The sequence below is a fragment of the Phyllobates terribilis genome, unplaced genomic scaffold, assembly GCF_046119375.1.
Source record: "Phyllobates terribilis strain yellow unplaced genomic scaffold, ASM4611937v1 Scaffold_11__3_contigs__length_659146591, whole genome shotgun sequence".
NCBI classification, from domain to species: domain Eukaryota; kingdom Metazoa; phylum Chordata; class Amphibia; order Anura; family Dendrobatidae; genus Phyllobates; species Phyllobates terribilis.
In genome coordinates, this window is record NW_027362771.1 from 636,330,042 (window position 1) to 636,402,130 (window position 72,089).

Below are 72,089 nucleotides of genomic sequence, written 5' to 3' on the forward strand. Positions count from 1 at the left end.
GGAATTGGTCAGTGACCAAGTGTGAATAGTTTTCAACACACAACTGGCGTACTTTAAATGAACTATAATATTTGTCATGTTCCCAAAAATGACAGGATTATTACCCCAGTAAAATAGGATCACGTCTGATGAGCACAGTTTTAGGAAGTGGCCTAATAGAAATGGTATTGGTCTGCGATCAAGTGTGAAAAGGTTTCAACACACAACTGGCAGACTTTAAATAGAGTAGAATATTTGTCACGTTCCCAAAAATGTCAAGATTATTACCACAGTAACCACTGATGATGCACAAGTTTCTCTGCTTCCACAAAACAGCAATGCAAATAAAATCAACCAAATCTGGCTGTATGCTGCTAACAAGCAAATGGAGCTGTGAAAATGGTGTATTATATGGCTTTTCAACAAAATGATCAGGATTAAGAGCAAAAGTTTATTAGCCATGATTAGAGATGAGCGTTGTTCTACTCGAACTGTTCGCCAATCTCAAATTCGAGCTGTTTTGGGCGGTGTTCGAGCCGTTCGGCGAACACGAACAATTTGAGAAAAATTCGGCTGTTCGAGGTTATGTTCGATAACTGTTCGTGCACCAAAATCATAACTGGATTTTTTCGCAGTAATGATGAAAATTAATGTTAATACGCAGTTTGAGTGTACAGCGGGGTGGGGGGAGGGGCAGGGGATGGATCTCTGCAGGAACAATGAAGATCTCCATTTTTTTTTTCTCTTTCCCGCATTTGCAGTGGGGAGGTGCAATCTGTCAGCCTATCAGCAGCGCACACACGGAGCGAAGTGCTTTTTTTCACACAAGCAAGGGCATGTGTCATTGGCAGTGTATGTCACATGTCCTTGCCCTATAAGACCCAGCCATTTTCCCCGTCGCCACCATTTTCTCACTGCTGCAGCTGCGTGTTAGACGGCACCACTGTTGCTGTGTGCGCTATACCTTGTTAATTTCAAGCCAATTTTCGCACAAATCTACAGATAGCTTGGGAGTAGGGAATAGTTGTGATTGCAGTCCTTTTAAGGACTAGGTTACAGCATTTCCTATGACTTTTATCAGGCAGGTCTGTGCTCTTAAATAGATAGATTGTGGGAGTAAAGACTATTGTAATTGGAGTCCTTTTCAGGACTAGGTTACATCAGTTCCTATCAGTTTTTGCCAGGCAGGTCTGTGCCAGTGCTGTGCAAGTTTTTTTCACAGCATTTGGCTGAATCTAGCAAAGCTAATCCTTTTTGGCCTATTGCAGAGTGTGTTAGTCAGTGGAGTAGCCTATCTGTGTTGCAAGATATACCACCTGTGTATAGAATACCAATTTTTTTACTGCACCTAGTGAAATAAAATCTTTTGGGCATAGCATCATTCTATTAGTCCATCTATACTGACCTCCATCAGGTTGCAAATTGAATATAATTTTTTTCTGCATCTACCTCTGAAAAAATATTGGGCTTCTAGCTGTGTGTGGGACTTGTTCTATTAATCCATCTATACAGACCTCCATCAGGTTGCAAACTGAATATATTTTTTTCTGCATCTACCTCTGAAAAAATATTGGGCTTCTAGCTGTGTGTGGGACTTGTTCTATTAGTCCATCTATACTGATCTCCATCAGGTTGCAAATTGAATATAATTTTTATCTGCATCTAGCTCTGAAAAAATATTTGGCCTTCTAGCAGTGTGTGGGACTTTCTCTATTAGTCCATCTATACTGACCTCCATCAGGTTGCAAATTGAATATAATTTTTATCTGCATCTACCTCTGAAAAAATATTTGGACTTCTAGCTGTGTGTGGGACTTGTTCTATTAATCCATCTATATAGACCCCCATCAGGTTGCAAACTGAATATATTTTTTTCTGCATCTACCTCTGAAAAAATATGTGGCCTTCTAGCAGTGTGTGGGACTTTCTCTATTAGTCCATCTAAACTGACCTCCATCAGGTTGCAAACTGAATATAATTTTTTTCTGCATCTAGCTCTGAAAAAATATTTGGCCTTCTAGCAGTGTGTGGGACTTTCTCTATTAGTCCATCTATACTGACCTCCATCAGGTTGCAAATTCAAAATAATTTTTTGTCTGCATCTAGCTCTGAAAAAATATTGGGCTTCTAGCTGTGTGTGGGACTTGTTGTATTAGTCCATCTATACTGACCTCCATCAGGTTGCAAACTGAATATATTTTTTTCTGCATCTACCTCTGAAAAAATATTGGGCTTCTAGCTGTGTGTGGGACTTGTTCTATTAATCCATCTATACAGACCTCCATCAGGTTGCAAACTGAATATATTTTTTTCTGCATCTACCTCTGAAAAAATATTGGGCTTCTAGCTGTGTGTGGGACTTGTTCTATTAATCCATCTATACAGACCTCCATCAGGTTGCAAACTGAATATATTTTTTTCTGCATCTACCTCTGAAAAAATATTGGGCCTTCTAGCAGTGTGTGGGACTTTCTCTATTAGTCCATCTATACTGACCTCCATCAGGTTGCAAATTCAAAATAATTTTTTGTCTGCATCTAGCTCTGAAAAAATATTGGGCTTCTAGCTGTGTGTGGGACTTGTATTAGTCCATCTATACTGACCTCCATCAGGTTGCAAATTAAAAATAATTTTTATCTGCATCTACAGTACCTCTGAAAAAATATTTGGGCTTCTAGCTGTGTGTGGGACTTGTTCTATTAGTCCATCTATACTGACCTCCATCAGGTTGCAAATTGAATATAATTTTTATCTGCATCTAGCTCTGAAAAAATATTTGGCCTTCTAGCAGTGTGTGGGACTTTCTCTATTAGTCCATCTATACTGACCTCCATCAGGTTGCAAATTGAATATAATTTTTATCTGCATCTAGCTCTGAAAAAATATTTGGCCTTCTAGCAGTGTGTGGGACTTTCTCTATTAGTCCATCTATACTGACCTCCATCAGGTTGCAAATTAAAAATAATTTTTATCTGCATCTACCTCTGAAAAAATATTTGGGCTTCTAGCAGTGTGTGGGACTCATTGTATTAGGCCATCTATACCAATCTCCACCAGCTTTGAAATTAATAATAATTTTTAGCTGCATCTAGCCCTGAAAATAATTTTTCCCAATAGTGGTAGCAATAGAAATATGGGGCGCGCGCCTGGCTAACAAAAATATACGCTTCATAACACAAAACACCAGCCTAGCGCACTGCATTAATAAGATGGCATCATTGTCTCTCCCAGTGCTAGGCCTACTACGCAGGCTAGTATTCCTGTGCCTAAAACACAATGTATGGGTCCGCGCTAGCCACTATGCTGAGGGGTATAAAGCTGCTGCTAACGCTTTATAACAATTCAATTGGCAGATTTTCACAGAGCTCTTCCACAACGCCCACCCATCGGGCAACAGTTGCCCACCCTCCCTATGGGATCTAGTGGCGAATAGTTGAAGCCATTAATCAAAGCGTCAGTTGCCCCGTCAACATGGCAAGCATACGGTAACGCATGGGAAGAGTGGACACGACTAGTAGCAGGCAGACGGGTTGACCAATGTGAACAAGCCAGATCACAAGTCACCATAGAATTTCTCCACCAGCTAATGATGAGGGGCATATCAGGGGCGTCAGCGCAGCGGTGTCTGACCGGAGTAGCATTTCACTTCCAACTACTGAATTGGGGAGATGTGACAAAGATTCATCATCAGACAATCCATAAAAGGGTGGAAAAGGGGTCAGCCAAGTCAGGAATGTAGACGTCCCATCCCGTGTCACTAAAACTGATTTCTCACATCTTGTCCCTAACACCATTAACATGACACTCACAATTTGAAGCAACACTAATGTCTACTGCATTTGTGATCGCCTTCTTCGGGGCGCTATGTATAAGCGAATTAGTCCCTCAATCCAAAATTACCACCAGTGTACGCTTATTACACCAGGAAGTAGTCATAGCCAATAATGCAATACGTGTACGCATACACCAATCGAAAACGGTTCCAGCGGGCAGGGGTACTTGGGTACTTCTACAACCCACAAACGGTACACTGAGTCGGGTAACAATAGTAAAAACATATCTAACCATCAGATCACAAAGTAATTTCTTCGTATCACACATTGATGGAACGCCATTATCAAGATACCTGTTCCAAGCTATATTTAATAAATGCATAACATCGGCAGGGAACCACCCCAAAGATTACGGGACACACTCATTCCGCATAGGTGCGGCCACGGAAGCAGCAAGAGCAGGACTGTCAGAAACGGAAGTTCAGAGGATAGGGAGATGGCGATCCACGTGTTTGGCGAGATACATAAGACCGGACTTGTTATCCTAACGTGGTTTGTTTCTTTTACAGGTGATGCTAAGCCAAAAGTGTGAGTGATAGGCCACTCGTATATATATTGGGCTCAAAAAAGGGCGAAAGTCCACCCAGTCGAGAGGAAATTAGAGTTTCATAACATATATTTCAACTGGAGAGGTATTAGAGGCCTGCTATGGCCACAGGTACTAATGGAGGTAATCAAGGTAGGGAGAGAGGCAAGAGGTCCGGTCATCTTAGTTATACAGGCCGGGGGAAACAACCTAGGTCATCACAAGAGCGCATAACTAATGGCAATAATGAAACTAGACACTGAGCGCTTCAGAGAATTTTTCACAAAATTAGCTATAGTATGGTCAGAAATTGTGCCGATAGCGGTATGGCAAGGTGCGCGAGACATCACGGCCATCGAATGGACAAGGCGGGTAATAAATATTCGGATGGCAAAATTTAGAAGAGACAGAGGCGGTGTAGTGATACGACACCGACAACTGGAAGGAGATAAAGCAGGCCTCATACGGCCCGACGGTGTTCACTTAATAGATATTGGACTGGACATATTCCTGTCAGGACTCCAGGACGGAGTGGAACAAGCGTTAAGAGTGATGGGTGCGGGTCAGAGTCTTGCATTCCTCCGTGGCCTGGAAATAGAAAGGACATGTTGGAGAGTTACACTTGTTGGCCAACTTGCCGGAGTGGGGACCCAGGGCATGCTGCAACAAGCTGAATTATTTTAGAAATAAAATGCCTTTCTAATGGAATGAGTATAAAGAGTTAATAAAGCTGTGACCGATCCTCACCCATCCAGTTGTAAGAGATACATTATTGGGTTGTCCATGAAAGAGGGGCGGTAGGGGGGCTGAGCATCTGGGTTTGGTTGGGGGTCCCCACAGTCTGCCTAGGCTAGATTATTTTAAAAATTCTTATTAGATACACAGGTGGTGCAGCTTGCTTCGCAGCTGGGCTACTATGCCCAAAGTATTGCCTAGGCTAGATGCAGTTAAAAATTCTACGCTGACTAGCAGACACTGAAGATTTGGAGCAGACCTCTGAGTAAACAGCTCTTCAGACTCAACCATCTGTGTTACCCCAAGCCATAGTGTATGTAGTTTCTTACAGTTAAAAGGGGGGGGTGCGACCCAACCCACCTGGAATTGAAGATGCCAACGTCACGTAAGACACAGCAAGGGGACTCCCAAAATTGTGGCACAGACACCACTTAAACCTAGAACGCATACCTGTGGCCTTGCAGGCCCGCCCAGTTAATTGTTTTCTATTTTCTGCAAGATTGCTTTAGTTAGAATTTTGAAACTCTAGGTATTCTTCATGTATATAGTTGTTTGTCATTTGAGTTTGAGTTATTCCATGTTATTTGCACACGGGCCTAAAGGGCCCCAGGTATGTGAAAGTGTAGATTTTTATGGTCATACGTTCTAGGGTTAAGTGGCATCAATTGCCCCACTGTTGCTTAAAACGGTTGGTGAGGTGATTTTACCAAATCCCCAAGCTTTTAGTCTCCCAAGGATGACACAGGGGTAGAAATGTGCTTGAGAATCCATGATTTGATCATCTTTATGAACGTGAGTCTGTCTACATTCTCAGTGGACAGCCGCGTGCGCTTATCTGTCAGCACACCACCAGCAGCGCTGAACACACGTTCAGAGAGAACGCTGGCTGCATGGCATGACAAGATCTCCAAGGCGTGAGTGGCGAGCTCCGGCGATTTTTCAAGATTGGAATACCAAAATGAGCAAGGGTCCAGTGACACAGTCATGGCTTCGATGTTCACTTGGAGATTCTCCTGTACCATCCTCTCTAGGCATTGACTATGTGTCAGACTTCTTGTCTCCTGTGGCCTTGCAAAGGATGGTCTAAAAAAGTGGTGAAATTATTCCACAAAATTGCTGTTACCAGCAGATACTGTGTTACTGTTACTGTTTGAGTGATGAAGACTCGACAGTCCCACCGTTGGCAAGTTAGAACTGTGAGATTCACTACGTGCACCACTGGTGTTTTGTGGAAAAGCACATGTAAGATTCTGCAACAGATACTCCTGCATTCGTCAATACCTTTTTATGGCAGGAATTATTTCGGCAAATATACTTTTGTACCGGGGATCTAAGAGTGTGGCAACCCAGTAGTCGGGATTACTTCGAATTCTGACAATCCGGGGGTCATGTTGCAGGTAGTGCAGCAAGAAGGCACTCATGTGTCTTGCGCATCCAGAAGGACCAAGTCCTTGTTGTGTTGGTAGCGAGGTAAGAATCATGTTTCCTTCCTCTGCCCTCTCCCTCCAACCTCGCACAACAGAAATGTGATCAAGGTCTCCCTCATCTGATGAGTCTTCCATGCCCATTGCCAGTTCGTCCTCCACTTCTTCCTCGGCTCCTGCACCTTCCTCAACAGTTTGGCTGCTACCATGCGCCCTGGTTAATCCCTCTCCCCCACCCTCCCATGCCTGCCGCCTTGGTGCTGCCAACCGTCTGGACCTTGGAGATGTTATCCCTTTCCTCATACGACTCCTCCTCTACTTCCTCCACCTCCTCTTGTCCCACCACCTGACTCCGAATTCTGTTTAACATGTGTTCCAGCATGTAAATCACCATAATAGTCATGCTGATAATGGCATCGTCAGCACTAAACATCTTCGTCGCCATTTCAAGACTGTGCAGAAGGGTGCATAGGTCCCTGATCTGAGACCACTCCTCCAGCGTGATTTGCCCCACCTCTGGATCTCGTTGGCCCAGGCTATACGTCAGAACGTATTGCACCAGGGCTTGTCGGTGCTGCCACAGTCGCTGCAACATGTGCAGAGTTGAATTCCACCGTGTCGGCACATCGCATTTCAGCCGGTGAACTGGCAGGCCCAACGACTTCTGTAGACATGTAAGTCGTTGAACTGCGGGATGCGAACGGCGGAAGTGAGCACACAGCGACCGTGCACTCTGCAGAAGGCCATCTAGTCCGGGATAGTGGGCTAAAATTTGCTGGACAACCAGGTTCAACATGTGAGCCATACAAGGCACGTGTGTGACATTGCCCCGGCAAAGTGCCGCACCCAGGTTTGCAGCATTGTCGCACATGGCCTTCCCTGGTTGCAGGTCCAGTGGAGACAACCTTTCATGAAACTGGGTCTTCAGAGCTGACCAAAACTCCTCAGCTGTGTGACTCACATTTCCCAGACATTTCAAAGTAAACACTGATGCGTTGAGCCCTGCTGCCAGCATAGTAAGGAGGTGTGCAGGATTCCTTCTGCGCAGTTAGAAAGCAGGTGGCATTACCAGACAGACTTTGGGTGCAGGTGGAGGACCGAGAGGAGGTTGAGGAGGCAGAAGCAGTGGAGGAAGTTCGAGATAAAGAGGATTAACACACAACTCGTGGGGACGGTAAGACTTGGACAGCAGCCCCTTGTCCTGCTGTCACCATAGTTACCCAGTGCCCAGTCAGCGACATGTAACGCCCCTGTCCATGCCTTCTTGTCCAAGTGTCTGTGGTGAAGTGCACCCTGTCACACACAGAGTTTCTCAAAGAAGCGGTGATGTTGTGTGCGACATGCTAGTGGAGCGCAGGCACACCTTTCTTTGAGAAGTAGTGCCGACTGGGCATCTGGTACTGGGGCACTGTGACGGACATAAGGTCTCGAAAATCCTCTGTGTCCTCCAGGTGGAAAGGCAGCATTTCTGTAGCCAACAGCTTGCAGATGGTGAAATTCAACCTCTTAGCTTTCTCATGGCTAGGAGGAAATGGTCTTTTACTTTTCCGCATCTGAGGGACCGAGGGCTGGCTGTTGTGCTTAGACGGTGTTGAGTAGGTTGTCCCCGGCAACTGCCGGTCTGTGAGGAAGATGCAGGCCGACATGTTAGGTTGCATTGATCCAAAGGTGGTGCTCTCGATGTCGGAGAGCGCTCAACACTAGCAGGTGTTTCCACTTCCCAATGAACTGACGACCTGCCAATCACACTGGCTGTTGCGGGTAAAGAGGTGGCAGGTCTGCGTCCAAAAACATGTGTGACTGCTGTCCCCCCAGTCACAGAGGATGAAGAGGCTGCGGATGCACAAGATGGGGCAGACGGTGGTTGGCCCAGCCGGCTAGGCCTCATTGTAGCACAGTGAGCTTCCCACTGCAACTTATGCTTCATATCCATGAGACGGTACATGCATGAAGTACTCAAACTATGTATTTTTTGGCCTCTACTTAGCTTTTGCTGACAAATATTACAGATAACACGAGTTGGGTCATCCTTATCGATCTGAATAAATGCCCAGGCTATGCAAGGCTTAGAGCCCATGTGACCTGAAGAGCCACTATGACTTGTGGTCAGAGGCAGAGTTGTGGTTGAGGATGCAGTTGTTGACGTGCTTCCAGTACTCCGTCTCTGTTCAGGAAGGCGCAACCTAACCTCGTCGTCAATAGCATCTGTGATGCCCCGCTGCGCTTGGTATCACAGATCCTACAAGAGTGCATTGATGGAATCCTCCACAAGAGGCCCCCATAAACATTCACACATCTCCACCTTCCACCTCAGACCAGCAGAGGGAGCCCGTTAGGGATATAAATAGGGAAGGTGGAGCTAGGCAGTTCAGTTCCTCTGAAGAGTTCCTGCAGTAGAGAAGCCTAAGAGAGGTCAGTCTGCAGTGGAGCTCAGTCTAGTCTAGAGAACGCAGTTAATAGTTCAGCATTGGAGCACGAGGCTCCTGCTTGCTAGATTCAGGGAGCCCAGATAGAGCTTAAGGTGTGCCGGTGCCGTAAGATCAGTGAAGCGCGGCAAGCTGCCATTAGTGTGTATAGCCTAGTGAGGGCCCGAGTAGGCCAAAGGCGAGTGGCGAGTTAGTACATAAGGGGCAGAGAAGCTTAACCAGCTCACCCCGAAGCATTTACCGGACACAGGATCCGAGCTTACCGGTATCTCTATGACCCAGTAAGGCATAACCGGAATCCCTGGAGAACTACAAGTCCCAGGATCGCTAAGGTGCTGATATGTAACAGAGCCAGGAGACGCTTAGGCCCCGCATACTGGGAGCGTGAACTCCAAGAGAAGGCCCTACCACAAGGTCAGCCAGCGCAGGACAGAGACAAAGTTAGGCCTAGCTCCAGGCAGGTCAGAAACTTACAACGCAGAGGCAAGAACAGGAGGCCCTACACCCGCTCATTGGGGAGGATCCTGATATGCACCCTTCACCCTACAGTGCTCCGGGATGTGCCTGAATTTCCACCAGTAAAAGCTACTGAAGTGACCACCGTGTCCGTTCCCGTTCTTGCTCTGACCCAGCTGGGTCTCGCCTGTCCTGCATTCCCCCTGCATACGCTGCCCTGAGACCTAGCTCCACCTGTGGAGAGCTATACCATCGAGCTGCCTGATCACCGGCCTCAGTGGACTGCTGCAGCGCTGGTGCTTGTCACCAGATACCACAGGTGGCGTCATGAATTCTTATAAAATTAACAATTATCCACCCTTTTAAAGAGAGACCCCAGGGTACGGGCCCGGGAGCCGACCACCGCGACATCCCCAAGGCCAGGCAAATGCCCAGGTACCGAGTCATCCCCATCCCCAGGGCTAGTCACATCCTCCTCCACCTCCTCTGCTGACCTCATCGACTGGCTGACTGTGGGTTGACAGTAAGTGGGATCTCCAACCTCGTCATCATCACCCTGTGTGTTATCACACCCGTCGCCCTCAGAGCCAACCTCTTCCTGCCCTGACCGAAAAGTCAAGTTGTCGCTCCAATCAGGTATTTGAGTCTCATCATCGTCTTCATCATTGTCTCCACCAACAGGAGTTACAGTTTGTGAACAAGGGTCTACATTATGCTCAGAACCTTCTTCATCTGGTCCTGGATCCAACTTATAAAGATTCTGGGCATCGGATCAGATCATTTCCTCATCTGGATTAACAGAAGCTCTGGAGCAGACCTCCGTTTCCCAGGCTATAGTATGAGTAAACAGCTGGGCAGACTCAGCCATCTGTGTTACCCCATACTCAGACGGGCAGCTGGAGACTTGGGAGCTGTGAGGAAGCAAGTGCGATTGGGGTGACACCTCTGAGGACTGGAGTATTTGTGATGTTGAAATTGAGGTGATGGAGAGCCCACTTGAAGGAGAACTTGATATCCGTTGAAGCACCTGCTGTTTTTGTGCCTCATCTAGAATTTGTAGCGAAGGGCTTGTCCGTAAGAATGGGAACGTATCACATTGTCCACGAAAAGAAGTCGACATCTTAGTTTGGCTGGAAGATGGTCTTTCTTCTGCAGATGTTACTCCCCCCCACCGTGGGGGGCCTCGACCCACCGGCGGACAGGCACCAGTATTGGGATAGGGGGGCTGGCCGTCAGGGTCCACCGCGGCTCTGGCACAAACCCGGCGACACAGAGGTGGCACAGGCAGGATCGGACTGGCCGTGTCGGCTTCTCACTTTTTGGATTTTAGAAGGGCATGACATGCCTATATCTGTGTCTCCCCCTCCTTTTACTCCTCCACCTCTTTTCTTTTCGCATGACTATATGTACTTGTCACTTTTCCATGTGTTAGTTGTGTCTTCTGAGCAGTTTGTCAGCTTTTGGACACCTTTGAAGGTGTTTTCTATGTGTTTCTATGTGTTTTTGTTTGCCTGCCATTGGTTTTAACGGTGTTCGAAGGTGTTTGACAAACAGTTCGACGAACAGTTCGGCGAACACACGGGTGTTCGACGAACCGAACCGAACTCGAACACTACGGGGGTGGCTCAACACTAGCCATGATCTCTAGGGCTATGGATATGAGTGACAACAGCAGAAAGAACATGCATTGGACCCTATTATAGCGCCGGCATCTCTGACTCCTGCCCGGCAGAGACGCCGATCCCCTTATCGCCACGGCCCGGGTCCGGCTTCCTCTGCTCCACTGGCCGCGGGGTGCTCGCACTGTGCGCAGATACCTGGGTACTGTACTTAAGGCGCTTCCTGCTTCTTAATGGAGCTGCGCATGCCATCCTAATATGTCCCTGGCCAGAGGATAGCAGATATTTAAGGCACTTCCTCCAAAATGGAGGTGTCTGTTCAATGGTCATGTTTATTTGCATTAAACTGCCCCTCCAGTTCTCAGGTCCCCGTGCTGCCCACCAGCCTGTCTACCAGCCGTGCCCGCCAGTCTGTCTACCAGCCGTGCCCGCCAGTCTGACTACCAGCCGTGCCCTCCTGCCGGACTACCTGCTGTTACCGCCTGTCTGTCTTCCTGCACTGCCAGTCCACCACCGTGCCTGTCAGCTTCGGCTGTCCGCTCTGTGGTAGTCACCTGCTCTTGCACGAGGTCAGTCCCATAGTGGCACCTGGTCCACCCTTCCGGTCCCTCCTTGGTTCATGGAGTTGACTAAGCCACCGTGTAGCCAGGGTCGATCCCGGTGGACACTTAGTTACGCCCCTCTGGTCCCTCCTTGTACCATGGCACAGTGGTTCCACCATCCGGACTCGTAACATCTATTCTGTTGTATACACTCTCCACAAACTCTTCCTTCCTAACTAGTGCTGTCATTAGGATTGATATGCATCAGAATTAGTCCTTAGAAGGACTGTAGTTTGTGGAGTGTAGATTTGTAATGCTGTGGAATACCTCACTAAAACAATTGCCAATTCAGTCCCTCACTCAGCAGCACCTCTCCCTACTCTGTCAGTCTGATGGGGAGACTGTGATGAGCATAGGGTCCCGGGTCTTATATAGACCCGATGACGCTATGCGGCCAGCCAATCACTGTAATGCACACAACAATCATGGCTACGACATTACAGTGACTGGTAGGAAATCCCCACATGTTAATTTGCTGTTTAAACAGTGCCAAACAAGGACTCGAGCTCCTGCTCAAGCATTTCAAAATTACTCTCCGAGCACCGAACATCTCGAGCACTGAGATGCTCAGGCGAGTAACGAATAGCGGCGAGCATGCTCACTCATCACTAGAAAGATTCCCTCATCAGCTCAGAGTGAACTGAAAATTAGAGATAGAGCCTGCATAAATGAAAAATATTGAAGATTGTAAGATGCAAGTCATACAAAGACCAGAAATGGTATTATTCTAATGTACATAGACATTACATCTGATTATGAAAACTCTCCTGAAATGTTAGCCACTTTTTAAAGTGGAATACTTTTCATCAAGTTTCACTTTTTAAACTTTTATAATCTTTTAAGAACATCAATCATTAGAAGTTCACATCTTCAGTGATTTAGGACACAAGAGACACATGATGTAATGGAAAAATATTTCCTTGTGTTTTTTACAGCCCTTTCCATTACTGTGCTTATATAAACTCTGGGAATAACTCTGCCTGATCTCACAGATGATCACTACATTGGAAAATGCTGCATCATGATCGAAATCTATTTCACTATCTATGATTATTTCTACTCACAAGAATAGTTTAAAGTAACGAGAGAACTCAGCAAAATCAGTAATAGAGAATTGATTATGCAGGAAGATGGAAGAATCTGCTGTAAGTACAATTTCATTGTAAAAACCCTCAGAGAGCTCATGAACATTTATAATATAGAAATGTTAATGTTTATTTGCTTGTTATCATTGGCTTGTTAATAGTTATTATTATTAATATTATTATTACTATTATTGTAAAAGAAAGGTTTCATATGGTCTAACTGAGAGGCGAAGGAGCTGCAGCATGTGTGGCAGAGAAGATAGGTGGTGAAAGATTTACAACATAGGTCATAAAATAGTTGGAGGACAGAGTAAGTGAGACCAACTGGCCAGAGGTGTATATAGAGGGGAACAGGCTGACAGGGGGGCACAGTCGGGCTGCCTTATGACAGGGTGCCTACTCCTGTGGTTGCATTCTGCTGCCCCCCAAGATGGCCCCAGTCGGCTGTTCTCTGAGCTGGCTGTCAAGCTGACAGATTTCTCAAAGAAGATGCAGTGTGCTGGCTACCAGTGTTCAAATTTACTTGCATCCATCAGACGCGAGTACAATTGAATCTCAACACAACACCATTAGCGTGATCAGGAAATGTGATTACGCTGCTCACATCAGTCGCCGGCGCAGCAGACAGAGGCACAGACGGGTGGTAAGTGCTTCACTTTAGTGGAGCCAAAGACAATGAAGCTGGAGGGGATATTTACTGCATGTGGGAGTGCATTTACTGCTTGAGGGGGTTTACTGCCTGACAGAGTATTTACTTTGGGGGGGCGTTTACTGCTTTAGCGGGTATTTACTACGTGTGTGGGTGTATTTATTGTGTGGGGGTGTATTTACTGTGTGGAGGAGAGATTTACTGTGTGTGGGGGAGATTTACTATATGGGGATGTATTTACTGTGTGTGGGGGAGATTTACTGTGTGGGAGGGAGATTTACTGTGTGGGAGGGAGATTTACTGTGTGTGGGAGAGATTTACTGTATGGGGATATATTTACTGTGTGTGGGGGAGATTCAGTGTAATGGGAGGATGATTTGAGGACACAAGTTTGGGAAGCAAAGAAGAGACAAATGCAGCCACAATATGGGGACCGGAATAAATTTGAAGACACAATATGAGGAGCAAGGGGTGAGATGGGGGCATGTATGGGGGGATGGGTGCAGACACAGTATAAGGAGAGAGGGAAAAATGTATGTGGACGCAGTATGGGGAGTGAGGGTAATATGTTGGGTGTGGACACAGTATGGGCATTCGGGAGATATGTGAGGGGGCAGTACTGAAAATGAGAGGATAAATGTGTGAGGAGAGAGGGGGAAACATGTGAGGAGACTATTGAGGGGAATATAGGGGAATAGTGCGAGGAGACAGTATGGGGGACAAAAGTGTGAGTGGGCACAAAACAGAAACTGAGTAGTGTGGGGGATAGCATGGGGCAAAAATGTAAGGGCACAGCCAGGAGGGGACAGTATACCAAAGAGGGGATAAGGAGTGTGATGAGGATGCACAGTATAGAGACTGCGCCCTATAGGGGGGACACAGTATGAGCGGACAGTGTGAAGTGGAGGCCCAGTATAAAAAGGAGAGGGCAGTGTGGAGAGCATGTACGATAAGAGTGACAGTGTGCGGGTCATATTTTGTGCAGGAAATATATTGAGGGGCAATTATATCTACAGGGGCTCAGCGTAGGGCAGATATTTTTATTCAGGAGCATAATAATGACACTGCTATCTTTAAGGGCATTGTGTGGGGATGTGCTGCAGAAGATGGGAGAAGATGTAAGTCTCCAGAGACGAGCTGTGGATGAGAAAACTCATCATGGCATCTGGACAAGAGGAAGAAGAAAGTGAACGACTCCAGAAACAAAGTCAAATATAAGGTGCCTGGATGTAAATGTTTTTTGTTACACCGACTACTCATATTTGTATTTATGTTAGGAGCATTAAAAGGGTTGTCTAAGTTTGTGATGAGTCTGCAGTAGTGATGAGCGAACGTGCTCGCTACTGCTCGGTTCTCGCCAGAGCATCACTGTGCTCTACATGCTCGGCGAGTATTTTCGGGTTGCTCGGGCGGGAACTCAAGTCCCCTCCCTGCATGTTTGGCGCTCTTTAGAGGGCTAATGAACATGCAGGGATTGCCTCCGACGCACTGTAATGACGTAGCCATGTTGGTTGTGGGCATTACAGTGATTGGCTGACCGCACAGCATCATCAGGTGTATATAAGACCGGGTGCCACCATGCTCTTCACAGTCACTCCGGAATCAGGCAGAGTAGGCAGAGCTGCTGCTGTGTCAGGGAGAGATTTGCTTCTTGATAGTTAGTATAGGTATTCCACAACATATATATATATACATCTGAACTAAAAGTCCTTCAAAGGATTAATCTAGCTGCATATAATCAGTGCCAGGCAGGCAGGCAATGTATGTGGCAGACTGCAGTTTATGATACAGCACAAGAGGGTCCATTGAACGTCCTGTCTGCTGCTTCTGTAACAATTACAGATATTTGTAGATATAGTCCTTGATATCAGGAGCCAGGGAATTTTTTTTTTTTATCGTAATCCTGGTTATTTGCTTAAAAAGCAATCCAGAGTACACCATTTTTCTGCTCCATTTGCTTGTTCTCACTGCATAATAAAGCCAGATGTGTTCAATATTTTAGCGATAAAAATCCAGAAATTTAAACTGAACATGGAAAATATTGGCCTCCTTTTCCATTCTGTTGCAGTGTGTAGGGCAAGCTATTCACAATAGGTCTCTTTGTAGAATAGTTTTAGTAAATTACAGGCCTACAATTTAAAACCGTGGTTCTCTGTCAGACATAACACCTATAAGAGTGTTCCAAAATCAGCCATTTCTTCCATTTTTATTCCTTTGCACTGTGTCGGTCAAGCTATTCACACTAGGTGTCTGTGAAGGATAGTATTAGTAAATTCCAGGCCTGTTATTTAAAACCGTGGTTCTCTGTCAGACATAACACCAATAAGAGTGTTCCAAAATCAGCCATTTCTTCCATTTTCATTCCCTTGCACTGTGTCGGTCAAGCTATTCACACTAGGTGTCTGTGAAGGATAGTATTAGTAAATTCCAGGCCTCCTATTTAAAACCGTGGTTCTCTGTCAGACATGACACCTATAAGAGTGTTCCAAAATAAGCCATTTCTTCCATTTTCATTCCGTTGCAGTGTGTCGGTCAAGCTATTCACACTAGGTGTCTGTGAAGGATAGTATTAATAAATTCCAGGCCTGCTATTTAAAACCGTGGTTCTCTCTCAGACATAACACCTATAAGAGTGTTCCAAAATCAGCCATTCCTTCCATTTTCATTCCGTTGCAGTGTGTCGGTCAAGCTATTCACACTAGGTGTCTGTGAAGGATAGTATTAGCAAATTACAGGCCTGCTATTTAAAATTGTGGTTCTCTGTCAGACGTATCACATATAACTGAGTACAAAAATCTGTCATTTCTCGTGAACGTGGAAAATATTGTCCTTAAAAGTGGGCAAGGTGCATGGCAAGGGATGGGGAAGTGGACGTGATGGTAATGGTGCATGCAGAGGCCCTGGACATGGCCGTGGGCAAGCTGAAATTGTGCCACAACAAACACCCACTCGACCTTCCTGTCCCAATTACTAGGGGACCGCAGAACACAACTATTGAACACAGAGCAATGTCAAAAGGTTGTTTGTTGGAGACCAGATAATGCTTCCAGTCACTTTGCCAATACCACCACCACCCTGTCTTCCACAAGGTCAAGTCTCAGTAGCCGTGAGTCTGGACCGCATATTCCTCACCCTGATCCTGCTTCCTCCCACCATGCCGAGTGCCCGGAGACCACTGATCCCAACACTTGGACACTAAGAAGAGCTGTTCACTTTTCCATTTGTAGATTCGGGCCTCTTGCCTGGCCAGCTTCAAGCGAGTCAAGAAGAGATCGCTTGCAGCGATGCCCAAATATTGGAGCAGCTACGTTCACACGAAGGCGATGGTGGGAAAGTGCAATTACTGTTGCAAGAGGTGGATGATGATGAGACACAATTACCAGAAAGTCAGGAGTACCAGGGTGGGGAAGTGGAAGACAAGGTGGTGGTGGATGATATAGTAACTGACCCAACCTGGCAGGGGGACATACAGAACGAGGACAGCAGCACACAGGGGGCGGGACGTGTAGCACCGCAACAGGCTGGAAGAAGCAGTGTGGTGGCGGCAGACTCAAGTCGGGAAAGCGTTCCTTGTAATGCCAACACAGCGGAAGTTGCAAGTACAACTGTTAGATTTTCCAGAGTCTGGTTATTTTATAAAGACTCTGCAGAAAACCCTAAAAAGGCCATTTGCACCACCTGCCAGGCCAGCATCAGCAGGAGTAGCAAAACTAGCAGCCTGACCACTACCAGCAAGATCAGGCACATGGCGGCAAAGCACTGGACTGAGTGGGCCAAACCACAGGGTCTAGCAACAATGTCTGCGGGTGACACCACTGCTTGTTCTGCTGTTGGGCGTGCACGCCAATCCCCTGTCAATGGCGCATGCCAAGATGCATCCTGCCCTGCACCTGTCATTGAACACTCTCAACTAGCACCATCAGCAAGCACATCAACATCCTTGTCCCAGCGCAGCGTTCAGTTGGTCCTACCCCAGTCCTTGGAAAGCAAGCGCAAATACGCAGCCAACGCCCCACAGACAACACTACTAAATTCACACATTTCGCGAATGCTTGCGCTCAAAATGTTGTCTTTTAGGCTCGTGGAGACAGAAGCATTCTACAACCTGTTGGCATCAGCCATCCCTCAGTACTCAGTCCCTAGCCACCAATATTTCTCCTGGTGCACTGTACCCTCATGACACAAGCACGTGTCCCACAACATTAGACGTGCCCTAAACAATGCAGTTACTGGGAAAGTCCATATAACCACGGACACGAGGACAAGTGCTTGTGGGTTGGGATGGTGCATCTTGCTGATGGCACTCTGGGTTAATATAGTAGAAGCCTGGACCCAGTCGGACCTTGGGATGGAACACTTCCTCCCGACGCCGAGCATTGCAGACCCTGGGTCAATCAGGGTTGCCCCCACATTCTACAGCTCCTGCACCTCATCCTCCCCCTCCTCTTCAGCCTCGGTCTTTGAAATTACCACATTAGTTGGAAGCTGGAAGCACTGCAGCACTTCCTCAGCCAAGCGGCAACAGGCTGTGCTCAAGGTAATATGCTTGAGTGACAAAAAGCACAATGCTGAAGAGTTATGGACAGATCTGAAAGAGCAGGCAGATCTGTGGCTGACACCACTGAATCTACAGCCAGGCATGGTCATGTGTGACAATGGCCGGAACCTGGTGGCGGCTCTAAGGTGATGAAAGCTCACACATGTACCATGCCTGGCCCATGTGCTTAAGCATGTGGTTCAGCAGTTTCTCAAAACCTACCCCGATCTGTCGGATCTGCTTTCAAAATACGTGGCCTGTGTGCCCATATTAGAGAGTCAGCTACAGCTTCCGCCACCCTTTCCGTGCTTCAGCAGCATTTGCAGCTTCCAGCTCAAAAACTGATCTGCGATGTCCCCATGCATTGGAACTCTACATTGCAGATGCTGGGAAGGATTTGTAGTTGAAGAGGGCAGTTGTTGAGTACCAGCAAAAACAAGGCCGTGGGTATTCAGGTCAGTCTCCACACATAAAACCTCTGGAGTGGACATTGATGTCAGACATATGTACCATCCTCCAAAACTTTGAGGACTCCATCAAAAGCAGCAATGATGCCATAATTAGCATCACCATCCCATTTCTCTGTCTTCTGAAACGCTCTCTGCTCACAATCAAAGAGGATGCATTGCAGGCAGAGCACAATGAGATGGTGCAAGGAACAATGCAGGGTGGTTCCACACAGTGCAGCCTCAACTCATCCCAACATGGATTGGGTGACAATGAGGAAGATGAGGAAGAACAGGAGATAGTTTCCTGCGTTATAGATGGTACTACCTGCACAACTGTCATACCATCTGTTCAACATGGATGGCCTGAGGACAAGAAGGATGAGGAGGAGAGCATGGTCAGTCATCCTCTTGGTGAGGACATGGAAGTCTTGCCTGTTAGCAGTCTGGCACACATGGCTGAGTTTATGTTTCGCTGCCTTTCCCGTGACCCTCGCGTTGTTCAAATTTTAGGTGACAGTTATTACTGTTTGGTGACATTTCTAGACCCATGCTACAAGGAGAACTTTCTGTCTCTTATTCCCTTGCTAGACAGGCCTAATAAAATGGTGCAGTAAGAGAAAGCCCTTGTAGCGTAATTATTTAAAAAATTCCCATTTGAAAACGCTGGCGGCTGAGGTCACAGTTCGTTGGACAACCAAGGAGTACAGGTGAGAGAGACACAAATGCAATCCAGCAGAGGCAGGGGAACACTTTCAAAGTTCTGGGACAGTTTTCTCAGTCCTTCCCATCGCACAAGCCCTGAGGTGCAGAGTACTCTCCCACTTTCCTAAGGAGGGAAAAGTTTTGGAAGATGGTGGTACCTTGCCGACCGTATCAGCTTCCTCCGTGATTCCTCTGAGCCTTATAATTATTCGGTATAAAGTTGTACACGTGGCATGAACTTGCTCTCTAAACCTTGGAGGTCCTAGCCCTCCCTGCTGCTAGCGTTTTGCCAGAGCGGTTTCTTAGTGCCGCCGGTGGAAATATAACCGATAGGTGCATCTGCCTGTCAACTGAAAATGCTGACAGGCTGACTCTTATAAAAATGAACAAGGGCTGGATTGGGCCAGACTTCTCAACACCACTGAATGATAGCAGCATAACATAAACTCAAATACAGTGTCTTTTTTTTGGGAGGTCTAACTCTATTCCCATGCAACTCTGTCTTTGCACCCACTCATGGGTGTACACTTCCTGATTTTGTCTATTTGCTCTTGTCCTCCTCCTTCTCCGCATCCTTATCCTACACCACCATATCACTACCATATGAACCATATCAACATATCTACGTCTCTTACAAGGGACATTAGAGTACCTCCATATTTTTGGCAGCCGTTGTTTCACTGCATAGTTAAACAGTATAGAAGACCCACTTCCTAATAATGGGAACATTGTTTTCAGGAGACCCTCCGACCTCTACGTCCCTTGCAAGAGGCATTGGTGTTCCTCCAAATTTTTGGCAGCCGTTGCTTCACTGCATAGGCAAACAGTATGGGAGACACACTTCCTAATAATGGGAACATTGTTTTCAGGAGGCCCTCCGACCTCTACATCTCTTGTATAGGGCACAGGAGTTCCTCCAAAATTTTGGCAGCCGTTGCTTCACTGCATAGGCAAACAGTATGGGAGACACACTTCCTAATAATGGGAAAATTGTTTCAGGATTCCCACCGACCTCTCTGTCTCTTGCAAAGGGCAATGGAGTTCCTACAAATTTTTGGCAGCCGCTGCGTCACTGCATAGGCAAACAGTATGGGAAACACACTTTCTAATAATGGGCACATTGTTTTCAGGAGACGCTCTGACCTCCACGTGTCTTGCAAGGGGCATTAGAGTTCCTCCAAAATTTTGTCAGCCGTTGCTTCACTGCATAGACAAACAGTATGGGAGACCCACTTCCTAATAATGGGAATGTTGTTTTCAGGAGGCCCTCCGACCTCTACGTCTCTTGTAAAGGGCACAGGAGTTCCTCCAAAATTTTTGCAGCATTAGCTTCACTGCATATGCAAACAGTATGGGAGACACACTTCCTAATAACAGAAACATTGTTTTAGGATTCCCACCGACCTCTCTGTCTCTTGCAAGGGGCAACAGAGTTCCCACAAATTTTTGGCAGCCGCTGCATCACTGCATAGGCAAACAGTGTGGAAAACACACTTTCTAATAATGGGAACATTGTTTTTTGGAGGCTCTCCGAACTCTAAGTCTCTTGCATGGGGCATTGGAGTGACTCCAAATTTTTGACAGCCATTGCAGTCACTGCATAGGCAAACAGTATGGGAGACACTCTCCTTTCTATGGGAATATGTCATTACTGAGACCCACCTCTATGTGTCTTTAAATTGTTAGCGGGTTTTCTCCTAATTTTTAGCAGCCGTTGGATTCACTGCATACCCTATAACTGAATAGCAGACTCTCTCCTTTCTAATGGGAACATGTCGAACTCATTACTGTGGCCCAGCTCTATGTGTCTTTAAATTGTTAGTGGGGTTTTCCCTAAATTTTGGCAGTTGTTGGACTCACTTCATACCCTATAACTGTATAGCAGACCCTCTCCTTTCTAATGGGAACATGTCGTTACTGTGGCCCAGCTCCATATGTCTTTAAATTGTTAGTAGAGTTTTTCTTAAATTTTGGCAGCCATTGTACTCACTGCATAACCTATAACTGATTAGCAGACTCTCTGCTTTCTAATGTGAACATGTCATACTCGTTACTGTGGCCGAGCTCTTTGTGTCTTTAAATTGAAAGTGGGGTTTTTCCTAAATTTTGGCAGCAGTTGGACTCACTGCATACCCTATAACTGTATAACGGACCCTCTTCTTTCTAATGGGAACATGTCATTACTGTGGCCCAGCTGTATGTGTCTTTAAATTGTTATTGAGGTTTTTCCTAAATTTTGGCAGCCGTTGCACTCACTGCATACCCTATAACTGTATAACAGACCCTCTCCTTTCTAATGTGAACATGTCGTTATTGTGACCCAGCTGTATGTGTCTTTAAATTTATAGTTGGTGTTTTTCCCAAATTTTGGCAGCCCTTGCAGTCACAGCATTGGCATTACCACTGTAAGAGACGCTCTCCTTTTTAATGGGAACATTATTTTTTTACTGAGAACCTCCTCTATCTCTCTTCAAAGGGGTATTGAATTGCGTCCACATTTTTGGCAGCCCTTGCAGTCACTGAATACGCAATAACAGTATAGGAGACCCACTTGTTAATAATGGAAACAAGACAGCATAGCCGGCTGATGGCTTTCTAACAATAGTGATGACCGACTGCAGGCCTTTTAAAAATAGTAAGGGTCGTCTGATGGCCTTTTAAAAATAGGCTTTGTGACTAGTGTGGAGCCACCCCCGTAGTGTTCGAGTTCGGTTCGGTTCGTCGAACACCCGTGTGTTCGCCGAACTGTTCGTCGAACTGTTCGTCGAACACCTTCGAACACCGTTTAAACCAATGGCAGGCAGACAAAAACACATAGAAACACATAGAAAACACCTTCAAAGGTGTCCAAAAGCTGACAAACTGCTCAGAAGACACAACTAACACATGGAAAAGTGACAAGTACATATAGTCATGCGAAAAGAAAAGAGGTGGAGGAGTAAAAGGAGGGGGAGACACAGATATAGGCATGTCATGCCCTTCTAAAATCCAAAAAAGTGCGAAGCCGACATGGCCAGTCCGTTCCTGCCCGTGCGACCTCCGTGTCACCGGCTTTGTGCCAGAGCTGCGGTGGACCCTGACGGCCAGCCCCCCTCTCCCAATACTGGTGCCTGTCCGCTGGTGGGTCGAGCGAGCCGCCCTGTGGTGGAGGAAGGTCTAAGATTTTTAATTTAAATTGTCTCTCTAATTTGAATGAATACACTTTAAATCCTTTTACAAGGATCTATTGGAGAGCAAGTCTCATGCCAGCAGCCCCGTAGATCCAGCTCCAGTAGCATCCACTAAAGCTGCTGCAGTTAAAATGCTTTTATAACGATCGAGCTCGGCGGTCCACCGCAAGGCGTCCTACCGCCAGTCCCAGTCCCTATGCCTTGGAGTGCCTCCTGATGCTCTTCACTGAGTATCCGGGGTCCCAAAGCATTTCCTTTAAGTGTCCAAACTACAGGTAGTGTAGCTTGCTTAACAGCTGGGATAATCCGCTGACTAGCAGACACTGCTACTAGGCACAAAGTATTTCCTGGGCTAGATGGAGTTAAAAATTTGTAATTAGATACTCTAGTTGGATGTTGAGAAAGCATTCCATAGAGTCTCCTGGCATGCCATATAATATTCTCTTAAAAAGCTTGAGGTAGGGGTCTAGGGGACCCTTTTATAGCCAAAATCATGGACCTGTATCGCAATACGTCACCTAGGCTGAAGATAAATGGAACTGTAGCACCCCGAGGGCTCGGTTGCTACAGAGGTATTGCACCTCACCCAGAGGTGTGATATCTCACTCTCAGGTAAGGATGGAGTGTGGATCAGGACCCTGACACCTGCATGCATTACACCACATTGCCGTGGGGCAGGGAGACAAATATGCCCCTGAGATGGGCACGACAGTCCCTGTCCCTGGCTGGAGTGGGGGGAGGGAACACTGAGGAAGGGGAACCCTGTAGTGCAGGAGCAGGGAGGAAGCAGTTCCTGGGTGCATTGAGAAGGGAGTATAAAAGGTGGGCACTATCTTAGTTCAGTGCAGAGAAGTCTGAGCAGAAGTGACAGGGAGCAGGGGCTCTGCTTGAGCTCTGCTCCGGAGGCGGGCCTAGTAACAGAGGCCCAGGCCTGGAGGAGGGAGAAGGAAGGAAGAGGAGCGGAGAAGGCTCAAGGAATGAGGAATGAAGTGATCCCAGGGGTGCGGACGGGAGGGTCGCCACAGCACGCCCGAATCCACCTGCGTGGAGGGGTCAGGCCAAAGGGGAAGACCGGTCCCCGAAACTAGTGGAGGCGGGAAACGACCCTCAGCTAGAAACCAGAGGCTGTGACATTTTATGTGGCGCAGCCCATAGCTACAAATGCTAGGAAGGCACCACGTAGGGTAAGGGAAACTGGCACCAAGTTTACCAAGAGGAGGCCCGAGGCAGCCGGACAGAAGCGTTGGTAAGAAAGGCCAGACAAAGGACACACAAAGGGGGTCATGTGAAGCGCTCCAAAGTTATCTGGGAGTTGTCTGAGCCCCTCACCTGGTGACCACAGTACGACGTTGGCAGCCGTTACCTGCATAAGTGGTCTGGATAATAAGAACTGTGAGTAAAGGCCCTGGACTGCATCACTGACTCCGTGTCGTTACTGCTGCTGCCCTGCACCCTCACCCCCATCCTCCGCATACACTGCCCTGAGGCTATACTCCTCCCGTGTGGAGTTATACTACGCTCTGCTGCACCCACAACACCAGCCTCAGCAGTCTGCCATGCAGCGGCGGTTCACTCTGACCGCAATCCACGGGTGGCGTAGTCGGACATTTAAACATCAAAACCACATAAATATTTCCGCCACTGGTTTGACCGGCCTGAGCCACGGAACCGGGTCGCCGCCACGGAGACTACAACCACCAGCATCCACCAAAAAGGGACCGGCTCCGGGTGTCCCAAGGCCCAGGGGGTGCGTCAGAACATTTTCAGCACCTTTCATAATCACCAATGGGACAAGGCAGGGATGTCCTCTGTCCCCTCTCTTATACATCCTAGTGACAGAGCACCTGCTCTCATCAATTCGCCATAACCCCAATATTAGGTGGATTGAGGTGGGAGGCACCGAGTACAAGTGCTCTGCATTTGCTGATGATGTCCTAGTATATATCACTCAATGACATATATCCATCCCTGCTGTTATGGCTGAAATAGATCACTTTGTTACATGGTCAAATTTTAAAATCAATGCAGCGAAGTCTGAGGCCCTCGATGTCTCCCTCCCCAAGTCCATACAGGATTCCATCCAGTACAACTTTCCCTTTGCCTGGCCCTCACAGGGTATCAAATACTTAGGAATTCCTATTCATAGAGACCTCTCCAGTCTATGTTATCTTAATTTTGGGCCCTTTATTGAACAACTCCATACAGACCACGGTTGGCAAGTTAGAACTGTAAGATTCACTACGTGAACCACTGGTGTTTTGTGGAAAAGCACATGTACACTGTGCTCCAAATTATTATGCAAAAAGTGTTTAGGAGTGATAAGGTAAGAATTTTTTTGCCTGTCAGTTAAACTCATTGATGGTGATGTGTGTCAGGGCTCTTTATATCACTATAAGCAATTGCAGACACCTGTGCTAATTAGTTTGGCAGGTGTGTCCAATGAAAGGCAAGACTACTTAAGAATGCTGTCCCACATTATTAAGCAGCCTACATTTTCTGCCAAAATGGGTAAGAAAAAGGATGTGTCGGCTGTTGAGAAGCAACAAATTGTGGAGTGTTTAGGTCAAGGCATGACTACAATCAACATTGCCCAGACACTTCATCCTGATCATCGCACAATCAAGAAGTATGTATCTGATTCACAGTACACACGTGTGCGTGCTGATAAGGTAAAATTGAGGACTCTTTCCTACAGGCAATTATGTCAGGTTAAAAGAGCAGCCGCAAAAATGCCTTGTCATAGCAGCAGATAAGTTTTTGAAGCTGCTGGTGCCTCCAACGTGCCCCAAACAACAAGATGCAGAGACCTTCAGAGGTTTGCAGCTGTGGGTAAGCCATCCTGTCGACCTCTTCTATCCACTGCACACAAGCAGAAACGGCTCCAGTGGGCCAAACAGTACATCAAGACTGACTTCAAAACTGTGTTGTTCACCGATGAGTGCCATGCATCGCTCGATGGTCCAGATGGATGGAGTGGAGGATGGCTGGTTGATGGGCACCACACGCAAACACGGCTACAGCGCCAACAAGGAAGAGGTGGAGTAATGTTTTGGGCTGGAATCATGGGGAGAGAGATTGTTGGCCCCTTTAGGATCCCTGAAGGGGTAAAGATGAACTCCATAATGTATGTGGAGTTTCTCAAACAGCAATTCCTGCCATGGTTCAAGAAGAAGAACCGTGCATTCCACAGCAAGATCATTTTCATGCATGATAATGCACTGTCTCATGATGCACATAACAAATCTGCATCTCTGGCTGATATGGGCATAAAAGGGGACAAACTTATGGTGTGACCCCCATGCTCCCCTGACCTCAACCCCATTCAGAACCTCTGGAGCATCATCAAAACGAGTGTCTATGATGGCGGGAGGCAGTTCACATCTAAGCAACAGCTCTGGGAAGGTATTCTGTCCTCATGCAAAACAATTGAAGCAGAAACCATCCAAAACCTGACAAATTCAATGGACGAGACAGTTCAGAAGCTCTTTTCGAACAAGGGGTCCTATGTGCAAATGTAACATCACCTAGAATAAAGTTTTGAGTTGAAAACTGTTTGATTTCAGTTTCTAATAACCTGCTAATGCTTATAATTTCAAAAATGACCATTTTTTTGTTCTTTATTAAAATGAAAAGGTTGATCGAAGAGTGTGGGGGATCTAAGAGTGTGGCAACCCAGTAGTCAGGATTACTTCGAATTCTGACAATCTGAGGGTCATGTTGCAGGTAGTGCAGCAAGAAGGCACTCATGTGTCTTGCGCATCTAGGAGACCCAAAATTATTTTCTTGGCTAGATGCAGCTAAAAATTATTATTAATTTGAAAGCTGGTGGAGCTTAGTATAGATGGCCTAATAGAATCAGTACTGCACACTGCTACAAAGCCCAAAATATTTTCCAACCAAGATACAGATAAACATGATTAGTAATTTTAAATCTGGTGGAGCTTTGTATTGATGGCCTAATAGAATCAGTACTGCACACTGATACAAAGCTCAAATTATTTTCCAGCCTAATACAGATAAACATGATTAGTAATTTTAAAGCTTAAAATGGTTGGTGAGGTGATTTTAACAAATCATCAAGCTTTTACTCTCCCCAGGATGACATAGGGGTAAAAAAGTCGTTTCGGATCCATGGTTTGTTCATCTTTATGAACGTGAGTCTGTCTACATTATCAGTGGAGAGTCGCGTGCGCTTATCTGTCAGCACACCACCAGCAGCGCTGAACACACGATCAGACAGAACGCTGGCTGCGGGGCATGACAAGATCTCCAAGGCGTAAGTGGCGAGCTCCGGCCATTTATCCAGATTGGAAGCCCATAAAGAGCAATGGTCTAGTGACACAGTCATGGCTTCAATGTTTACTTGGAGATACTCCTGTACCATCGTCTCTAGGCGTTGACTATGTGTCAGACTTCTTGTCTCCTGTGGCCTTGCAAAGGATGGGAAAAAAAGTGGTGAAATGATTCCGCAAAATTGCTGTTACCAGCAGAAACTGTGTTTCTGTTATGGTTTGAGTGCTGAACACTCGTCGGTCCCACGGTTGGCAAGTTGGAACTGTGAGATTCACTACGTGCACCACGGGTGTTTTGTGGAAAAGGACATGTAAGATTCTGCAACAGTCTCTGCTGATACTCCTGCATGCGTGCATCCCTTTCTATGGCAGGAATAATTTCTGCAAATTTACTTTTGTACCGGGGATCTAACAGTGTGGCAACCCAGTAGTCAGGATTATTTCTAATTCTCACAATTCGAGGGTCATGTTGCAGGTAGTGCAGCAAGAAGGCACTCATGTGTCTTGCGCATCCAGGAGCACCAAGTCCCTGTTGTGTTGGTGGCGAGGTAACAATCATGCTTCCTTCCTCTGTCCTCTCCCCCCAACCTCGCACAACAGAAATGAGATCAAGGTCTCCCTCATCTGATGAGTCTTCCATCAGTTCGTCCTCCACTTCTTCCTGCGCTCCTGCACCTTTCTCACTAGTTTGACTGCTACCATGTGCCCTGGTAAAACCATCTCCCCCACCCTCACATGCCTGCCGCCTTGGTGCTGCCGACCGTCTGGACCTTGCAGATGTTAGCCCTTCCACATACATCTCCTCCTCCTCTACTTCCTCCACCTCCTCTTGTGCCACCACCTGACTCCGAATTCTGTTTAACATGTGTTCCAGCATGTAAGTCACTGGTATATTCATGCTGATAATTGCATCGTCAGCGCTAAACATCTTCGTCGCCATTTCAAAACTGTCCAGAAGGGTGCATAGGTCCCAGATCTGAGACCACTCCTCCAGCGTGATTTGCCCCACCTCTGGATCTCGTTGGCCCTGGCTATACATCAGAACATATTGCACCAGGACTTGTCGGTGCTGCCACAGTCACTGCAACATGTGCAGAATTGAATTCCACCGGGTAGGCACATTGCATTTTAGCCGGTGAAGTGGCAGGCCCAACGACTTCTGTAGAGATGTAAGTCGCTGAGCTGTGGGATGCGAATGGCGGAAGTGAGCACACAGCGACCGTGCTCTCTGCAGAAGGCCATCTAGTCCGGGATAGTGGGCTAAAAATTGCTGGACAACCAGGTTCAACACGTGAGCCATACAAGACACGTGTGTGACATTGCCCTGGTGAAGGGCCGCACCCTTGTTTCAGCATTGTCGCACACGGCCTTCCCTGGTTTCAGGTCCAGTGGAGACAACCATTCATGAAACTGGTTCTCCAGAGCTGACCAAAACTCCTCAGCTGTGTGACTCACATTTCCCAGACATTTCAAAGTAAAAACAGCCTGATGACGTTGAGCCCTGCTGCCAGCATAGTAAGGAGGTGTGCAGGATCCCTTCTGCACAGTTAGAAAGCTTGTGGCATGACCAGACAGGCTTTGGGTGCAGGTGGAGGACCGAGAGGAGGTTGAGGAGGAAGAAGCAGTGGAGGAACTTTGAGATAAAGAGAATTGACGCACAACTTGTGGGGACGGCAAGACTTGGACAGCAGCCCCTTGTCCTGCTGTCACCATAGTCACCCAGTGCGCAGTCAGCGTCATGTAACGCCCCTGTCCATGCCTACTCATCCTAGAGTCTGTGGTGAAATGCACCCTGTCACACACAGAGTTTCTCAAAGAAGTGGTGATGTTGTGTGCAACATGCTGGTGGAGCGCAGGCACACCTTCTTTGTGAAGTAGTGCTGACTGGGCATCTGGTACTGGGGCACTGTGATGGACATAAGGTCTCGAAAATACTCTGTGTCCACCAGGCGGAAAGGCAGCATTTCTGTAGCCAAGAGGTTGCAGATGGTGAAATTCAACCTCTTAGCTTTCTCATGGCTAGGAGGAAATGGTCTTTTACTTGTCCACATCTGAGGGACCGAGGGCTGGCTGTTGTGCTTAGACGGGGTTGAGAAGGGTGTCCCCGACAAACTGCTGGTCTGTGAGGAAGATGCAGGCGGACATGTTAGGTTGCCTTGATCCAAAGGTGGTGCTATCGATGTCGGACAGCGCTCAACACCAGCTGGTGTTACCACCTCCAAAGAAAATGATGACCTGCCAATAACGCTGGCTGTTGCGGGTAAAGAGGTGGCAGGTCTGCGTCCTAAAACAGGTGTGACTGTTGTCCCCCCAGTCACAGAGGATGAAGAGGCCGCGGATGCACAAGATGTGGCAGACTGTGGTTTTCCCGGCCGGCTAGGCCGCATTGTAGCACAGTGAGCTTCACACTGCAACTTATGCTTCATGTCCATTTGCCGGTTCATGCATGAAGTACTCAAACTATGTATTTTTTGGCCTCTACTTAGCTTTTGCTGACAAATGTTACAGATAACACGAGTTGGGTCATCGTTATCGATCTGAAAAAATGCCCAGGCTATGCAAGGCTTAGCACCCATGCGACCTGAAGAGCCACTACGACTTGTGGTCAGAGGCAGAGTTGTGTTTGAGGATGCAGTTGTTGACGTGCTTCCAGTACTACGTCTCTGTCCAGGAAGGCGCAACCTTACCTCGTCGTCACTAGCATCCTCTTCCACCTCCTCTGCTGACCTCATCTCTTGGCTGACTGTGGGTTGACAGTAAGTGGGATCTCCAACCTCATCATCATCACCCTGTGTTTTATCACACCCGTTGTCCTCAGAGCCAACCTGTTCCTGCCCTGACAAAAAAACAAAGTTGTCGCTCCAATCAGATATTTGAGTCTCATCATCGTCTTCCTCTTTGTCTCCACCAACAGGAGTTACAGTTTGGGAACGAGGGTCTACATTATGGTCAGAACCTTCTGCGTCTGGTCCTGGATCCGACTCATAAAGATTCTGGGCATCAGTGCAGATCATTTCCTCGTCTGGATTCACAGAAGCTCTGGAGCCGACCTCTGATTCCCAGGCTATAGTATGAGTTAACAGCTCAGCAGACTCAACCATCTGTTCTACCCCATACTCAGACGGGCAGCTGGAGACTTGGGAGCTGTGAGGAAGCAAGTGCGATTGGGGTGACACCTTTGAGGACTGGATTATTTGTGATGTTGAAGTTGAGGTGGAGGAGAGCCCACTTAAAGGAGCACTTGATATCCGTTGAAGCACCTGCTGTTTTTGTGCCTCATCTGGAATTGGTAGCGATGGGCGTGGCCGTAAGAAAGGGATCTTATCACATTGTCCGCTAAAAGAAGTAGACATTTTAGTTTGGCTGGAAGATGGTCTTTCTTCTGCAGATGTTGCTGTTTCTTTAACACCTGCCCCACGGACACAACCTTTTTTCCCCTTCTCACCATGCCTATTCCCCTTTCCACCAGCAGCACGCCTTTTTCCTCTCATTTTGGTGGTTAACTAATTCACAACTCTGGAGTTGTTTGCACAAAAAAACAATGGATGGGAACCGAGCAGAGCTGAGTGGCCAAACTGTGGTATTAGGCCATAAGTATTGGCTGGGTTAGATGCAGATAAAAATTATATTGAATTTGCAACCTGATGGAGGTTAGTATAGATGAACTAAGAGAACAAGTCCCACACACTGCTTGAAGCCTAAATATTTTTTCAGAGCTAGATGCAGAAAAAAATTATATTGAATTTGCAACCTGATGGAGGTCAGTATAGATGGACTAATAGAACAAGTCCCACACACTGCTAGAAGCCTAAATATTTTTTCAGAGCAAGATGCAGAAAAAAATTATATTGAATTTGCAACCTGATGGAGGTTAGTATAGATAGACAAATATAACAAGTCCCACACTCTGCTACAAGCTGAAATATTTTTTCAGAGGTAGATGCAGAAAAAAATTATATTGAATTTGCAACCTGATGGATGTCCGTATAGATGGACTAATAGAACAAGTCCCACACACTGCTAGAAGCCTATATATTTTTTCAGAGGTAGATGCAGAAAAAAATTATATTGATTTTGCAACCTGATGGAGGTCAGTTTAGATGGACTAATAGAACAAGTCCCACACACTGCTAGAAGCCTAAATATTTTTTCAGAGCTCGATGCAGAAAAAAGTTATATTGAATTTGCAACCTGGTGGAGGTTAGTATAGATGGACTAATAGAATGAAGCTATGCCCAAAAGGTTTTACTTCACTAGGTGCAGTAAAAAAAATTGTATTCTATACACAGGTGGTGTAGCTTGCAACACAGATAGGTTACTCCACTGACTAACTTGCACAGCACTGGCACAGACCTGCCTGGCAAAAAGTGATAGGAACTGATGTAACCTAGCCATGAAAAGGACTGCAATTACAATTAGTCTTTACTCCCAACCAATATATTTAAGAGCTCAGACCTGCCTGATAAAAGTCGTATGAAATGATGTTACCTAGCCCTTAAAAGGACTGAAATCATAACTCTTCCCTAATCCCAAGCTATCTGTAGATCTGTGCGAAAATTGGCTTGAAATTACCAAAGTATAGCGCACACAGCAACAGTGGTGCCGTCTAACATGCAGCTGCAGCAGTGAGAAAATGGTGGCGACGGGGAAAATGGCTGGGTCTTATAGGGCAAGGACATGTGACATACACTGCCAATGACACATGCCCTTGCTTGTGTGAAAAAAAGCAGTTCGCTCCATGTGTGCGCTGCTGATAGGCTGACAGACAGCACCTCCCCCACTGTAAATGCGGGAAAGAGAAAAAAAAATGGAGATCTTCATTATTCCTGCAGAGATCCATCCCCTGCCCCTCCCCCCTCCCCGCTGTACACTCAAACTGCGAATTAACATTAATTTTCAGCATTACTGAGAAAAAATCCAGTTATGATTTTGGTGCATGAACAGTTATCGAACATAACCTCGAACTGCCGAATTTTTTTCAAATCATTCGAGTTCGCAGAAAGTCTCGAACACCGCCCAAAACAGCTCGAATTTGAGATTGGCGAACAGTTCGAGTTGAACACCGCTCATCTCTATTTGTGACTTCAGAGTCCCTCCATCATAAATGAAACAAGATGTGTCTGATGAGATGACCACAGTTTTAGGCAGTGACCTGGGAGTCAGAGATGCTTCCAGGGGTCTTCCACATGCTGTTCCCATGTCTTTTCAGCACTGTATGCATGTGTCTGATGATGTGCCACACACCACATGGCCAGATAAGGTTGTAAAATATTAAAATGACATTTCCTGGTGAATGTATTTGTCACGGTTGAAAGCAATGCAGAAGTGCAAATACGCATCAAACAACACTATATATGAACATAACCCAAGGTGTTGAGGAGCTTTTTTGTCTTTGTACATTTATTTTGCCATATTTCCAAGGAAAATCCATTTTTGTTTCGTTTTTTATGTTTTATTCCTTAAAAGTGGCGTAATACTCAGACAACATTGTTGACAGCAGTGACTTGGGAGTCAGAAATGCTTCCAGGGGTCTTCCCCATGCTGTTCCCATGTCATTTTAGCACGGTTCCCACCGATTTGGCCAATTTATAGGCCCTCTGCAGACCGCCGGGGGGAGCCGCATGAAAAATGCTCGAGTTTCCCATAGACTTACATTGGGCTCATTGCTCGGGTCCAGCACCCGAGTATTACAATTTGCTCGACTTGAACAACAAGTACCCAAGCATTTTAGCGCTCGCTCATCACTAGTTTTTACTTAAAATCAGCAAAATTTGGTAAAAGTACGGGAAATGATTGCGTTTCCACTACATTATTTTTATCCCTTTGACAAGGATAGTGGTGCTATATGATGAGCAGGGTGGGACTTGTTTGATGAGATGAGGGTCTGTTATCTAATTATTTATTTTTTTCTTAATGTGTGCAAATTCTGGATAGTCAATCAGGGCGCAGGAACCATTCACAATTTCCAGACACAAGGGCTTGTGCCATTGGCTGCGGAAGTCACATGTCGCTCTCCATATAAAGAGCGGACTTGTTGTTTAAGCACCATTTTGTAAGTGTAACAGAGCAGTAAGGCTGCTCCAGACTAATGATGAGCAAATATGTTCAAAATCAGATCTCAAAAGTTAAATTCGGCAAAAATGTGGCACATACGAATTCGTGATCGGAAAGGCGAGCGTTTTTACTTAAATTCTGGAAAATCAGCAATGTTTGGCGCATAAGTGCGGGAACGTGATTGCGGGGCAACTACAGCATTTTTATCAGTTTGGCTCGAATAGTGCTTGTGTATGATGAACGGGGAGACATGTTAGATGAGTGGTGGGGCTGGTGAGAGCTCAGAAGAGGTCAGGGCAGTGGCATGTTTGTAATCTTTTTTTTTTCCTGTAATTTCAAGAGAGGAAAGCGCTGCTAGCCAATCACAGCGCAAGAAGCATTCACACTGTCCAGACACAAGGGCTTCTGCCATTGGCTGCTGAAATCACATGTCCTCTCTATACAAAGTGCTGCCATGTTCCCTGAGCGCCATTTTATGCATGTCATTGCTGACAGATGCAGCTCAGTGTTCTCCTGTGTAATGAGAGATATTAGCTAGATAGATGGGCGCTTCTGTGGAAGTCAGATAGTGTAGATAAGCCCTCTGCTGCGTACCTATGAAATCGACCTTGCTGCACATTTTTTTTTTTCTTGTGCAATTACTGAGATTCAGACAGAAAGACCAGGGCCCATGCCGAGGAACTGTGGTGTGCACTACTTGTATTGTGCTGTATGCACTAGTATCCTTTCAATCTATTTTTTCACTTGCTAATGTGATAAAGCAAGCAAGCCCTTGCAGCCCACCTTTTGATTTTGTGGGGTTGAAATTCCGCTGTCTGCAGACTCTGCAGAGCTTCTCAGTGCAGAGCACAAAAAACTTTTTTTTCATTTGCTAATGTGATAGTGCAAATTATAGTAGCCCAATTTGACATTTTTTTGGTGGGTGAAATTCAGCTGCATTAACAGTAAAAAAAAATATATTTTTTCAGTTGATAGGCAGAGTCCAAAAAATAATTTTATTTTGACAAACGTTATGCACTCTGCTATAAGCCAGCTATTACTTTCGTGGCGTTGAACATCAGCTCTTTTCAGAGAAAAACAATAGATTTTTTCTGTTGCTAGCTAGAGTCCAAAAAAAATTATTTTTTCTCGCAAACGCGGTACACTCTGCTATAAGCCACCTGGCCATCTATTTTTTGTTGTTCCTAATGTGATACAGCATACTAGATATGAGTTTGAAATATCTTGGAGCATATATTCTATGCTATACAGGCCTCATTCACAGTAAAAAAATACTTTCTTCTGTTCCTAAAGTTTAACATCAGGGACATCTCAGTTTGAAATAGTTTGGAAAATATCTTGTATGCTATACAGGCCACATCCATAGTAAAAATAATACTTTGCTCGGTTCTTAACGTTAGATCAACGTTACAAGAGTAAAATTTTGCCAGATGTTTATCCCCCTGGAAAGAGACCCGCACATGCTGGATTATTGAAACACACTTTTACACAACTTTAAGAGAGATTTTCCCCAGGACAGCAGTATGGCTGTAGACTTCCGACCTCAGGACCGTCATTTCGTTAACACAAAAATATTAGCAGCAGCGTAAGTGGTGCAGGATTATCTAGAGCTCAATATCAATACCATCATGGAGGGTTTGGACCTTTTTACATTTTGGTCTTCAAAAATGGAAGAGTGGCCAGAGCTCACCTGTCACGCCAAGGAGGTTTTATCATGAACGGCAGCCTGCGTTCTCTCAGAACGAGTCATCAGCGCTACTGGTGGTGTCCTGATGGATAAGATGGATAAGCGCAGCCGGCTGTCACCTGAAAGTGTAGACCGCTTAACATTCATCAAGATGAACAAGTCATGGTTCTCCAAGAAGATTTGCACTCCAATCGCAGACTGTGCAGAAAAGGCAATAGTGTAGTTTTTAGTGTGCTGCATTGATCTCGCATAATTGCAGTCAGTGATACCTTTGTCGTGGCTTCTGTGCCTGCTGTTGCTGATGTTAACAATAATTTTTTGGAATGGAGACTCCTGGTTGGTTCTCCATATGTTGGCTTGGCTGTATTGAAAGGGTGTCTGTCCCCATTAAACTAGTTCTACTCTGGTGAAATTTATGCCACGTTGCTGGTGTCTGCCTCTAATTTTTTGAAATGTTGAGACTCCTAATTGGGTCTCCATCTTCTGGGTTGGCTGTAGTGGCAGGGCCGGCTCCAGGTTTTTCTGGGCCCCGGGCGAAAGAGTCTCAGTGGGCCCCTTTAACACATACCACGATTCATGATGCAGAGATACAGCGGAGAAATAAATATATATTATATATATATATATATATATATATATATATATATATATATATATATATATATATATAGTACAATGCAAAGATTTCACTTCTTACATTACATGAGTGATATCTATTGTAAATTCCACAATAGCTCAGAAACCGGTGAATCGCTCCACATAGAATACTGGCCCCCATATAAGGCTCCATACGGAATACTGGCCCCCATATAACGCTTCATACAGGATACTGGCCCCCATATAACGCTCCACACAGAATACTGGCCCCCATATAATGCTCCATACAGGATACTGGCCCCCATATAACACTCCACACAGAATACTGGCCCCCATATAAGGCTCCATACGGAATGCTGGCCCCCATATAACGCTTCATACGGAATACTGGCCCCCATATAAGGCTCCATACGGAATACTGGCCTCCATATAAGGCTACATATGGAATACTGGCCCCCATATAAGGCTCCATACAGAATACTGGCCCCCATATAACGCTCCATACAGGATACTGGTCCCCTTATAAACCTCCATACAGGATACTGGCCCCCATATAACGCTCCATACAGGATACTGGTCACCTTATAAAACTCCATACAGGATACTGGCCCCCATATAACGCTCCATACAGGATACCGGTCCCCTTATAACGCTCCATACAGGATACCGGTCCCCTTATAACTCTCCATACAGGATACTGGCCCCCATATAATGCTGCATGCAGGCTGTTACCCCCCACATAATGCCCCATACAGGCTGTCCCCCCCTTATAATGCTCCATGCAGGCTGTTACCCCCCACATAATGCCCCATACAGCCCCCCCCTTTTAATGCTCCATGCAGGCTGTTACCCCCCACATAATGCCCCATACAGGCCCCCCCTTTTAATGCTTTATGCAGGCTGTTACCCCCCATATAATGCCCCATACAGGCTGCCCCCCCTTATAATGCTCCATGCAGGCTGTTCCCCCCCACATAATGCACTATGCAGGCTGCCCCCCCCTTTATAATGCCCCATGCAGGATGTCCCCCCCTTTATAATGCCCCATGCAGGATGTCACCCCCTTCTTTATAATGCCCCATGCAGGCTGCCCCCCCCTTTATAATGCCCCATGCAGGATGCCCCCCCCTTTATAATACCCCATGCAGGATGCCCCCCCTTCTCTTTATAATGCCCCATGCAGGCTGTCCCCCCCTCTATATAATGCCCCATGCAGGATGTCCCCCCCCTTTTAAAATGCCCCATGCAGGATGCCCCCCCCCTCTCTCTTTATAATGCCCCATGCAGGCTGTCACCCCTCCTCTTTATAATGCCCCATGCAGGATGTCCCCCCCTTCTCTTTATAATGCCCCATGCAGGCTGTCACCCCTCCTCTTTATAATGCCCCATGCAGGATGTCACCCCCCCTCTCTTTATAATGCCCCATGCAGGATGTCACCCCTCCTCTTTATAATGCCCCATGCAGGCTGTCACCCCTCCTCTTTATAATGCCCCATGCAGGCTGTCACCCCTCCTCTTTATAATGCCCCATGCAGGCTGTCACCCCTCCTCTTTATAATGCCCCATGCAGGATGCCCCCCCCTCTCTTTATAATGCCCCATGCAGGATGTCACCCCCCCTTCTCTTTATAATGCCCCATGCAGGGTGTCCCCCCCTTCTCTTTATACTGCCCCATGCAGGATGTCACCCCCCCTTCTCTTTATAATGCCCCATGCAGGGTGTCCCCCCCTTCTCTTTATACTGCCCCATGCCTCCATACATTAATAAAAAAAAAATCAAATACTCACCTCCCTTCTCCTCACCTGCTACCTGCTACATGCTGCCCGCTGCCTGCTGCCCGCCGCTCGCTGCTCGGGTCCGGACTCCAGCGTCTCCGGCGTTGTCCCGCTCAGTGCTCCCTGTGACGGCTCAGGGGAGGGCGCGGTGAAAATACGTCACCGCGCCCTCTGACCTGAGACGTCACAGGGACCGCAGAGCAGGAAGACAGCGGATCTGCGGAGGCACGGGGAGAGGTAAGTATCCGGCTGCCGGGGCCCTGAGCAAGCGGCGGAGAAGGGAGAGCGCTGACACCGCTCTCCTCCGCCCATAGCCCAGCGGGGTGCGCGACCGCCAGTGGGCCCCTCTGCCTGCTCAGGGCCCCGGCATTTGCCCGGGTGCGCCGGGTGCTGACGCCGGCCCTGTGTAGTGGAATATGTGTCGGTCCCCCTTATACTCTTTCTACCCTGATACCTCATGCATGGCCCATGGCTGACTGCTGCTGTGCCATTATAAAATTTGTACTGTGGGTCAATTGGTGCCAATTTTCATGGTGTCTGGCCCTAATTTGAGCTGTTTTGGTAGTTTTTAGGCCCCTTTAAAGGTGTTGTGTATGTGTTTTGCTTTGCCTCTCATTGAGTGCAATGGAATTCTGATTCGTTCGACTAACTGTTCAACGAATTGTTTGGAGAACATCGCGAAGTTAACCGATATGAAAAGAATCGAACCTTGAGAGGTTCACTCATCTCTACTGATGATGGTATCGTCATTGCTAACCATCTTAATAGAAATTTGTAAAATGTGCAGAAGGGTGCAAACGTCCTTCATCTGTGTCCACTCTGCGTGTGTGAGTCGCACCACAACCGTACTGTGTTAATACAAGCTATACGACATGAGATACTATGTCAGGGCTTGTTGTTGCTACCACAGTCGCTGCAACATGTTCAGAGTTGAATTACACCACATCGGCACATCGCAAATCAACCAGTTAACCAGTAGACCGAAATATCTCTGTAGCGATGGAAATCGTTGACCCGCTGGGATAGAGGCACAGAAATTGCTGTACCATGAGGTTGAGGATGTGAGCCATGCAAGGCACATGTGTGAGGTTGCCTCGGCATAGGGTCTCCACCAGGTTTGCAGTGTTATCGCACACGACCTTCCCTGGCTCCAGGCCCAGTGGAAACAGCCATTGCTCAAACTCAGCATGGATAGCTGTCCACAACTCATGATATGTATGACTGCGATCTCCAAGGCATATTAATTTAAACACTGTCTGATTGCGGTGAGCTCTGGCTGTGAAGTATAGAAGTCGGGTGGATTCTCTCTGCACTGTTGGAACACGTGTGTCATTAAGGCAGAGGTTGAGGGTGCAGGTGGAGGCCCTAGAATAGGTGGACGAGGCAAAAGCAATGGAGGAATTATTAGATTCAATGATTTGTCCCTCAAGCATTGGGAATTCCAAGACTTAGTGTCTAGTGGTTTAGCTTCCCATCCCCTGGTGTTTTGTGGTTTAGTTATCCAACCCTAGCTGTTTACTAGTTTAGCTCTCCAACCCCTGTTGTCTAGAAGTTTAGTTCTCCATCTTTTGGTGGGTTATGGTTTAGTTATCCATCTCCAAGTGCCCTGCAAGCCTTGAGGATGCCAAGTCTTGAGGAGCAGCCCATTTCCTGCCTGCCCCCACAGCCACCAGAGTTCTCCAGCGCCCAGTCAGCTAGATATAACGCCCCTGAACATGCTTGCTGGTCTAGATGTCAGTGGTGAAATGCATCCTGGCAGACATAGATTATTTAAAGGAATAGGTGATGTTGTATGCAACATGATGGTGAAGCGCAGGCACATCTTTCTTAGAGAAGTAATGGTGAGATGAAAACTGGTTCAAGGGGACTGCGACAGCTTTCAGCTTTTGGAAAGTGTCTGTATCCACCATGTGGAAAGACAGCTTTTCCAAGGCCATTAGATTCAAAATCGTGAAGCTCAAGTTCTTTCCTTTGGCATGTGCAGGAGGAAACAATCTTTCATGTAACTTCAGAACAGAGGGCTGGCTACTGTTCTGAGAGAGGGTGGAGTAGGGTGAACATGAAAAACCTGTGTGAGAGCACTTTCCACAGTGACGGAGGAGAAAAAAGCAGCAGTTGCAGTTGATGGGGCGGCTGGTGGTTGGCAAGGCCCGCTAGAGTACATTTTAGCGCAGTGAGATTCCCAGTATAACGCATGTTGATCGCGCATGTACCTATTCATACATGTAGTAGTCAAATTGTTGCAATTTTTGTCTCTACTCAGTCATTTTTAGCAAAATTGGCAGATAATTTGAGTTGTGTCATCCTTTGCAGTCTCCAAAAAGACCCAGGCTAGACAAACCTTGCTGCCCCAGCGAACTGCAGAGCCACCACTGACACTGGCCACAGCGACAGTTGAGGCTGTGGATGCAGTGCTTGTTGTAGTTGATTCACTCAGTGTCTGTGATGGAAGTCCCAATGTAACCTCCTCGTCTTCCTCCTCTTCCTTTTCCACCTCCTCTGCTGAGCTACTCAGCTGCGTGCTTCTAGGTTCACACCAAGTGGGATCTACAACCTCATCATCATCCTCTCTGTCCTCCCACTCTTCACCCTGAGAGTCACCCTCCTCCTTTTCCTGCCCTAACAGCACAGTATAGTCCGTTTGCAAGTCAGGTATCTTAGTGTCATCAGTATCACCAAATTCATAATATTTCCACCGTCTCATTCAATGCCCCCAACTGACCTATCCATGAAAGTCAATGGTGGCCCGCTCACCCAAGTCCCACAAGCTTGACTCTGATCTCTCCTTCAAACCTGAGATCCAAGCCCTTTCCTCTTCCTGCCAACTCCGACTCAAAAATATCTCCGGGATCCGCATACTCCTAAACCATGAATCTCCAAAAACACTAGTGCAAGCCCTCATCATCTCCCGCCTCGACTACTGCAACCTCCTGCTCTGTGGCCTCCATTCTAACACTATTGCACCCCTACAAGCTATCCTAAACGCTGCTGCCTGACTAATCCACCTGTCACCCCACTATTCCCCAGCCTTTCCCCTCTGTCAATCCCTGCACTGGCTCTTTGTTGCCCAGAGACTCCGATCCTCACAAGATCTTCTTCTCTACTTCCCTACTATCTCCTCTTCCCAAAATCACATACAAGATTTGTCCCATGCACCTCCCCTACTCTGAAACTCTCTACTCCAACACATTAGATTCTCACCTACTGTGGAAAGCTTCAAAAGCTACATAAAGACCTACCTCTTCCGACAAGCGTGCATCCTGCAGTAACCCTAGCTCTACCATACCGCTTAATGATAAGCTCTAATCTCATCTATTGTATACTCACCCATCCATTGTAGATTGTTTGTGAGCCCTCTCAGGCAGGGTTCTCTCTTCTCCTCTACCAGTTGGTGACCCCTTTTCACATGTAAAGCACCATGGAATAAATGGCACTGTAAAGCTAAATAATGATAATAATTTACTATTTGTACAGTGGTCAATTGATACCACTTTTCCTGGTGTCTACCTACATATTGAGCTGTTTTGGCAGCTTTTGGGTGCCTTTGAAGGCGTTGTGCATGCGTTTGGTTTTGCCCCCATTGTTTGCAATGGGATTCGAATATGTTCGGGTAACCATTCGACAAATTGTTCAGATAACATCAGGAAGTTCACCTATCTGAATCAGATCAAACCTTGAGAGGTTCACTTATCTCTACTAATGAGGGCTGAACCCGCCAAAGCTGTAAAAAGTTGCCCAGCACTGATAATCTAGACCCGATTCTCAGCTGTCTAAGAACAACCTCGATTCTGCCTTAATGACCAAAACACAGTAAAAAATCACTGCTATTTAGGCCTCATCCTGATATTTGTGATTTTTCTCATACATTACATACATTGAAACATGTACTGAGGTTCACCAGTGTTTTAGATCCGAGTATCATGAGTCAGCTTTTACTCTCAATGTTCCACCAATGATCGTCATGTATGTAACAATAAATTTATAAGTTACAAAGCTTTTCCTATTCACTGCAGTGTTACTCCTTGGAGAGAACCTGGATAGCACACTGATGTCATCCTTTAGTTCTTTGTGATTTTCGTGTACTCATAACATTCTGTGAGTAATTTTCATCCAAGACGCGGCTCAAAAAACGGACATCACTTTATTTTTATTTTATTTTGCGGACACAAGGTCTGCAAAAAGTAATAGGGCCATGTAGAATGCTTTATAGATCATAATGGCTACCTTTTCTAGCTGTAAAAAAAGACAGATAGATCGCATACATAAAATAACCTAAATCAAAACCAGGCCTAAGTCCCCTCTCTTTCTTTAGGCAAGAGTAGAAACCAAGAAAAAACCCTTTTTGTTTGGTGCAATGGGCGTCGAAACACTACAATCACGGATTAAGGAAACTCTGGGCTTTAAGTCCTTGAGACTGAGTTAAAAGGGGGCTTCAGGGGTATTCCTGGTCTTGCACTATATTATATTATAGCTACATTTGTTTGAATTAATGTTTTTACTTATTTACTTTTCTGTTTTTGCTTTTTCTTCAGGTGAACAATCTGACTGCAGAAACAATTTTTTTCCTTTTAGGATTTCAAAGCAACAATCATCCAACTATTTTCCTCTTCTGTCTTCTACTGGTGGCTTTCTGTGGGACAATATGTGGAAATCTTCTGTTCATCACCCTGGTGTCCACCAGCAAGAACCTTCACACTCCAATGTACTTCTTCATCTACCACCTCTCCATCAGTGACCTTTTGGTATCCATTGATATTGTCCCCAGTTTGCTCAATATTCTACTGAAAAATGGAGAGCCCATTAGTTTTACTGGTTGCATGACTCAGTTATATTTTTTTTGTGTCTCAGAAGTATTTGACTGTTTTCTTCTTGCTGTGATGTCCTATGACAGATATGTGGCCATTTGTAATCCCCTTCGTTACACCTCTATTATGACAAGGGACCATTGTGTTATATTGTCCACCATTTGCTGGGCGATGGGTTTTTCTGTTTCTTTGATTTACTCTGTAACAATATCGATGCTGACCTTCTGTGGACCAAATATCATTGACCATTTTTTCTGTGATTATGGGCCTTTAATTGAAAATTCCTGTTCTAGTACTTACACTCTTGAGTTAGAGATCTTTGTAATGTGTTTCATCGTACTTTTCATGCCTCCCACAGTAATTATTGTATCTTATGCTAAAATAATTGTCACCATCTTGAGGTTTCAGTCCAATGTCAGTAGACAGAAAGCCTTCTCCACCTGTAGTGCCCACCTCATTGTGGTCTCCATTTTCTTCAGTACGTTATTGAGTGTTTATCTTTTCCCAAAAGGAGAGGAGACTGTAAACATCAGTAAAATCCTATCATTGCTATTTACTGTATTCACTCCGTTGGTCAATCCCATTATATACAGCCTGAGAAATAAGGACATAAAGAAATCTCTGAAGGAAATGATCAATAAATGTGTAATATATTACAGTAATAAAATAAACCGTTGATAAAGTTTGATCGTAAAAAGAATTTTTCCAGACTTTGGGAGCAGATGGATTTTTTTGTTTCTAATATTCATCATTTGACTTGAGTAATAAGATTTGCAGGCTCCTGGTCCAGTGGTCATATCAGTAGTCAGTAGACAGTAGTCCATGTCTGGCAAACCAGAGCTGTCACAGGTGTGTCAGTTGTGACAGACAGTCGCTCTGGAGCCAGATGTAGAATGTCAGTGTTTTTGGAATTGCAGACGCCTTCTTGATCCTCTCATCCCTGTAGTATAGTTTTATCCTTCTTCCTTTAGGACCCAGTAGCAACCTCCACCTTCTGCTGCTGATTGAGACACCCTTGCTTGGCTGTTAAAAGCTTTCAGTTTCTTCAGAGAGTCGCCAGTTATAGTTCTATGTACCTCTGTGCAGGCTTGGAGCACTAGCAGTAGACAAGTTTCTTTTTTGGTGCCCTTGGAGGACAGTTGGTGTTACCTCTCTGGTATCTGCTCAAGCTAAGTGTATCCCCTTTGTTTGTTTACCTTCTTGTCTTTAGTTTGTAATGGGGCCTCAGTAGTGCTCATCCTGTCCCCTCCCTATCTAGGACAAAGCTCTGGGCACATCCAGGGCATAGGTTCCTGCTCGGCGATAGGTGTGGAACCTATATAGGGATGATAGGGTAGGCAGGGTGAAATTAGACCTGCGTTATGGTCTCTACTAGAGATGAGCGGTGTTCGACTAGAACTGTTCGCCAATCTCAAATTCGAGCTGTTTTGGGCGGTGTTCGAGTTGTTCGACGAACCCGAACGATTTGCAAAAAATTCGGCTGTTCGAGGTTATGTTCGATAACTGTTCGTGCACCAAAAGCGTGTCCTGCATGTCTGGCGCTATTTAGAGCACCAATCATGCAGGGATTGTCTGCCACTCACTGTAATGCCACAGCCATGGTGGTTGTGGCATTACAGTGATTGCCCAAATCGATGGGAACAGTGACAACAGTGAAACATGAAAAGCCGGCAATTCAGCAGCGGCGTACACCTGTACCCGACAATTTAGAACCGAAAGAATAGAGCTTCACACATAGATTAGATAGATATAAACATGTCAGCCACATATATACGAAGTACAGTGAAAGTGCTGCTTACTGTACTTGTCATTTAGCGTAAAGGATTTATCAAAAAAAATATTAGTGTTTTCATGCACCGTCTCTTTAAAAAAGCCGGCCGGCAATTCAGCATCTGTACCCGACAATTTATAACAGACAGAATAGAGCTTCACACATAGATTAGATAGATAGAAACATGTCAGCCACATATATACGAAGTACAGTGACAGTGTTGCTTACTGTACTTGTCATTTAGCGTAAAGGATTTATCAAAAAAAATAATAGTGTTTTCATGCACCGTCTCTTTAAAAAAGCCGGCCGGCAATTCAGCATCTGTACCCGACAATTTATAACAGACAGAATAGAGCTTCACACATAGATTAGATAGATAGAAACATGTCAGCCACATATATACGAAGTACAGTGACAGTGTTGCTTACTGTACTTGTCATTTAGCGTAAAGGATTTATCAAAAAAAATAATAGTGTTTTCATGCACCGTCTCTTTAAAAAAGCCGGCCGGCAATTCAGCAGCGGTACCCGACAATTTATAACAGACAGAATAGAGCTTCACACATAGATTAGATAGATAGAAACATGTCAGTCACATATATATGAAGTACAGTGATAGTGTTGGTTACTGTACTTGTCATTTAGTATTAAAATAAAGGATTTATTATTAAAAAAATTGGCGTGGGGTTCCCCTTAATTTTAGGCTCTAGCGGAGGTTAAGCAGACGGCTGGGGAAGATGTTTGAGACCTGGGAAGGGGGTAATACCCACAGAGCTTCCCAGGCTACTAATATCAGCCCCCAGCTGAATACATAGCCTTTACTAGCTATTAAAATGGGGGACCCCCCCAAAAAAATGACGTGGGGTCCCCCCTAATTTAATAGCTAGCAAAGGCTAGGCAGACAGCTGGGGGCTGATATTAATAGCCCAGGAAGGGAGCCATGAATATTGGCCCCCTCCCAGGCTAGAAACACCAGCCGTCAGCCGCCCCAGAAATGGCGCATTCATAGGATGCGCCAATTCTGGCACTTAGCCTCGCTCTTCCACGCTGCCCTGGTGCGGTGGCAGGGGGTAATAGGGTTGGGGTTGATGTCAGCTTATAATGCCAGCTGACATCAAGCCCAGGTTAGTAATGGAGAGGCGTCTATAAGACACCCCCATTACTAACCCCATAGTCAAAGTTAAAAAAAACACAAACACCCAGAATAAAGTCCTTTAATTGAAATAAAGACACAATCCTTTATTGTTCTAAATTAAACCATACTTACCGTCACGCCCATTCCAGCTGAAGCCAACGATCTCCTGCAATAAAAGAAAAATAATAAAGCAACCTCATCCTTACCTTTCCATGGTTCCCACGACAGCTTCAGCTCTGCTACATCGAGATGACAGGCTGGACCGCAGCAGAACGCTGCCATCCAGCCTCTCATCCCGTAGACACTGTGAAAATATTTGGGCTTCTAGCAGTGTGTGGGACTTGGTCTATTAGTCCATCTATACTGACCTCCATCAGGTTGCAAATTAAAAATAATTTTTTTCTTCATTTAGCTCTGAAAAAATATTTGGGCTTCTAGCAGTGTGTGGGACTTGTTCTATTAGTCCTTCTATACTGACCTCCAGCAGGTTGCAAATTGAATATAATTTTTTTCTGCATCTAGCTCTGAAAAAATATTTGGGCTTCTAGCGGTGTGTGGGACTTGGTCTATTAGTCCATCTATACTGACCTCCATCAGGTTGCAAATTAAAAATAATTTTTTTCTGCATCTAGCTCTGAAAAAATATTTGGGCTTCTAGCAGTGTGTGGGACTTGGTCTATTAGTCCATCTATACTGACCTCCATCAGGTTGCAAATTAAAAATAATTTTTTTCTTCATTTATCTCTGAAAAAATATTTGGGCTTCTAGCAGCGTGTGGGACTTGTTCTATTAGTCCATCTATACTGACCTCCATCAGGTTGCAAATTAAAAATAATTTTTTTCTGCATCTAGCTCTGAAAAAATATTTGGGCTTCTAGCAGTGTGTGGGACTTGGTCTATTAGTCCATCTATACTGACCTCCATCAGGTTGCAAATTAAAAATAATTTTTTTCTGCATCTAGCTCTGAAAAAATATTTGGGCTTCTAGCAGTGTGTGGGACTTGGTCTATTAGTCCATCTATACTGACCTCCATCAGGTTGCAAATTGAATAAAAAAATTTTCTGCATCTAGCTCTGAAAAAATATTTGGGCTTCTAGCGGTGTGTGGGACTTGGTCTATTAGTCCATCTATACTGACCTCCATCAGGTTGCAAATTAAAAATAATTTTTTTCTGCATCTAGCTCTGAAAAAATATTTGGGCTTCTAGCAGTGTGTGGGACTTGGTCTATTAGTCCATCTATACTGACCTCCATCAGGTTGCAAATTAAAAATATTTTTTTTCTGCATCTAGCTCTGAAAAAATATTTGGGCTTCTAGCAGTGTGTGGGACTTGGTCTATTAGTCCATCTATACTGACCTCCATCAGGTTGCAAATTAAAAATAATTTTTTTCTTCATTTATCTCTGAAAAAATATTTGGGCTTCTAGCAGCGTGTGGGACTTGTTCTATTAGTCCATCTATACTGACCTCCATCAGGTTGCAAATTAAAAATAATTTTTTTCTGCATCTAGCTCTGAAAAAATATTTGGGCTTCTAGCAGTGTGTGGGACTTGGTCTATTAGTCCATCTATACTGACCTCCATCAGGTTGCAAATTAAAAATAATTTTTTTCTGCATCTAGCTCTGAAAAAATATTTGGGCTTCTAGCAGTGTGTGGGACTTGGTCTATTAGTCCATCTATACTGACCTCCATCAGGTTGCAAATTGAATAAAAAAAATTTCTGCATCTAGCTCTGAAAAAATATTTGGGCTTCTAGCGGTGTGTGGGACTTGGTCTATTAGTCCATCTATACTGACCTCCATCAGGTTGCAAATTAAAAATAATTTTTTTCTGCATCTAGCTCTGAAAAAATATTTGGGCTTCTAGCAGTGTGTGGGACTTGGTCTATTAGTCCATCTATACTGACCTCCATCAGGTTGCAAATTGAATAAAAAAATTTTCTGCATCTAGCTCTGAAAAAATATTTGGGCTTCTAGTGGTGTGTGGGACTTGGTCTATTAGTCCATCTATACTGACCTCCATCAGGTTGCAAATTAAAAATAATTTTTTTCTGCATCTAGCTCTGAAAAAATATTTGGGTTTCTAGCAGTGTGTGGGACTTGGTCTATTAGTCCATCTATACTGACCTCCATCAGGTTGCAAATTAAAAATAATTTTTTTCATCATTTAGCTCTGAAAAAATATTTGGGCTTCTAGCAGTGTGTGGGACTTGTTCTATTAGTCCTTCTATACTGACCTCCAGCAGGTTGCAAATTGAATATAATTTTTTTCTGCATCTAGCTCTGAAAAAATATTTGGGCTTCTAGCGGTGTGTGGGACTTGGTCTATTAGTCCATCTATACTGACCTCCATCAGGTTGCAAATTAAAAATAATTTTTTTCTGCATCTAACCCAGCCAATAGTTTTGGCCTAATACCACAGTTTGGCCACTCAGCTCTGCTCGGTTACCATCCATTGTTTTTTTGTGCAAACAACTCCAGAGTTGTGAATTAGTTAACCACCAAAATGAGTGGAAAAAGGCCTGCTGCTGGTGGAAAGGGGAATAGGCGTGTTGGGAAGGGGAAAAAAGGTTGTGTCCGTGGGGTAGGTGCAGAAGAAAGACCATCTTCCAGCCAAACTAAAATGTCTACTTCTATTAGCGGACAATGTGATAAGATCCCTTTCTTACGGCCACGCCAATAGCTACAAATTCCAGATGAGGCACAAAAACAGCAGGTGCTTCAACGGATATCAAGTGCAACTTTAAGTGGGCTCTCCTCCACATCAACTTCAACATCACAAATACTCCAGTCCTCAAAGGTGTCACCCAAATCGCACTTGCTTCCTCACAGCTCCCAAATCTCCAGCTGCCCGTCTGAGTATGAGGTAGAACAGATGGTTGAGTCTGCAGAGCTGTTTACTCATACTATAGCCTGGGAATCAGAGGTCGACTCCAGCGCTTCTGTGAATCCAGACGAGGAAATGATCTGCACTGATGCCCAGAATCTTTATTAGTCGGATCCAGGACCAGACGCAGAAGGTTCTGACCATAATGTAGACCCTCATTCCCAAACTGTAACTCCTGTTGGTGGAGACAATGAGGAAGACGATAATAAGACTCAAATACCTGATTGGAGCGACAACTTTAGTTTTTTGTCAGGGCAGGAACAGGTTGGCTCTGAGGACGACGGGTGTGATAACGCACAGGGTGATGATGATGAGGTCGGAGATCCCACTTACTGTCAACCCACAGTCAGCCAAGAGATGAGGTCAGCAGAGGAGGTGGAGGAAGATGCTAGTGACGACGAGGTCAGGTTGCGCCTTCCTGGACAGAGACGTAGTACTGGAAGCACGTCAACAACTGCATCCTCAAACACAACTCTGCCTCTCACCACAAGTCGTGGTGGCTCTTCAGGTCGCATGGGTGCTAAGCCTTGCATAGCCTGGGCATTTTTTCAGATCGATAAAGATCACCCAACTCGTGTTATCTGTAACATTTGTCAGCAAAAGCTAAGTAGAGGCCAAAAAATACATAGTTTGAGTACTTCATGCATGAACCGGCACATGGACATGAAGCGTAAGTTGCAGTGGGAAGCTCACTGTGCTACAATGCGGCCTAGCCGGCCGGGCCAACCACCGTCTGCCATATCTTGTGCATCCGCGGCCTCTTCATCCTCTGTGACTGGGGGGACAGCAGTCACACCTGTTTTGGGGCGCAGACCTGCCACCTCTTTACCCGCAACAGCCAGCGTGATTGGCAGGTCATCATTTTCTTTGGAGGTGGTAACACCAGCTGGTCTTGAGCACTGTCCGACATCGATAGCACCACCTTTGGATCAAGGCAACCTAACATGTCCGCCTGCATCTTCCTCACAGACCGGCAGTTTGCCGGGGACACCCTTATCAACCCCGTCTAAGCACAATAGCCAGCCCTCGGTCCCTCAGATGTGGACAAGTAAAAGACCATTTCCTCCTAGCCATGAGAAAGCTAAGAGGTTGAATTTCACCATCTGCAAGCTCTTGGCTACAGAAATGCTGCCTTTCCGCCTGGTGGACACAGAGGATTTTCGAGACCTTATGTCCGTCGCAGTGCCCCAGTACCAGATGCCCAGTCGGCACTACTTCTCAAAGAAAGGTGTGCCTGCGCTCCACCAGCATGTCGCACACAACATCACCGCTTCTTTGAGAAACTCTGTGTGTGACAGGGTGCATTTCACCACAGACACTTGGACGAGTAGGCATGGACAGGGGCGTTACATGTCGCTGACTGGGCACTGGGTAACTATGGTGACAGCAGGACAAGGGGCTGCTGTCCAAGTCTTGCCGTCCCCACGAGTTGTGCGTCAATCCTCTTTATGTCAAAGTTCCTCCACTGCTTCTGCCTCCTCAACCTCCTCTCGGTCTTCCACCTGCACCCAAAGCCTGTCTGGTCATGCCACAAGCTTTCTAACTGCGCAGAAGGGATCCTGCACACCTCCTTACTATGCTGGCAGTAGGGCTCAACGTCATCAGGCGGTTTTTACTTTGAAATGTCTGATAAATGTGAGTCACACAGCTGAGGAGTTGTGGTCAGCTCTGGAGAACCAATTTCATGAATGGTTGTCTCCACTGGACCTGAAACCAGGGAAGGCCGTGTGCGACAATGCTGCAAACCTGGGTGCGGCCCTTCGCCGGGGCAATGTCACACACGTGCCTTGTATGGCTCACGTGTTGAACCTGGTTGTCCAGCAATTTTTAGCCCACTATCCCAGACTAGATGGCCTTCTGCAGAGGGCACGGTCGCTGTGTGCTCACTTCCGCCGTTCGCATCCCGCAGCTCAGCGACTTACATCTCTACAGAAGTCGTTGGGCCTGCCACTTCACCGGCTAAAATGCGATGTGCCTACCCGGTGGAATTCAACTCTGCACATGTTGCAGCGACTGTGGCAGCACCGACAAGCCCTGGTGCAATACGTTCTGACGTATAGCCTGGGCCAACGAGATTCAGAGGTGGGGCAAATCACGCTGGAGGAGTGGTCTCAGATCAGGGACCTATGCACCCTTCTGCACAGTTTTGAAATGGCGACGAAGATGTTTAGTGCTGACGATGCCATTATCAGCATGACTATTCCGGTGATTTACATGCTGGAGCACATGTGAAACAGAATTCGGAGTCAGGTGGTGGCACAAGAGGAGGTGGAGGAAGTAGAGGAGGAGGAGTTGTATGCGGAAGGGCTAACATCTGCAAGGTCCAGACGGTCGGCAGCACCAAGGCGGCAGGCATGTGAGGGTGGGGGAGATGATTTTACCAGGGCGCATGGTAGCAGCCAAACTAGTGAGGAAGGTGCAGGAGCCCAGGAAGAAGTGGAGGACGAACTGATGGAAGACTCATCAGATGAGGGAGACCTTGATCACATTTCTGTTGTGCGAGGTTGGGGGGAGAGGACAGAGGAAGGAAGCATGATTGTTACCTCGCCACCAACACAACAGGGACTTGGTGCTCCTGGATGCGCAACACACATGAGTGCCTTCTTGCTGCACTACCTGCAACATGACCCTCGAATTGTGAGAATTAGAAATAATCCTGACTACTGGGTTGCCACACTGTTAGATCCCCGGTACAAAAGTAAATTTGCAGAAATTATTCCTGCCATAGAAAGGGATGCACGCATGCAGGAGTATCAGCAGAGACTGTTGCAGAATCTTACATGTGCTTTTCCACAAAATACCAGTGGTGCACGTAGTGAATCCCACAGTTCCAACTTGCCAACCGTGGGACCGTCAAGTGTTCAGCACTCAAACCGTAACAGAACCACAGTATCTGCTGGTAACATCAATTTTGCGGAATCATTTCACCACTTTTTTAGCCCATCCTTTGCAAGGCCACAGGAGACAAGAAGTCTGACACATAGTCAACGCCTAGAGACGATGGTACAGGAGTATCTCCAAGTAAACATTGAAGCCACGACTGTGTCACTGGACCCTTGCTCTTTTTGGGCTTCCAATCTGGATAAATGGCCGGAGCTAGCCACTTACGCCTTGGAGATCTTGTCATGCCCCGCAGCCACCGTTCTGTCTGAACGTGTGTTCAGCGCTGCTGGTGGTGTGCTGACAGATAAGCGCACGCGGCTCTCCACTGATAATGTAGACAGACTCACGTTCATAAAGATGAACAAATCATGGATCCGAAACGACTTTTCTACCCCTGTGTCATCCTGGGGAGAGTAAAAGCTTGATGATTGGTTAAAATCACCCTACCAACCGTTTTAAGCTTTCAAATTACTAATCATGTTTATCTGTATCTTGACTGGAAAATAATTTGGGCTTTGTAGCAGTGTGCAGCACTGATCCTATTAGGCCATCTATAATAAGCTTCACCAGATTTAAAATTAAAAATAATTTTTAGCTGCATCTAGCCCGGAAAATAATTTTGGGGCCCGAGATGCGCAAGACACATAAGTGCCTTCTTGCTGCACTACCTGCAGCATGACCCTCATATTGTCAGAATTCGAAGTAATCATGACTACTGGGTTGCCACACTCTTAGATCCCCCAAACTTTTCGATCAACCTTTTCATTTTAATAAAGACCAAAAAAATGGTCATTTTTGAAATTATAAGCATTAGCAGGTTGTTAGAAACTGAAATCAAACAGTTTTCAATTCAAAACTTTATTCTAGGTGATGTTACATTTTCACATAGGACCCCTTGTTCTAAAGGAGCTTCTGAACTCTCTCGTCCATTGAATTTGTCAGGTTTTGGATGGTTTCTGCTTCAATTGTTTTGCATGAGGACAGAATACCCTCCCAGAGCTGTTGCTTAGATGTGAACTGCCTCCCGCCATCATAGACACTCCTTTTAATGATGCTCCAAAGGTTCTGAATGGGGTAGAGGTCAGGGGAGCATGTGGGTCACACCATAAGTTTGTCCCCTTTTATGCCCATATCAGCCAGAGATGCAGATGTTTTATGTGCAGCATGAGATGGTGCATTATCATGCAGAAAAATGATCTTGCTGTGAAATACACGGTTCTTCTTCTTGAACCATGGCAGGAAGTGCTGTTTGAGAAAATCCACATACATTATGGAGTTCATCTTTAGCACCTTCAGGGATCCTAAAGGGGCCGACAATCTCTCTCCCCATGATTCCAGCCCAAAACATTACTCCACCTCCTCCTTGTTGGCGCTGTAGCCGTGTTTGCGTGGGGTGTCCATCAACCAGCCATCCTCCACTCCATTCATCTGGACCATCGAGCGCTGCACGGCACTCATCCGTGAACAAAACAGTTTTGAAATCAGTCTTCATGTAATGTTTGGCCCACTGGAGCCGTTTCTGCTTGTGTGAAGTGGATAGAGGAGGTCGACAGGATGGCGTATGCACAGCTGCAAACCTCTGAAGGACCCTGCATCTTGTTGTTCGGGGGACGTTGGAGGCACAAGCAGCTTCAAAAACTTGTCTGCTGCTATGACAAGGCTTTTTTGCCGCTGCTCTTTCAACCTGACGTAATTGCCTGTAGGAAAGAGTCCTCAATTTGCCCTTATCAGCACGCACACGTGTGTACTGTGAATCAGCTACATACTTCTTGATTGCCAAGACACTTCATCCTGATCATCGCACAATGTTGATTGTAGTCATGCCTTGACCTAAACACTCCACAATTTGTTGCTTCTCAGCAGCCGACACATCCTTTTTCTTTCCCATTTTGGCAGAAAATGTAGGCTGCTTAAGAATGTGAGAGAGCCTTCTTAAGTAGTCTTGCCTTTCATTGGACACACCTGCCAAACTAATTAGCACAGGTGTCTGCAATTGCTTACAGTGATATAAAGAGCCCTGACACACATCACCATCAATGAGTTTAACTGACAAACAAACAAATTCTTCCCTTATCACTCCTAAACACTTTTTGCATAATATTTTGGAACGCGGTGTACATGTGCTTTTCCACAAAACACCAGTGGTTCACGTAGTGAATCTTACAGTTCTAACTTGCCAACCGTGGTCTGTATGGAATTGTTCAATAAAGGGCCCAAAATTAAGATAACATAGATGGGAGAGGTCTCTATGAATAGGAATTCCTAAGTATTTGATACCCTGTGAGGGCCAGGCAAAGGGAAAGTTGGACTGGATGGAATCCTATATGGATTTAGGGAGGGAGACATCGAGGGCCTCAGACTTCGCTGCATTGATTTTAAAATTTTACCATGTAACAAAGTGATCTATTTCAGCCATAACAGCAGGGATGGATATATGTGATTGAGTGATATATACTAGGACATCATCAGCAAATAGAGAGCACTTGTACTCGGTGCCTCCCACCTCAATCCACCTAATATTGGGGTTATGGCGAATTGATGAGAGCAGGTGCTCCGTCACTAGGATGTATAAGAGAGGGGACAGAGGACATCCCTGCCTTGTCCCATTGGTGATTGTGAAAGGTGATGAAAATGTTCTGACGCACCCCCTGGGCCTTGGGACACCCGGAGCCGGACCCTTTTTGGTGGATGCTGGTGGTTGTAGTCTTCGTGGCGGCGATCCGGTTCCGTGGCTCAGGGCGGTCAAACCAGTGGCGGAACTATTTATGTGGTTTTGATGTTTAAATGTCCGACTACGCCACCCGTGGATTGCGGTCAGAGTGAACCGCCGCTACAGGGCAGACCGCTAAGGCTGGTGTTGTGGGTGCAGCAGAGCGTAGCATAACTCCCCACGGGAGGAGTATAGCCTCAGGGCAGTGTATGCGGAGGATGGGGGTGATGGTGCAGGGCAGCAGCAGTAACGACACGGAGTCAGTGATGCAGTTCAGGGCCTTTACTCACAGTTCTTATTATCCAGACCACGTCTGCAGGTAACGGCTGCCCACGTCGTACTGTGCTCACCAGGTGAGGGGCTCAGACAACTCCCAGATAACTTTGGAGCGCTTCACAGGACCCCCTTTGTGTGTCCTTTGTCTGGCCTTTCTTACCAACACTTCTGTCCGGCTGCCTCGGGCCTCCTCTTGGTAAACTTGGCGCCAGTTTCCCTGACCCTATGTGGTGCCTTCCTAGCGGGTGGAGCAAGGGGCTGCGCCACATAAAATGTCAGAGCCTCCGGTTTCTAGCTGAGGGTCGTTTCCTGCCTCCACTAGTTCGGGGACCGGTCTCCCCCTTTGGCCTGACCCCTCCACGCAGGTGGATTCGGGCGTGCGGTGGCGACTCGCCCGTCCGCACCCCTGGGATCCCTTCATTCCTCGTTCCTGGAGCCTTCTCCGCTCCTCTTCCTTCCTTCTCCCTCTTGCAGGCCTGGGCCTCTGTTACTAGGCCCGCCTCCGGAGCAGAGCTCATGCAGAGCCCCTGCTCCCTGCCACTTCTGCTCAGACTTCTCTGCACTGAACTAAGATGGTGCCCACCTTTTATACTCCCTTCTCAATGCACCCAGGAACTGCTTCCTCCCTGCTCCTGCACTGCAGGGTTCCCCTTCCTCAGTGTTCCCTCCCCCCACTCCAGCCAGGGACAGGGACTGTCGTGCCCATCTCAGGGGCATATTGGTCGCCCTGCCCCACGGCAATGTGGTGTAATGCATGCAGGTGTCGGGTCCTGATCCACACTCCATCCTTATCTGAGAGTGAGATATCACACCTCTGGGTGAGGTGCAATACGTCTGTAGCAACCGAGCCCTCGGTGCTACAGTTCCATTTATCTTCAGCCTAGGTGACGTATTGTGATACAGGGCCGTGATTTTGGCTATAAAAGGGTCCCCTAGACCCCTACCCCAAGCTTTTTAAGAGAATCATATATGGCGTGCCAGGAGACTCTATGGAATGCTTTCTCAGCATCCAACGAGAGTATCTACTTACAAATTTTTAACTGCATCTAGCCCAGGAAATACTTTGTGCCTAGTAGCAGTGTCTGCTAGTCAGCGGATTATCCCGGCTGTTAAGCAAGCTACACCACCTGTAGTTTGGACACTTAATTTTTTCAAAGGAAATGCTTCGGGACCACGGGATACTCAGTGAAGAGCATCAGGAGGCACCCCAAGGCATAGGGGCTGGGACTGGCACTAGGATGCCTTGCGGTGGACAGCCGAGCTCGATCCTTATAAAAGCTTTTTAACTGCAGCAGCTTTAGTGGAAGCTACTGGAGCTGGAATTACGCGGCTGCTGGCATGAGACTTGCCCTCCAATAGATCCTTGTAAATGGATTTAAAGTGTATTCATTCAAATTAGAGGGACAATTTAAATTAAAAAGCTTAGAGCTGCCTCCACCACAGGGGGGCTCTCTCGACCCACCAGCGGACAGGCACCAGTATTGGGAGAGGGGGGCTGGCCGTCAGGGTTCACCGCGGCTCTGGCACAAACCCGGCGACACGGAGGTGGCACGGGCAGGAGCGGACTGGCCGTCTCGGCTTCTCACTTTTTGGATTTTAGAAGGGCATGACATGCCTATATCTGTGTCTCACCCTCCTTTTACTCCTCCACCTCTTTTCTTTTCGCATGACTATATGTACTTGTCACTTTTCCATGTGTTAGTTGTGTCTTCTGAGCAGTTTGTCAGCTTTTGGACACCTTTGAAGGTGTTTTCTATGTGTTTCTATGTGTTTTTGTTTGCCTGCCACTGGTTTTAACGGTGTTCGAAGGTGTTCGACGAACAGTTCGACGAACAGTTCGGCGAACACACGGGTGTTCGACGAACCGAACCGAACTCGAACACTACGGGGGTGGCTCAACACTACTCATAAAGCCTCCGTGCATCATACCGGAAATCTTACCCCTGTCTTAGACTGGAGTAAGATTTATGGCTTTATGGCATAGGGAACAAAGCAGCTGATCATTAATTAGGTGAACTGTGGAGTCATTCCCCCATAGAGCCCCTGTCCCAATCCAGCTCTGCTATTTTGGCATAGTTAGTAAAAATTGGCATGAAAATACCAAAAGACATAAAATTTTTGATCCAAAATTTTATGACTTTTCAAAGGAATTTATGACAAAATTCTGTTGAAATCTCTTTAATGAATCAGGGCCATTCTGGAATAAAAAATTACCAGGTCAGTACAATTATGTTGATGCTAAACTTGTATACACCAGTTCAGAAGATTTTTAGGCATATTATTACATGGCTTCCCATTCTATCCGATCATAGTGGAAACCCCACTTGGATTTTTTTCCACAAAGTTTATTGTAAAAATGTAGAACTGTGGAATAAAAAGCCTTTTAATGGCAAATAAGTTTAGAGGTTTTCCAGTTTAGCAATATTGATGGACTTTATATAATGTAGGTCATCAATATTCAATTGGACGAGATCTGACTCTCAACACCTCCACTGATTTTTAGAAGTCATTGTCCAAATAATACTGAAAATAGTGATTATTGTGAAATAAATACTAAAATATTAAACAGAAGAATAAGATATATTCTTGCTTTAGTTCCACTTTTTTCATCTAATCATGCAAACAAAAAAATCAATACATTTTTTTTTAGAAAAAAAGCACAATGACAATATTAATAATTACTATAATAAAATAAACAATTCCTAATATTTTTTTCATAACATTTTAATTAATAAATGTAAATACACCCTATCGCTAAAAGTTCTGATTCATCTAAGAAATTTACAAAAATACTTACAAGTTCCATTCTTCTGTATAATCCTATATCATTTCTATGAAGTTTTACATTATTATAAACCAAAATAAAACTTTTACAAGACCAAAAAAAAAAATATTCAATTCACACAATATGAAGAATTATTATTAATCAGTGAAAAATGAGACTAAAGAAAAATACTTTGCAGTTTTTCCATTTATGTCTTCGCAACATTTTCACCTCCAAATGATGAAACAAGACAAATCAACTCTAGCTTTGAATTACCAAATGAAAGATTGACAAACTAATAATCTCTTATTAGAGGTATGAAAATGACAGAGCGATGAATAAACCTGAAACGGAGGAAAATGATACAAGAAAAGGCTTCACTGCTGATTGTCCTGTGTATATGGAAGAGATTTAAATATAATTCTTTGTTCAATAGGTAATCAGGGAAGATTATTGAGCAATTCACAGACTGGGGAGAAACGGAGTTTATTTAAAACAAGACTTGCTGGAGAATTAATGATCAATTGAACGCAGGGAAGATATTTTTAGGCAAAGCGAGGATGCCAATGCTTTAATCAATTTTATTAATGCCGGGGAGGGAATAAGAAACTTTTGTCTCGTCATTGCTTAATTAATGTGCAACTGATAATGATAGAATCCAACAAAACAATAATTATAATATTACCAACATTGGGATTGGGAGTGGTATGGAGTTGATTGTGAAGATTAGCCAGAAGGAAATGCTTAAAAATGTAAGGTTTGAGTGGAATCGGAACAAGAATATAGTAAAATGTGAAACATTCAATGTGTGTGATATCATTTTTACATTATTTGCATAATTTCCAATTTGGATATTGTTGATCAGTGTCAGACTGGAGTTTTTTGGGTTTACAAAGAAATCATTTTGGTAGTCCAACCTCCATTCAGAACACATATGTCAAACTCTGGTCTGCAGGCCAAATCAGGCCTGCAGGTTGAATATATTTAGGCCACAATGCCGAGCGGATCCCCCGAGTATATTTGGCCAGCAATGCTCCCGCACAGCATTGCACTTTCAAGTATATCAGCATCCTGGAGTTAGGAATCGTGGCTCTCTGCTCCCACCAGGGAATGGAGCATGTCCGCTGCTACGCTACTCCGGTCGCAGGCCCCGCCATTGTACTGATCCTGGAGGCGTGCACAGAGACTGTCCCTATCTTATGGAACATCACGTTCTTGTGTTGTAGGATGTGTGAGGACGCGGTGTTTCTCACTGATTTCTCTGGTTGCCAGGCAATGCAGGACGCTGCTGTGTCTGGTACTATACAATGGTGGGATGCTGTCCATTCTGCTGCTCAAAATAGCAGGGAGTGGGTGTCTGCGGATGACTGGGAGGTATTCAGCACCTGATCATTAGGCGGGCTATTTAATCCTGCTCCCCTGCTCAGTCCTTCACTGTTTATTGCAGTTCCTATGTGCTTGGTGGAGAATGGTGCTAGCATTAGTGTTGCTATCTTTTCAGGGGTTTTCTCATTTTCTCTTCTGGTTACACTTCCTGGGTTTCTTGCAGAGGTATTCACCTAGTTCTTGACTAGGCACCGACCGCGTCACCAGTCACCAGCTGTCCGGCGACAGTGGGCCTGGGAAGGGTTCTGTCACAGTCCCACTTCCATTTACAGGGAGCAGGGTGAAGAGTATTCCCGGCCCTCACGGGCTTGCTTAGCTGGGCATCTTGTGCCAAATGCATCTGTGGATGCGCCTTTGCTGGTTTGGTGTCAGTCTCGCTTGTTGCACAACACATAACAGTTAAAAGCAATGATGGAGGTGGGAACCGTCAGCTGACGCGCCCTCTCCCATCATTCCTCCTCTCCATCTGATGTCTCAGTGCAGCTGGTTCGATGACGTAATTACAACACGCTCACTATACCTAGGCTCACTATACCGACATATGAGCTAAAGACACCATGAAAAGATCGGAGCAGAGGAGGAACGGGCAGAGTTATTTGTTTTTTGCATTTGCCATTGCACAGGCATAAGGCTTATATAGGGCGCCAGTCAAACAGAGAAGAGTTTCTTGTGTCCACAAAGTAAAAATTTTGGTAGTCCAATTTCCATCGAGAAAATATCAGCAGCATGATCTAATTAGTTATTTGTAGAGTTGGTTTGAATTGACGTGTAAGACCCAGTCCAGCAGTCAGGTCAGTAATCTCTGGTCACTGGATTGGAGCCCTGAAAGCTTCCTACCACTCGGCATCAGCAGCTCTTCTTTTGTTTAGCCAGCCTGGCATGACATTGATTGCGCATCGTGCCTCAACAATGACATCGCAACAGGCTGGCTAATCAAAACAAGAGCCGCAGATGTTGGGAAGTACAAGGTGGTTTTCATGGCTCCCATCCAAAGTCCATAGATTACCACTAATGTGGCTGCTGGAGTGGGTCCTGCAGATCTCATTATTTGCAAATCATCATATGAGGTAAAACCGATATGTCTTGGAATGGAACGTTGTTATAATCCAACATTATGTCATGGTTTCTGTTGTGAAGCAACAGTTTTCAGCCCCCAGCAATCCATTGTTTTCCTCATAAATAATATATACAGGTGCATCTCACTAAATTAGAATATCATCAAAAAGTTCATTTATTTCAGTTCTTCAATACAAAAAGTGAAACTCATATATTATATAGAGTCATTACAAACAGAGTGATCTATTTCAAGTGTTTATTTCTGTGAATGTTGATGATTATGGCTTACAGCCAATGAAAACACAAAAGTCATTATCTCAGTAAATTAAAATAATTAACAAAAAACACCTGCAAAGGCTTCCTAAGCATTTAAAAAGGTCTCTTAGTCTGTTTCAGTAGGCTCCACAATCATGGGGAAGACTCCTGACTTGACAGATGTCCAGAAGGCAGTCATTGACACACTCCACAAGGTCACAGAGTTCCAATTTTCATTTGGAAATCAAGGTCCCAGATTCTGGAGGAAGAGTGGAGAGGCACTGAGAAGAACTGAAATAAATTAACTTTTTGATGATATTTTAATTTAGTGAGATGCACCTGTACTGTATGTTCTGTTATAAATTAACCTGTTGGAGGGGGAGCATCTAGCTAATTCATGTGATCCAGCATAATCTATTAAAGTGTGTTATTGTTCTGAATGTGGACCATTCATGTATACTTATTAAAGATGTCCAGTATCCTATTCTAACTTACCTCTTAAATTTAGATGTACTGTGCCTCACTGATTTAACTTCTTTATTCCATTTAGCTGATCATCTCTGAGCTTCTGAGCTTCAAGATTCACTATGCATGAAACAGCTGCGTAAACGCACTTACAACGCTTGTGCTTTTTTCTTAACTGCGGATTTACCGCATCTGATGCTAGTCTATGGGGAAATTCCGCACAGAAGACTAAGCGTTCCTGCAAGAGAAATTGAAATGCTGCGGCTCAGATACCTGAACAGTGTATAAAAAAGCACAGTGGGCATGGGATTTCAATTAATCTCATCCACTGTGCTTGTCCTGTACAATGCAGAATTTTGGAACAGTGAAAATACGCTGCATCCAGAACGCTAGCATTTCTGATGCCGGGATTGGCTGCCATACACGGTAATGCCATAGTCACGTTGGCTATTGGCATTACTATGATTGGCTGGATGTATCACGTCATCGAGTCTTATATAGACCCGGTGATGTGATGCCTGGTACACTCTCTTCTGGAAGGCTCTACCAGTCTAGGAGTTCCACTCCTTAAAAATGGTAACAAATGTTTTCGGAGGCCTCCCTCTACGTGTCTTCCAGAGTGTATTGCAGCCCCTCCATCTAATTTTTGACAGCCCTTGCACTTAGTGCACAGACTTTATGAATCTACGAGTCCCACTACCAAACTATTTTAACAGAATGTATATGAGGGCCTCCTTTATGTCTAATACAGGGTGTATCAGAGTCCCCCTTCCTTTTCCAGTTCTTGCATTGTCCGCATAGGCTTTTTGAGTTTGAGAGTCCCTCCTTCATAAATTAAACAGGATGTGTCTGATCATGTTACAGACACCACATGCCCAGATAATGTTAAAATTACATTTACCGCTGATTACTGGTGGGTGTAATTTTATTTCCCCCTCTACTATGTCATCTACTGTAGTCATAGGCGATGGGGAAATATGTTGAGAGATGGCCCGGCTATTAAGAGGTGGAGAAGGTTTTTTTTCTCCTTTTAATTTTGCCTTATATAAAAGTCATTATACAGGAAGCAATCTTTCCTAACATTTTTTCCTGTAAAATCCATTTCATCTTCAGTTTTGTATGTTTTATTTTCAGTCCGAAAAAGTAGCTTAATACTCTGACAAAATTGTTCCCAGCAGTGACCTGGGAGTCAGAGATGCATCCATGTGTCTTCCTCATGCTGTTCCCATTCCATTTGAGCGCTGTTTCCATCTACTTCAGCAATATTCCTGCCTCCCCCGCCCTCCTGTTAGGGTTTTTCAGAAAAATGCTCGAGTTTCTCATTATACTTGGTACTCGAGTTGAGCCCATCCGAGAGTCCGACCTGCTCGATTCGAGTACCGAGCACTAGAGCATTTTAGTGCTCGAACATCACTGTGACTTATCCTAAGAAAAGTTTATAAAGATCAAAAGTCTGGGCATACCCTTTAATAATTGATCAAAGGGAAAGAAGCAAAACTGGATTGGAACTAGCGGCAAAACCTAAATTCCTTGTACCTGATGCAAAATCTGCAAAAGGATCCCCCAATATGACATGTTTTAACTGTCCTAGTCCTGTTATATGGTTTGAAGATCTTTCTGGGCTTCTTTAGGTTTCATAGCCCGGAGGCAACCACAAAATTTGCAGCAACTGAAGCAACAAGGTACAACACAGTAGGCTAAAGAAAGAGTAATAACTTAACTGAGGAATGTTCCCATCATATTTTGAAAGTTATGTAATATTTATATGATATGCCACTGCATTATGATTAGTAGTGACCCCACTTCTTGTACCTCCATTCCTCCCCACCACTTGATCCCTTTGGCATTATTACTACGCATTGACTCTCCCATTCACCCATAGAGGAGGGAATTGTGACATGTCTTCTATTATATGCCCAGTCAGTGGTTGGAAGTATCGCTAAGCAGAGAAATCAGTGAATGACCTACATCATTCAATCACTGGATCAATCAGATCTCCATTGATCAGTAAGTAATGCCGTCAATTCATTTACTGGGAAGACTTGTTCAAGCTTACATTTGCATTGCAATAGCATCTGGTATTTTTTTTATCTCCGTAAAATAAACCTTTTCTTCAACCAATAAAGTTTTTTTTCACCCCAGAATTAATTTATGATAAGGCTGTCATCTACATATCTAGGCAGGAGTTAAAAGCACATGTAAGTTTGTTCCTACAGGGGATTATTACCTACTAATTATTTTACTTAGATCTTACTGTTTGGCTGCTTTTTACATATATATTGGGACAGAGCTGTGATCTGTGACTTTAATTTAGGTAAAGTGCCTACAGGAGCGCCGAGGTGGTCTGAGACACACCTCCTGTGTAATTATTATTGGTTTATTGCAGCATTGCCTCCAATGATTAGCTGCTGGGTATAAGCACGGACCCAACAGAAGTTCACTAGAAAATCAGTGCATTGAAAGCATATGGCATAAAATACTAAACCACAAATAAAAAAGGAAACTAACTGTTACATATTGTACAGTGCAGACCAAAAGTTTGGACACACCTTCTCATTTAAAGATTTTTCTGTATTTTCATCACTATGAAAATTGTACATTCACACTGAAGGCATCAAAACTATGAATTACCACATGTGTAATTATATACTTAACAAAAAAGTGTGAAACAACTGAAAATATGTCTTATATTCTAGGCTCTTCAAAGTAGCCACCTTTTGCTTTGATGACTGCTTTGCACACTCTTGGCATTCTCTTGATGAGCTTCAAGAGGTAGTCACCGGAAATGGTCTTCCAACAATCTTGAAGGAGTTCCCAGAGATGCTTAGCACTTGTTGGCCCTTTTGCCTTCACTCCGCGGTCCAGCTCACCCCAAACCATCTTAATTGGGTTCAGGTCTGGTGTCTGTGGAGGCCAGGTCATCTGGCGTAGCCCCCCATCACTCTCCTTCTTGGTCAAATAGCCCTTACACAGCCTGGAGGTGTGTTTGGGGTCATTGTCCTGTTGAAAAATAAATGATGGTCCAACTAAACGCAAGCCGCATGGAATAGCATGCCGCTGCAAGATGCTGTGGTAGCCATGCTGGTTCAGTATGCCTTCAGTTTTGAATAAATCCTCAACAGTGTCACCAGCAAAGCCTCCCCACACCATCACACCTCCTCCTCCATGCTTCACGGTGGGAACCAGGCATGTAGAGTCCATCCGTTCACCTTTTCTGCGTCGCACAAAGACACGGTGGTTGGAACCAAAGATCTCAAATTTGGACTCATCAGACCAAAGCACAGATTTCCACTGGTCTAATGTCCATTCCTTGTGTTCTTTAGCCCAAACAAGTCTCTTCTACTTGTTGCCTGTCCTTAGCAGTGGTTTCCTAGCAGCTATTTTACCATGAAGGCTGGCTGCACAAAGTCTCCTCTTAACAGTTGTTGTAGAGATGTGTCTGCTGCTAGAACTCTGTGTGGCATTGACCTGGTCTCTAATCTGAGCTGCTGTTAACCTGCGATTTCTGAGGCTGGTGACTCGGATAAACTTATCCTCAGAAGCAGAGGTGACTCTTGGTCTTCCTTTCCTGGGGCGGTCCTCATGTGAGCCAGTTTCTTTGTAGCGCTTGATGGTTTTTGCAACTGCACTTGGGGACACTTTCAAAGTTTGCTCAATTTTTCGGACTGACTGACCTGCATTTCTTAAAGTAATGATGGCCACTCGTTTTTCTTTACTTAGCTGCTTTTTTCTTGCCATAATACAAATTCTAACAGTCTATTCAGTAGGACTATCAGCTGTGTATCCACCAGACTTCTGCACAACACAACTGATGGTCCCAACCCCATTTATAAGGCAAGAAATCCCACTTATTAAACTTGACAGGGCACACCTGTGAAGTGAAGACCATTTCCGGTGACTACCTCTTGAAGCTCATCAAGACAATGCCAAGAGTGTGCAAAGCAGTCATCAAAGCAAAAGGTGGCTACTGTGAAGACCCTAGAATATAAGACATATTTTCAGTTGTTTCACACTGTTTTGTTAAGTATATAATTCCACATGTGTTAATTCATAGTTTTGATGCCTTCAGTGTAAATGTACAATTTTCATAGTCAAGAAAATATAGAAAAATCTTTAAATGAGAAGGTGTGTCCAAACTTTTGGTCTGTACTGTATATACTGAGAATGTTGAGCCTTAAAAGGGATGATCCCACACACTTACCAACAATTACAATGAACAATTTTGGACATTTATGTTCTGCTGCCAAAATCACCTGAAAACGCCCCCACGTTGTCCTGAAACACTAGCAAATTGATACTTTTGGGTGTAGTTTTGGTAGGTCCTACCCCTTTTTGCGGGAACGAAAGAAAAATTGATTTGACAAGCACCTCCTATTTAAATATTAAAATGAAATAAGTGTACTAGTGAAAGATGCTGCCACCACATTGTAGAAGCAAATAAATACTACTGCACGCTCAACGCGTTTGGTATAGTATATCTGAACATTGAATATACAAATTTAAAACTGCATTATTGCTATATAGACAATAGATATAAATATGCAGCACTTAGCGCACAGCTTATCAAATGCACATTGATTTAATTTTTTTGTGACTGCCTCCAAGTAGCTGAGTTCCCGTCTCATCTGTCCAAGACTGGTTTTAAATAGAGATGGATAATACATTCATCCTTTATGGGACTGTCGGAGATAGCTAAGTACTTTATGTGCTATAGGCAATGAATTGAGCGCCAATGCATATGGCTGACCAAGACAGAGCCCCAGTCTACCAATCACTGGGATTTCTTTCAGCCCCTTTAAACTATGACAAATCTAATTAGAGGTTTCAATTACAATCTGTACTTAAAGGAAATCTGTCAGTAAGATCAACTCCTCCAAAACCACATTTCTGGACCTGTCGGTCTTTGAAATATAAGTCCATCGACACCTGTAAATCTTCTATCTGTTGCTGCATTCCTGAGAAATCAGTTTTTAAATTGAAATGAGGCATTAAGTGCTCCGGTTGTGACAGATCCTCTGCCTACCATTGCTGTTTCCTTGCCCAGCACCAGCCACTTTAGTTTAATTCATAGCTCACTGTCTGTGTCACATCAGGCACCAGGTAAGGAAACCGGAAAGTGAGCCATCAATCAAACTAAAAAGACTGATGCTGGCAGGAAACAATTTCAGCAGACAGATGCTCTAAAAGTGCTCTGTCACGCCCAGAGCATTTAATGTCTCATTTTCATATGGTTTAGAACACTAATTTCTTGGGAATGCAGCAACAGATAAAATATATAAAAGTGTTACTTGATTTAGATTTCAAAGACCTGTATGCCCATATGTTGGGGATTGGGCAGATTGATTTTACTGGTGTTTTATAGAAGTCTCCTATTCAGAAATACAAGGCAAGGATGCAGATCATTTCATGACTTTGGATCTGTAACTTTGAAAAGGTTGAAATTTGGGAGAACCAATTACAAATAACAGATCGACTAATTTCATATGGATAATTTCACTTTGTGCTGGAGTTCTCTTTTATATTTGACTACAAGATGCATGAGGCCCTATTTTTCTCAGCGTTTAGTGAAGAGATCCATTGTATTCATTATAAATTGGGTCACCACCCTCGGATCGTCTCCTGATGTCTCAGCCTGGAATATAGCACTCGGCAAATGTTGTGCATGGTAAATGTGCAATGAAATGTTAATCCATGTAACTCGTATTTTTTAGGTTAAACAACTCATTTCAATCTGCCAAGTATATATGCAAGTGTCTCGTGATATCAGCTGCGGGTAGCATTGGGGTCAAACATCTATTTCAAAGCAAACAGAGCAAAATGTATAAGTTGTACACAGAGATACTGAATAGATGTTCCAATTCACGGATACAATACATCTGTAATTAAGGGAATGGCAGGTGACAAGTGTTATTGTCTGAGAGAAGCATACAGAAGCTTTTAGAAAATCACGGCTCCTTTGTGAAATATTTTGAGAGACTGCAAGAAGCAATATAGAGAAGGAGGGGAGGACATTTCAGCTCAAGTGTGCTATTTAGACTTATTTTTAGATATTTTATATGTTTGTTAATAATAACATTTTTAAATAATCACGGTGGCTCAGTGGTTAGCACTGCAGCTTTGCAGCTCTGGGTTCAAGTACCATCAAGGACAACATCTGCAAGCAGTTTGTATGTTCTCCCTGTGTTTGCGTGGGTTTCCTCCGGGTTCTCCAGTTTTATTCCACACTCTAAAGACATACTGATAGGGAATGTAGATTGTGAGTCCCAATGGGAACAGTGATGGCAAGTCTGTAAAGCGCTATGGAATTAACGGCATTATATAAGTGAGTAAAGTAAAAAAAAAAAAATAACTCAATAGTGTAAGGATATACAGATTTTAAAAGGATTGGTTCACCTTGAGAAGTCAGTGGCAGTGAGAGATGTAGCTGAGGTGAATGAATCATCAGGCTGTTTTTTTGGGGGTTTCTATAATGTGACATAATCAGAAAGACAATTTTGTGTAATAGGTCGCACCGATAGGGCTATCAGAGCATTGGACCACCCCATTCATTGTGTCTAACCCATTGACGACCTATGACGTATTTATACATCGCTTCCCCCTCTTTGATGCGGCCTCTGACGCTGAGCCCACATGTTTTCAGGCACATGACAGCTGATCTGATCATAGTGTGGCACCCCAGGGGTCTGGTTGCCACAGTGATAGAAATATCACGTCTGAGAGCAAGAGGGAGGTTTCCTGGTCAGGAGCCCTTAAACATGCAACACCTCCTGTCCCAGGCCAGATAGGGGAGGAACGTTCCCTATATAAACTGGATCTGGGGCGGGGTTAGTCAGTCAGAGCCTGGAGAGAAAGACACAGGGAAAGCAACAGCTAGGAGCTCTGTAGGAGCAGGAGCTGAAGACCAGGGGCTGGAGCTAAGCAGAGCTCGCCCTAGCAGAAGAATCTAATAACCGGACACCGGAGTCCGAGGCTGCAAGGATCTTTAAGTCCAGCAGCAGAAACCAGCCGGCAGGGGATTCCAGGTCCTCTGGCCATAGAAGCCCGGAGGCTCAGTCACAAGGAAGGGACCAGCACCGCCATTGAGGAGCGGAGGCTATCAGAAGGCCCCAAGTCACCAGCCATACGGGTGAGCACCACACTGTATACTCAGGGACGTGGGCTACTTCTACCCGCTTACAGCAAGGTAGCCAGGAAGAGTGCAGATAGACGGGGAGGCCTACAACTTCACCTGGCCAGCGGGACTCCTGTTTGCTCACGGACTGACCAGGCCCCTTATGCTAGCCAGTACTCCTGGGAGGGTCTGCCTTATTGTCACCAGTAAAGACCCTGAACTGCACTGCAAAGACTCTGAGTCATTTCTGCTTTCTCACCGCATACAGCACTACTAGTACTGGGATGCCAGTGCACCTTCACTCCCATCATCTACATTCCCTGCCCTGAGGCTATACTCTTCCCGTGGGGAGTTATCCCATCCTTTACTGCGCATACCACACCAGCCTCAGCGGTCTGCCTCGCAGCGGCGGTACACCATGACCGCCATCCACGGTTGGCGTAGTCGGACATTAAATCATAAAAGCCCCCACAAAAGACCGCCATTGGCCTGACCACCCTGAGACACGGGACCGGGTCACTGCCACGGAGACTACAACCCCCAGAAGCCCGGTTCCGGGTGCCCCTCGGCCCAGGGGGCGAGTCAGCTTTGGCGTAGTCAGCAGGATTTCGTGCCCGCAACCAACGGGTACTGCGCGCCTTCAAAAGACATTCATACCTGCCGCGGTGAAGGTCCCCGCCATCCGGAGCCGTTTCCCGCCATCTTCAGTCGGTTCCCGCCATCTGCAGCCATTTCCCGCCCTACGGAGCCATTTCCCGCCATCTACAGTCGGTTCCTGCCATCTGCAGTCGTTTTCCTGCCATCGGACGCCATCTTTAGGACGCCGCGCGGGAAGAAGAGGGGCGTGGATGCCGAAAGCGCGTGAGACCTGAAGCTCCGCCCTACGCACCGACACTGTGCAAGGTTCTGGAAGGGAGAGAGAGCGACGCTGACGTCACCAGAGCGCGACGCAAGGTCCTCCACCCTGACGATCGTCTGTGGAGCCGCTGCCTATGGAGAAGAAGCAACAGAAGGTAGGCCTCACTTAACTAGGGGGGAGGAAGATGACGGATACGGAGGGACCCTCTACCACCAGCGCGGCCGCTGCTGCAGTAATGCAATTCACGATGCCTTATATCCCCGGAGCGGCCTGACTGCCCCAGCACTCAGGGGAGTCGTATACCCTAAGCGACTTTAAAGAGAGACTGTACAGCCTGTTTAAAGTATACCCCCTGACGGAGGGACAAAAAGTGAGCATATTGGTAGGCCAGCTAACCGGCGCAGCCCAACGTGAAGTAAAGTCCTGGTCAGTCAGGGACAAGGAGACCGTGGAGGAGATCTTAGCCCGTCTCAGGGACACGTTTGATACCCGCACCTCAGCAGAGATAAAAATGAAATTTTATGGGTGCAAGCAGCGGGCCCAAGACAGTATAAGAGACTATGCTTTGAATTTGCAAGAGGCCCTGGGAGCCATTAAACAGGCAGACCCTGACAGTGTGCGGAATGCAGATGAACTGTTAACTGAACAATTCATTGAGGGTCTGCTGTCCAACGCCCACCGAACCCAGTTACGTGCAATGGCCTTGCAGAACCCTGGTTTAGACTTTGCAAAGTTCAAAGACAGGGCCATCCGGGTGCTCCGAGAACCGGCACCGGGTAGCGCTGTAACCCACCGGCGCCCTGCTATTACCTATCACCAGGAGGCGGCACCCTTGTCTACAGAGTCTGTAGGAGCTGGTGCGCAGGCTTTGGATAGCAACCCGGCTACAGACCTGCACCATCAGGTCCGAGAGCTAACTCAAAGCGTAGCCGCGCTAACCAGAACAGTGCAGTCTTTACAGGTCTCTCCTCCAGGAAAGATCCAGCTGGCATCCGGACCAGAGGACGCCCCGTGGCGCCGACAGAGGAGGATCCCAACTTCCAGAGGAAGACCCAGCGACAGATACAATGAGGACGGACAACCCATCTGCCGCCGCTGCAATGAACCCGGACACATGGCAAGGTACTGTCATTTAAACGGGCACAACCTGGGGTAGAGGGCCAACCCCCAGGCATAAGATCATCAGGCCCCTCAAACTGGCGTGATAAATATGTAGGGGGACGTTCGGTCTTGCCTGTGGTACTGGATGGCATTCCTATGAGTGCCCTACTAGACACTGGGTCACAGGTGACTACCATCCCGTACGTGCTCTTTAAGCGGTACTGGAATGACTCAGACATAACCCGCTACCCAGATGACGACCTGAGTATCATCGCCAGCAATGGTCAGCCCGTGCCGCAGGTGGGATTCAAGGAGGTGACCATTAAGATCGGTAAAGTCGATCTGGCGGCACAAGGACTGATTATTGTGGACATTGACTGTCATGAGAGTCACCCTAAAATAATCTTCAGGACTAACGTGATTGAAAATTGTCTTGCAGAGGTGATTCTCATTTTACAGCAGGTTGCCAAGAACGCCAGTTCCAGCCAGCAGTGTGTTCTCCAAAAAGAGATCCGGGCACTGATGAAGCGGCAACAAGTGGAACTATCTGGTGGTGAGATAGGTAGCATGAGAATGTGTGACCCGTTCCCTATCGCCATGCCCCCGAAAAGTGAGATGATGATCTGGTGCCGGGCAGCTATTGGTCTGAGAGGTAGAGACTACCAAGCAATGGCGGAACCCGTTTACTCAGACAGTAGGCCCACCATTTTGACAGCACGGGGGGTGGTCGATGTACGCCATGGGAGGGTACCTGTCCGCATCGTAAATATTGGGGAGAGAGAAGTATACCTTCCCCGGTATGCCACGCTAGCCAAATTGTTCACCATAAACCAAAATTCTGTAAAGGCTGTAGAACCCTTGCCTCCATCTCAACCAGAGGAAGGTAACGGCTCTAAGAAACAAATGGAGGACTGGTGTCAGCAACTGCATTTGGGTACTGACTCCACTCCCTCACACCAAAAACAGGGAGTCTACCGGGTGGTCCAGGAGTACGAAAGAGTCTTTAGTATGGTTGAGCGAACATGCTCGACACTGCTCGGTACTCGCCCGAGCATCACGCTACTCGGGATGTTCGGCGAGCACCGAGCATTTCCGGGTTACTCGGGCGGGAGCTCAGGTCTCCGCCCTGCATGTTTGGCGCTCTTTACAGAGCCAATGAACATACAGGGATTGCCAGCCAGTCACTGTAATGCTGCAGCCATGTTGGTTGTGGGCATTACAGTGATTGGCTGGCCGCACAGCGTCACCTCGAGTATTTAAAATGGGGCGCCGCCATCTTGGACACAGTCGCTCCTTATTAGACAGTGTAGGGACAGCGCTACTGATTTAGGGAGAGATATAAACTGCGAAATAGTTAGCGTAGGGTCTGTAAAGGCTGCCAGAACAAACAAACAGTCCTTTTCAGGACTAATATCCATCCCAGATACCAGGCAGGCAGGCTGTATAGGAGACACAGTGGTTATACCAGCAAACGCTGCATTACAGTCCTGTGTGCTCCTGTTGCTGAAATTGCTGGACTTAGAACCAGGTGTCGGGGGCCAGGAAAAATCCTTTTTTTTTCATCTAAATCCTCCTTTTTTTTTCCTCCTTCACACTGTACAAATACCCGTCTTATTAACTTTTTGGTGTGTCCCCCACCCCCCCCCAAAAACAAGCGTGTCTATGATTTTTCAGACACAAATATAACAGTTGAAAATAGTCTGGTGTAGGCTAGAGAAACAGAAGTGTTGTTTTGCACTTCCACGGTTCAAACCTCTGTATTATCCATTTTGGGCCATTTGTATCTAAAAAAAAAAACAGTTTGAGTGTGTCGCTCACTGTTCAGCCGCAAATATTTCTATTTAAAAAAGTGTGGTATACCCCAGTAAACAATAACTGTGGTTTTGCCATCCCACGGTAAAAAATCTCTATTATTCAGGTTTTGGTATTTTTTTCCATAAAGAAAGACAGTAGTGTCTCCTGACTGTTGTGACACAAAAATATATCTGTTGAAAATAGTCTTGTGTAGGCCCGACATCCCAGTGTGGTTTCGCAGTTCCACGGGTCAAATCGCTGTACTATCCAGTTTTGGGCCTTTGGTATCTAAAAAAAAAGCAGTTTGAGTGTGTCGCTCACTGTTCAGCCGCAAATATCTCTATTTAAGAAAGTGTGGTATACCCCAGTAAACAATAACTGTGGTTTTGCCATCCCACGGTAGAAAATCTCTATTATTCAGCTTTTGGTAGTTTTTTCCGTAAAGAAAAACAGTAGTGTCTCCTGACTGTTGTGACACAAAAATATATCTGTTGAAAATAGTCTTGTGTAGGACCGACATCCCAGTGTGGTTTCGCAGTTCCACAGGTCAAATCGCTGTACTATCCAGTTTTGGACCTTTGGTATCTAAAAAAAAAGCAGTTTGAGTGTGTCGCTCACTGTTCAGCCGCAAATATCTCTATTTAAAAAAGTGTGGTATACCCCAGTAAACAATAACTGTGGTTTTGCCATCCCACGGTAAAAAATCTCTATTATTCAGGTCTTGGCAGTTTTTTCCGTAAAGAAAAACAGTAGTGTCTCCTGACTGTTGTGACACAAAAATATATCTGTTGAAAATAGTCTTGTGTAGGCCCGACATCCCAGTGTGGTTTCGCTGTTCCACGGATCAAATCGCTGTACTATCCAGTTTTGGGCCTTTGGTATCTAAAAAAAAAGCAGTTTGTGTCGCTCACTGTTCAGCCGCAAATATCTCTATTTAAAAAAGTGTGGTAAAACAATAACTGTGGTTTTCCTCTTCCACGGTTCTAATCTACTCTTTATTACCCTTTTTCCATTGATAGTGCAAGTGTAAGCTATTTTACTTCATTTATAATGGGCAAAGCGCGTGACAAGGGACGTGGAAGTGGACGTTCTGGTGATGGTTCGTGCAGAGGACGGGGCCGTGGCCAAGGTGAAAATGTGCCACAACCAACAGCCACATCTTCTCGCTCCCACTTCTTGACCGAATTACTAGGGAAGCACAGAACAACACCAGTATTGAGAACTGATCAGTGTGAACAGATTATTAATTGGATAGCAGATAATACTTCCAGTTACCAGGGCACCACCACCTCCGGTCTGTCTTCCACACGGTCAACCCTTAGTAGCCGTGAGTCTCGACCGCTTACTCCTCCTCACCCTGATGCTCCTTCCTCCCACCATGCCGAGTGTCGTCAGACAGCAAGTGATCCCACACTTGGACACTCTGAAGAGCTGTTCACTGGTCCATTTCCATATTTGGGCCCCTCGCCTGATACGCTTGAAGTAATGGAAGAGGAGATCCCATGTTGCGATGCCCAAATATTTGAACAGCCACGGCCACAGGAAGTCGACGTTGGCAATCTGTCTCAAGAGGTGGACGATGATGAGACACAATTGCCAGGAAGTGAGGAGGAGGATCGTGGTGCGCAAGTGGAAGAGGAGGAGGTGGTGGATGATCTAGTAACTGACCCAACGTGGAAGGAGGACATGCAGAGTGAGGCCAGCAGCACACAGAGCGAGGGAGGCAGAGTACCCCAACAGGCAGGAAGAAGCAGTGTGGTGGCCGCAGACAGAAGGCAGGCAACCGTTCTCCGTAACACCAACACGAGGGACATTGATAGTACAAGCGGTAGGTCTTCCCGAGTCTGGAATTTTTTTAAAGACTCTGCTGATAACCCCAAAAAGGCCATATGTTCCACCTGCCATGCCAGCATCAGCAGGGGTGACAAAACTACCAGCCTGAAGACCACCAGCATGATCAGGCACATGGCAGCAAAGCACCCGACTTTGTGGGGTGAAACCCAGGGTCCACGACCAGTGTCAGCGGGTGTCACCACTGCTTCTTCCACTGTTGTGCGTGCAGTAGAACCCCCTGTTGTGTGTGCAAGGCAATCCCCTGTCCATACTGCATGTAAAGATGCCCCCTCCTCTCAGTCTTCACTTGTTATGGCAGTTTCTCAAGAAACAGCATCAACGTCCACGTCCACGTCCCACCGCAGCGTTCAATGTCCATATCCCAGACCTTTGATCGAAAG

At 45.8% G+C, this 72,089-nt stretch overlaps 1 long non-coding RNA gene across 1 annotated transcript; it reads left to right on the forward strand.

Moving 5' to 3' along the window:
• The first annotated feature begins 12,549 nt into the window (after positions 1-12,549).
• LOC141165443 (uncharacterized) lies at positions 12,550-41,993 on the forward strand. The gene is made up of 3 exons (XR_012251160.1): positions 12,550-12,745; positions 14,413-14,553; positions 41,130-41,993. It is a non-coding gene; the product is annotated as an uncharacterized lncRNA (long non-coding RNA).
• The last annotated feature ends 30,096 nt before the right edge of the window (positions 41,994-72,089 follow it).